Here is a 72,089-nt window from a genome sequence, read left to right as displayed (position 1 = left end):
AAATTGAGTTTTCAGCAGGGCTTGACCCACTTGGCTATCGGGGTCTAACCCAGAATATAGCTGTAAACTCTTTCTCAATCTTTCCAGCCATTCGGTGGGGGTTTCATCTTTCTTCTGTTGTTCATTAAAGGCCTTATTGATATTTTGCCCTCTAGGTACAGAATCCCTAATCCCCTGAATTATCATATCACGGAGATCAACCATGTTATTTCTATGTGCGGGGTCTTGATTGTCCCAATTGGGCCTCTGTAAGGGCCATTTTACATCCCCGGCGGGACCATGCTGATGCCTCTGATCCCAGTGTCTCATGCCTGCCATTCTGATCATTCCTCGTTCTTCGTTTGTGAACAAGATCTTTAAAATAGACTCCATCTTGTCCCAAGTATAAATGTTAGGCCCGAGGAATTGATCAAAACATTCTGCTACCCCTAATGGGTCCTCTAACAAGTGTCCCATTTCTTTCTTAAATTCCCTCACATCCCCGGAGCTGAGGGGTACAGATACAAATCCAACTCCGGGTTGTGGTCCCCCCATAGCAGTCTCCCTTAAGGGATACAATAAATTTTCCTCCCTTCTTTCTCTGATTTGACTTCTAGTTATTCTTCGATTAGAAGGAGGAGTCTCTTCCTCAGGTTCTGTAGGTGCTGTTGGAGGGAGATCTTGCTCAGGACCTTGTGGTGGCGGAGGAGGGGGGACATAGGGTGGGGGGGGACACTGGAGGTTCGTCTATGTCCCACCTTTTCTTTTTATCATTTTTCTTTTCCTTTAATGGAAACAAATTAGCGGCCTGAGCCGTGCTCAGGATCCATAAAAAGGCATATTCACTCTCCTCCTTACTAAACAGTCGTTTGTTGTTAACGTATATGTTTAATTGTTGGCATATCCAATCCTCTAAGGATCCATGAATTGGCCAATATAAATCTTTTCTTATCTGTTTTCCTCCCCATATTTCCATACAATAATAGACCAATTTCTCCTTGGATTTCCCTTTTAGGGAAGGGGAACTACCCCAATATCGAATCATTAGGCCTAATGGGCTGTCTTGGGGTATATCAGGGAGCCCACCCCCACCCCGTATCTTCTGTATGGAACCAGAAGCCTTACTTTTCTTCTGTCCCATCTTCCGGGAGTGCCTTCTCTCACTCAAGTTTCACTCGCTTCCCTCCGTTCGTGGCCCACGCCCTCGCGGACAATGGGAACCGCACTATTAGGAGGTCCACACTCACTTCGTCCGGTGGGCTACTAAGCCCAGTGGACGTCTCAGTCACTCGCACCCCAGGTACCCAATCCCCGACCGAACGGAACCGCAATATACTTACTCACTCCCGAGTCTTCGTCCGGCTCTTTGTGCACAAAAATTACGGGGAACTGCAGTTTCTCCTTTCTCTTTCTTTTTGCTTTCCTATCTCAGTTCGGAAAATCCAGGTGAGCTAAGTCGGAATCTCCTCCAGGACCATCCGAAGATGGGGGCGCCCTCCCAGAGTTGAATTCTGAGTTGGCTGTCTGGATCCGAGTCACGGCACCAAATTTGTTATAGTTGAATTTTAAGACAAATCGAGTCCGAAATAGATTTATTAAATATTTATTAAGGTAGGAAAGCAAAAGCAGCGCTGGGCGGCCGGGGAGTCGCAGCTCCACCAAAGACTCGCAAATTCAGGCAAGCTAAACGACTCCTTTTGTCTTCACAGAGGTCGATTGCAACATCTTCGGTACGCCCCTCAGCTTCTTCCGAGGGGCTTCTTGCTTGGGGCAATTTCGATAAGATATCGTCACAGAATCAGCTTATACAATCTATTCTTTTCAGGGTTGATTGGTACAATGGCACACGTTAGCAAGACATTAACGGTTTAACATTCGCTCAAGGTAACACATTCTGATGACATTGTGGTTAAGCCTTTCTTGTCAAACAGGGTGTTCCCATGTTTGGTGTTGCCAGATAACATTGTGGACGTGTATCTTCTGGTTAAATAGGAAGTTCTCAAGACTGCTACAATGGGTTCGTTCCTCTTGCTTAACCTGTTTGATCAGCAAATTACCCTTAGTTACTTATTACACCCTGATTACTAATCTTCTGTAATCAGACATATTATTCCTCCCCTCCGCATTATTCTGATCCCAGGCAGGCCTGGTCACAGGGAATTTCTGTTCCCCTAGGACTCCCCCAGGGATATCGGGAGGATTTTCTCGCTCCCAAATTCTAATACCGCAGCCCGGATCGTTTGTCTTTCTTTCGGTGTGAACAGGGCTCCTAAAATGAACTGCATTTCATCCCAAGTGTAAAGATTAGGGCCCAGAAACTGGTCGAGCTGCTCTGACAACCCTAAAGGGTCCTCTAATAACTTTTTCATCTCTTTCTTAAATTCCCGCACCTCGGTGCTAGTCAGAGGTACATTCACAAAGCCCACCCCCCCCGGGGCTCCCGGCATGGGTACCTCTCTCAAAGGGAACATACCCTCCTTATGTTCCCCTTTACAAGACGGCAAAGGAAAATTCCGAACATCCCTTACTATCTGATCTAATTCAGTGACCCGGGTTCTCCGAGTCTCCCCGAGCAGAGGGGCACCCGGTCTCACAGAGTCCCCCCCCTTCCCGTTCATTATCCTCCTCCTCCCCACCCCAATCTTCTTCTGTTTCGTCGAATTCAGGGTTGTATGGGGGTGGCAAATGATCCGGAGGTTCCCAACTTTCTTCTCTCTTCTTAATCTTCTTTCCCCCAAGGTCTTTTGTCATGAATAAGGAGTGAGACCTCCTCCAACATGAAGCATATTCAATTTCTTCTTGGTTTACTGGAGTCTTACTACATACGTAGAGATTCAAAGCCTGGCACAACCAATTCTCCATTGACCCGAACTGCGGCCAGCACAGTGGGTCAGATCTAATAGGTTCTTTCACCCACTCAAACATACAGTACTGTATCATTGTTTTTTTATCTTTTCCCCGGGTGCAACCCTGCCCCCACTTCCCGAGCATCACCCCTAAAGGACTGTCGGGTGGAATGCTCGCACCAGGACTTTCAAGTCCTTGATTCTTTATAGCCTTCTCTCTGCTAGGCCTATTTCCCATTTCACTTTCCCGTGGGACTTTTTCACCTGGAACCGTTTCGCTTCGCCCCTTCACTGGCCGGTCTCCTCGCGGAGAAACGGAACCGCAGTTAGAAGGGCTCCACACTCGCTCCGCAGACAATTCTGCGTCTCACACACACAGTCCCAATCCCGCTATCCCAGCCGCCCGAGTAGTACTTAACAGTCAATTTTCTTACCCGGGTCCCGTGCACAGAAATTATCGGCTGCCGCGCGTAACTCAATCCCGTTAACTCAATTCTTCCCTTCCCCTCCTTTGCTCCGGGAGTCCTCTGTCCGGATAGGACCCGCTGCCCCTCACGGGATGAGACAGTGGGTTGGAGACCACTGAAATCAGCGGGGCGCGCCGTCCCCTCTTCGCTGTCTCACCTCGCAGGAACAGGAGTGCTGGATCCCGGACGAGCCCCCAAATTGTGAGAAACACCGGCTCACACTTAAAATTTTAAAGAGGACGAAGTCACTGGAGCAAAGGTTTATTGTACGAAGCAGCGCTGAATCGGGTGCATCTCAAAGGAGAGGCACACACATCTTTAGTTTTTTAGAAATGTTATACCTTTCTTTCCCGGCCGCCTGAATACCTGTCTCTCTTCTCATTGGCTGAGAAGTTGGAGCTCACATTCTTCCCAACCGCCTAAAGACACAAACCTTTAATTAACAATACATTGTTTCACAGTCTCTGCTAATATCTACTGTCTAATGTTAGTAGTTACAAACATCCCGGTGGTCATCTTCTTGACCTAGTGTCCATATCCTTCTTTTCTTCAGTCACCCCCCAGGTGGCCTTTATCCACTTATCACCTTCCACCGTCCTTTGTTCGCTTATCAGTCTACCATCAATTCGGTTCTCTTTACCTAAATGGCTTCTTGTAAACCAGAGCCTCTGGGCCATTCCAGGGTACTTGTAAGGATTAGTTAGATGCTATAACCGAGCACACAAATAGAAATATACCAAGTAGCTGAAGCAAAATTCAGCTCATTTCTCACAATCCACCCCCTTTTTATTTATTACATTTTTGCTGAAGCTTATTATCTTCTTCCCATTTATTCAACAATAACTGTAATCTTTCATTTTGTTCTTCTTTTCGGTGATCTCTTTTTCTTAAGACCATTATCCTCTGCGATGTAGCACCTTGATTCACAGCATCCACATTCGATAGACTGGTCACTTGCATTCCTTCTACCACTCTAGAAATTAATCCCACTGCACGAGGAATAAAACAAGGTATGAACAGCAGTCCAGCAAGAGCACATAATAGAATGAAGCCTACCTTCTTCCACCAAGATATTCCAAAAAAATCATTCCACCAGTTGACATCCATCATAGATTTCCACCTTTGCACTGGGACGTGTGCTAGTTTTCTGATGTTTGCTGCTATATCTCTTACAGCTTGTCCGTTGTCATCAATATGAAGACAACACTCTGATGTGTTAAATTTGCCACGTACCCCCCCCTCTTCTGCTAATAGGTAGTCTAGTGCCAGTCTATTTTGGTATATGGCAGTTCGCATCTGTGTTTGTTGGACTGCTATTAAGTCTAAGGCTGAGGCTGTCTCATTGGTAATTATTTCAAGCACTGCTTGCAACCTAATTATTCTATTGAGCATATAAACAGGTGTTCGATATCCCCAGCTACCATCTTGTGCCCATGTTGCTGGTCCATATGTTTCTATTATGCGTTGTGGGGGCCATTCATCCTGCCCCCAATTCTGAGTTCCTCCCATTTCGATCGTTGTTCGTTTCTTTCTCCTCAATTCATCATATAGCCGGACCCCCAGCCCAGCTGCCTGTGTATTAGACAGCAAGAAAAAGAAAGGCATTACATATCCAACATAACAGACTCCTGACCAGTTTGGAGGTAATCTTCGGTAAGCATGTTTCCCACAAATCCAATAATGGCCCTCTAAGGCCCAAGCCCCGTTGGCAAAGGGACCGTCCCATGTTTCATCACCTTGTGGTGTTTCATAGTATAGCGGATCTTCTGTGCCCCATGGTCCTCCTGAGGCGTTTAAATCCCCATTGGAGTCACAATAGTCACATTCAAAGGCCTCTGCATCCGGATGCCATTTACAGTTACATCCTCCCTCTCTTATCGTTCGGTTTGTAGCTGACCAGAACTTTGTGAAATATGTTCTGGTCCCATTTGAATTTTGCCAAGCCCATTGATAGACTCTTATTACATGGGTTTTGCTGGTAGTATTGTCCCGCTGACAAGCCAGGAACAGAGAATCTTTAAAACCCCCCTTTTTGCCAATCTCTCTTGCCGCTGCCCTGCAACCAGCATGCCAAGGTTCATGGAAGGAACATCTTACCCAGGTGCCATCTCTAAGCTTAATGTGTGTTTGGTTCCATCTTCCTTGGTACCTCCGGCAATTATAAGGAGTACACAGTGAGTCATAACAATCCATTCCTGGTGATAATGTCCACTCACATTCACTTTTCCCTAAATATTTCCCTCCCGATTTGGCTCTGTTCAGGCAATAATTCCCTTTTCCTGGGTACAATATTTTCCATGCAGCTCCCTCTTCTGCCCAGACCTTTGTTCCATGGCGTACTGTACTTAAGCTACTCACCAGCCACTTAGGCTGCACAGGCCGGGCTACCCATGGCCATTCTTCAGATCCCCTCGGGCTTCCACATACCCAACAATTACTCAAATTAAAGCTTTTTGCTATTTCATTCCCTAATGTTACAAATTGGTTATCTTCCATTTGACTGTAACACAGAGGGATGGTCACAAGGTTCATTAGTATGGTAGCATAAAACCTGCCAAGGTCTGGCACAGCCTTCCCTCCCATCTCTCAACGCCTACTGGATTGCAGCCAGCAGCGGAGACCGCTCACAGAAGAGGAGTGAAGAGACTGAGCCAGTCTTGCCCTTGGCTCTAGTTTTTAGAACCTTTGCTGGTAACCTCCCCAGGTATTACACTTTTATTTCATTACTCTCGATTTTACCAATTCTGTCTTTTAAGAGTCAATTTCAGTGGATCACTTCCCTGGGTTACTGTCCACTCTCCAGGAGGTGGGGCTATTGGTCCTTTCACCCGTGTAGCATGTGTCCACCCCTTCTCCTTAGTTCGCACAGCTGCTTCTGTTGTCAGGAGTACCAGGAAAGGTCCTTCCCACGCTGGAGTCAGAGTATCCTCTTGCCAGGACTTCACTAGTACCCAGTCTCCAGGCTGTATCTGGTGTAGTTTGAAATCCAGTGGAGCCGTCTGAGGCAGCAATCCACGCTGTCTCAAATCTGTAAGAGATTGGGCTAACCCCCACAGGTAATTTTTAAGAAAGACATCATTAATTTCAGGAATTGGCACACCTTCTTCCCTTCCCAGATATGGAAGTCCGAATAGCATTTCATAGGGAGATACTCCTAAATCCTTCCTTGGAGCAGTCCTAATTCTCAACAGGGCTAGGGGCAGGCATTTGGTCCAGGGCAACTTAGTCTCTATTACCAGCTGGGTGATATGCGTTTTGTGGTTTGATACTCTATGATATCGAGACCATTATGCCCTGGTACCTCTTCCTCTGTCTTCCCATATAAATATTGGGAAGGGTTGATGCTTTTGTCAGTAGTTAAAACTAAGTCATCTTTTTCCATTAAGATAGTTTCGTATTTCAGAATCCTAGAATCAGTCAACCACCGTCCGGATTTTTGGCTTAATATTGTTCTCACTATGTGGGGGGTGGATACTATCAGTGTTCCCCCAAAGGTCAGTTTCCGGCTTTCCTCCACCAGTAAGGCTGTTGCTGCCACCGCTTGCACACAGGTTGGCCACCCTCGTGACACCGGATCCAATACTTTAGATCAATAGGCTACTGGTTGTTTCTGCCCTCCCCAGACCTGGGCTAACACTCCATAGGCCATTCCACTCTCAACATTTACATAAAGGTGGAATGGCTTTCCTAGGGAAGGAAGAGACAATACAGGTGCTTGTATTAGTTTTTGTTTAAGTTCTTCAAACTGCTGCCGCTCCTCTGCTGTCCGCTGGGGGTCTTCTGTCTCTTCTTGCAATTTTTCATACAAAAATTTCACATGTTGGCTAAAATTATCAATCCATAGTCGGCAGTATCCAAGGAGGCCCCAAAACTTTCTTATTTCTTTCTTACTCCTTGGAATTGGAGTTGTTACAATACCAGAAATTCGTTCTGGGTTTATTCTCCTTTTCCCTTCGCTGATCACGTGCCCGAGGTACCTCACCTCCTTTTCTACAAACTGCAACTTAGTTTCTGAGACTCGGAGCCCTTTTTCTCCCAAGTAGTTAAGTAATTTGATGGTTGCAGATCGAACCTCCATCTCCTCTTCCCCCGATATTAGTAAATCATCTACGTACTGAAGCAGCTTGATCCCTGGGGAAAACGAAATTTCCTCAAGTATTTGTTCCAACACTTGCCCAAAAAGGTTGGGTGATTCCGTAAACCCCTGTGGTAACGTGGTCCAGCGGAATTGCTGCCTCCTCCCTGTTACCGGGTCCTCCCATTCAAAGGCAAACATGTCCCGACTTTCCACCGCCAAGGGACAGGTCCAAAAAGCATCTTTAAGGTCTACTACACTGAACCACTTGTGTTCATGAGGTATTTTGCTTAGCAATGTATAAGGATTGGGTACTACCGGGTGACGTGTCTGAACAATTTTATTCAGCTCCCTTAAATCTTGCACTAATCTCCAACTCCCATCCGACTTTCTGACGGGTAAAATAGGTGTATTATAAGGAGACATGCAGGGCTCTAAGAGACCATCTTTCAACAATCCCTCAATTACAGGTTGGAGCCCCTTCCTCCCTTCTAGAGATATAGGATATTGTTTTACACGCACAGGCTGACTTTCTTTCTTTAATTCCACTTTGAGGGGGAGTATGTCCAGTCCTCCCCGGTTTCCCTCCGCCACCCAGACTATTGGATTAATCACTTTTTCATCCTCTGTGGTCAACTTATAAAGCTGCACCATCATCCTATCATCTTTTGGAACTATTCCGATCCCTAACAATATCTGTAAATCCCTCCCCAATAAGTTCGCTCCTACTTCAGGTATCACTACTAAGTCCATTTTTGCTTCTCGGTTATTCCCTCGTATAGTTACTTGCTCTACAATAGGGACTGAAAACCCTTCCCCTTTTCTCCCAACCACGTTCGTCGTAAGTTCCCCAATTTCATATCCCTGTGGGATTTTGGTTATACTTGTTCTTTCTGCTCCTGTGTCCACTAGGAATACATATTCCTCCTTCTGGGATCCTACTTTTAAATTTATCAAGGGCTCAATGTGATGGTTCGACCCCAGAAGGTAGAGCCCCTGACACCCCTATTCTAAAGAATAATCATCCCGCTCCATTACTCGAAACACTCCGTTTTCCTTCTGCCTCATCGGACAATCCCTCTTAAAGTGCCCCTCTCTCCCACAATGAAAACACCTTCTAGGACCTACTTGCCACCCATGAGGGTTCCCCCTCCCAGCCGGTTGAACCTTATATTCTCTGCGCTCACGCTGTGGCCCGCGGCTGGGACCTCTGCCACGTTCACACCACCTCTCTCCCTCTCTCAGGCTGCCGCCCCATTACTTGTTCCACTGCTGCCACCATCAACTTAGCTTTAGCTTTCTGCTTCTCATCATCTCTCCTGACATACACTTTCTGAGCCTCTCGCAACAATTCATTCAAGCTCCGATCATGCCAGTCTTCCAGTTTCTCTAACTCCTTCTTTATATCAGGCCACGCCTTAGTGACAAAATTAACCTTCAACAACTCTCGCCCCACATCATTCTCGGGATCTATTCCTGAGTATTGTTGTATATTTCTCCTTAACCTTTCCAGCCAATCTGTAGGAGATTCATCTTTTTGTTGCGTGCTTTCAAAGGCTTTATCAAAATTCTGTCCTTTTGGGACTGCCTCTTTTATTCCCCTGATTACTAATCTTCTGTAATCAGACATATTATTCCTCCCCTCCGCATTATTCTGATCCCAGGCAGGCCTGGTCAGAGGGAATTTCTGTTCCCCTAGGACTCCCCCAGGGATATCGGGAGGATTTTCTCGCTCCCAAATTCTAATACCCGCAGCCCGGATCATTTGTCTTTCTTCCGGTGTGAACAGGGCTCCTAAAATGAACTGCATTTCATCCCAAGTGTAAAGATTAGGGCCCAGAAACTGGTCGAGCTGCTCTGACAACCCTAAAGGGTCCTCTAATAACTTTTTCATCTCTTTCTTAAATTCCCGCACCTCGGTGCTAGTCAGAGGTACATTCACAAAGCCCACCCCCCCCGGGGCTCCCGGCATGGGTACCTCTCTCAAAGGGAACATACCCTCCTTATGTTCCCCTTTACAAGACGGCAAAGGAAAATTCCGAACATCCCTTACTATCTGATCTAATTCAGCGACCCGGGTTCTCCGAGTCTCCCCGAGCAGAGGGGCACCCGGTCTCACAGAGTCCCCCCCCTTCCCGTTCATTATCCTCCTCCTCCCCACCCCAATCTTCTTCTGTTTCGTCGAATTCAGGGTTGTATGGGGGTGGCAAATGATCCGGAGGTTCCCAACTTTCTTCTCTCTTCTTAATCTTCTTTCCCCCAAGGTCTTTTGTCATGAATAAGGAGTGAGACCTCCTCCAACATGAAGCATATTCAATTTCTTCTTGGTTTACTGGAGTCTTACTACATACGTAGAGATTCAAAGCCTGGCACAACCAATTCTCCATTGACCCGAACTGCGGCCAGTACAGTGGGTCAGATCTAATAGGTTCTTTCACCCACTCAAACATACAGTACTGTATCATTGTTTTTTTCTCTTTTCCCCGGGTGCAACCCTGCCCCCACTTCCCGAGCATCACCCCTAAAGGACTGTCGGGTGGAATGCTCGCACCAGGACTTTCAAGTCCTTGATTCTTTATAGCCTTCTCTCTGCTAGGCCTATTTCCCATTTTACTTTCCCGTGGGACTTTTTCACCTGGAACCGTTTCGCTTCGCCCCTTCACTGGCCGGTCTCCTCGCGGAGAAACGGAACCGCAGTTAGAAGGGCTCCACACTCGCTCCACAGACAATTCTGCGTCTCACACACACAGTCCCAATCCCGCTATCCCAGCCGCCCGAGTAGTACTTAACAGTCAATTTTCTTACCCGGGTCCCGTGCACAGAAATTATCGGCTGCCGCGCGTAACTCAATCCCGTTAACTCAATTCTTCCCTTCCCCTCCTTTGCTCCGGGAGTCCTCTGTCCGGATAGGACCCGCTGCCCCTCACGGGATGAGACAGTGGGTTGGAGACCACTGAAATCAGCGGGGCGCGCCGTCCCCTCTTCGCTGTCTCACCTCGCAGGAACAGGAGCGCTGGCTCCCGGACGAGCCCCCAAATTGTGAGAAACACCGGCTCACACTTACAATTTTAAAGAGGACGAAGTCACTGGAGCAAAGGTTTATTGTACGAAGCAGCGCTGAATCGGGTGCATCTCAAAGGAGAGGCACACACATCTTTAGTTTTTTAGAAATGTTATACCTTTCTTTCCCGGCCGCCTGAATACCTGTCTCTCTTCTCATTGGCTGAGAAGTTGGAGCTCACATTCTTCCCGACCGCCTAAAGACACAAACCTTTAATTAACAATACATTGTTTCACAGTCTCTGCTAATATCTACTGTCTAATGTTAGTAGTTACAAACATCCCGGTGGTCATCTTCTTGACCTAGTGTCCATATCCTTCTTTTCTTCAGTCACCCCCCAGGTGGCCTTTATCCACTTATCACCTTCCACCGTCCTTTGTTCGCTTATCAGTCTACCATCAATTCGGTTCTCTTTACCTAAATGGCTTCTTGTAAACCAGAGCCTCTGGGCCATTCCAGGGTACTTGTAAGGATTAGTTAGATGCTATAACCGAGCACACAAATAGAAATATACCAAGTAGCTGAAGCAAAATTCAGCTCATTTCTCACAATCCACCCCCTTTTTATTTATTACATTTTTGCTGAAGCTTATTATCTTCTTCCCATTTATTCAACAATAACTGTAATCTTTCATTTTGTTCTTCTTTTCGGTGATCTCTTTTTCTTAAGACCATTATCCTCTGCGATGTAGCACCTTGATTCACAGCATCCACATTCGATAGACTGGTCACTTGCATTCCTTCTACCACTCTAGAAATTAATCCCACTGCACGAGGAATAAAACAAGGTATGAACAGCAGTCCAGCAAGAGCACGTAATAGAATGAAGCCTACCTTCTTCCACCAAGATATTCCAAAAAAATCATTCCACCAGTTGACATCCATCATAGATTTCCACCTTTGCACTGGGACGTGTGCTAGTTTTCTGATGTTTGCTGCTATATCTCTTACAGCTTGTCCGTTGTCATCAATATGAAGACAACACTCTGATGTGTTAAATTTGCCACATACCCCCCCCTCTTCTGCTAATAGGTAGTCTAGTGCCAGTCTATTTTGGTATATGGCAGTTCGCATCTGTGTTTGTTGGACTGCTATTAAGTCTAAGGCTGAGGCTGTCTCATTGGTAATTATTTCAAGCACTGCTTGCAACCTAATTATTCTATTGAGCATATAAACAGGTGTTCGATATCCCCAGCTACCATCTTGTGCCCATGTTGCTGGTCCATATGTTTCTATTATGCGTTGTGGGGGCCATTCATCCTGCCCCCAATTCTGAGTTCCTCCCATTTCGATCGTTGTTCGTTTCTTTCTCCTCAATTCATCATATAGCCGGACCCCCAGCCCAGCTGCCTGTGTATTAGACAGCAAGAAAAAGAAAGGCATTACATATCCAACATAACAGACTCCTGACCAGTTTGGAGGTAATCTTCGGTAAGCATGTTTCCCACAAATCCAATAATGGCCCTCTAAGGCCCAAGCCCCGTTGGCAAAGGGACCGTCCCATGTTTCATCACCTTGTGGTGTTTCATAGTATAGCGGATCTTCTGTGCCCCATGGTCCTCCTGAGGCGTTTAAATCCCCATTGGAGTCACAATAGTCACATTCAAAGGCCTCTGCATCCGGATGCCATTTACAGTTACATCCTCCCTCTCTTATCGTTCGGTTTGTAGCTGACCAGAACTTTGTGAAATATGTTCTGGTCCCATTTGAATTTTGCCAAGCCCATTGATAGACTCTTATTACATGGGTTTTGCTGGTAGTATTGTCCCGCTGACAAGCCAGGAACAGAGAATCTTTAAAACCCCCCTTTTTGCCAATCTCTCTTGCCGCTGCCCTGCAACCAGCATGCCAAGGTTCATGGAAGGAACATCTTACCCAGGTGCCATCTCTAAGCTTAATGTGTGTTTGGTTCCATCTTCCTTCCTTCTTTCCATCCTTCCTTCCTTCCTTCCTTCCGGCAATTATAAGGAGTACACAGTGAGTCATAACAATCCATTGCTGGTGATAATGTCCACTCACATTCACTTTTCCCTAAATATTTCCCTCCCGATTTGGTTCTGTTCAGGCAATAATTCCCTTTTCCTGGGTACAATATTTTCCATGCAGCTCCCTCTTCTGCCCAGACCTTTGTTCCATGGCGTACTGTACTTAAGCTACTCACCAGCCACTTAGGCTGCACAGGCCGGGCTACCCATGGCCATTCTTCAGATCCCCTCGGGCTTCCACATACCCAACAATTACTCAAATTAAAGCTTTTTGCTATTTCATTCCCTAATGTTACAAATTGGTTATCTTCCATTTGACTGTAACACAGAGGGATGGTCACAAGGTTCATTAGCATAAAACCTGCCAAGGTCTGGCACAGCCTTCCCTCCCATCTCTCAACGCCTACTGGATTGCAGCCAGCAGCGGAGACCGCTCACAGAAGAGGAGTGAAGAGACTGAGCCAGTCTTGCCCTTGGCTCTAGTTTTTAGAACCTTTGCTGGTAACCTCCCCAGGTATTACACTTTTATTTCATTACTCTCGATTTTACCAATTCTGTCTTTTAAGAGTCAATTTCAGTGGATCACTTCCCTGGGTTACTGTCCACTCTCCAGGAGGTGGGGCTATTGGTCCTTTTACCCGTGTAGCACGTGTCCACCCCTTCTCCTTACTTCGCACAGCTGCTTCTGTTGTCAGGAGTACCAGGAAAGGTCCTTCCCACGCTGGAGTCAGAGTATCCTCTTGCCAGGACTTCACTAGTACCCAGTCTCCAGGCTGTATCTGGTGTAGTTTGAAATCCAGTGGAGCCGTCTGAGGCAGCAATCCACGCTGTCTCAAATCTGTAAGAGATTGGGCTAACCCCCACAGGTAATTTTTAAGAAAGACATCATTAATTTCAGGAATTGGCACACCTTCTTCCCTTCCCAGATATGGAAGTCCGAATAGCATTTCATAGGGAGATACTCCTAAATCCTTCCTTGGAGCAGTCCTGATTCTCAACAGGGCTAGGGGCAGGCATTTGGTCCAGGGCAACTTAGTCTCTATTACCAGCTGGGTGATATGCGTTTTGTGGTTTGATACTCTATGATATCGAGACCATTATGCCCTGGTACCTCTTCCTCTGTCTTCCCATATAAATATTGGGAAGGGTTGATGCTTTTGTCAGTAGTTAAAACTAAGTCATCTTTTTCCATTAAGATGGTTTCGTATTTCAGAATCCTAGAATCAGTCAACCACCGTCCGGATTTTTGGCTTAATATTGTTCTCACTATGTGGGGGGTGGATACTATCAGTGTTCCCCCAAAGGTCAGTTTCCGGCTTTCCTCCACCAGTAAGGCTGTTGCTGCCACCGCTTGCACACAGGTTGGCCACCCTCGTGACACCGGATCCAATACTTTAGATCAATAGGCTACTGGTTGTTTCTGCCCTCCCCAGACCTGGGCTAACACTCCATAGGCCATTCCACTCTCAACATTTACATAAAGGTGGAATGGCTTTCCTAGGGAAGGAAGAGACAATACAGGTGCTTGTATTAGTTTTTGTTTAAGTTCTTCAAACTGCTGCCGCTCCTCTGCTGTCCACTGGGGGTCTTCTGTCTCTTCTTGCAATTTTTCATACAAAAATTTCACATGTTGGCTAAAATTATCAATCCATAGTCGGCAGTATCCAAGGAGGCCCAAAAACTTTCTTATTTCTTTCTTACTCCTTGGAATTGGAGTTGTTACAATACCAGAAATTCGTTCTGGGTTTATTCTCCTTTTCCCTTCGCTGATCACGTGCCCGAGGTACCTCACCTCCTTTTCTACAAACTGCAACTTAGTTTCTGAGACTCGGAGCCCTTTTTCTCCCAAGTAGTTAAGTAATTTGATGGTTGCAGATCGAACCTCCATCTCCTCTTCCCCCGATATTAGTAAATCATCTACGTACTGAAACAGCTTGATCCCTGGGGAAAACGAAATTTCCTCAAGTATTTGTTCCAACACTTGCCCAAAAAGGTTGGGTGATTCCGTAAACCCCTGTGGTAACGTGGTCCAGCGGAATTGCTGCCTCCTCCCTGTTACCGGGTCCTCCCATTCAAAGGCAAACATGTCCCGACTTTCCACCGCCAAGGGACAGGTCCAAAAAGCATCTTTAAGGTCTACTACACTGAACCACTTGTGTTCATGAGGTATTTTGCTTAGCAATGTATAAGGATTGGGTACTACCGGGTGACGTGTCTGAACAATTCTATTCAGCTCCCTTAAATCTTGCACTAATCTCCAACTCCCATCCGACTTTCTGACGGGTAAAATAGGTGTATTATAAGGAGACATGCAGGGCTCTAAGAGACCATCTTTCAACAATCCCTCAATTACAGGTTGGAGCCCCTTCCTCCCTTCTAGAGATATAGGATATTGTTTTACACGCACAGGCTGACTTTCTTTCTTTAATTCCACTTTGAGGGGGAGTATGTCCAGTCCTCCCCGGTTTCCCTCCGCCACCCAGACTATTGGATTAATCACTTTTTCATCCTCTGTGGTCAACTTATAAAGCTGCACCATCATCCTATCATCTTTTGGAACTATTCCGATCCCTAACAATATCTGTAAATCCCTCCCCAATAAGTTCGCTCCTACTTCAGGTATCACTACTAAGTCCATTTTTACTTCTCGGTTATTCCCTCGTATAGTTACTTGCTCTACAATAGGGACTGAAAACCCTTCCCCTTTTCTCCCAACCACGTTCGTCGTAAGTTCCCCAATTTCATATCCCTGTAGGATTTTGGTTATACTTGTTCTTTCTGCTCCTGTGTCCACTAGGAATACATATTCCTCCTTCTGGGGTCCTAATTTTAAATTTATCAAGGGCTCAATGTGATGGTTCGACCCCAGAAGGTAGAGCCCCTGACACCCCTATTCTAAAGAATAATCATCCCGCTCCATTACTCGAAACACTCCGTTTTCCTTCTGCCTCATCGGACAATCCCTCTTAAAGTGCCCCTCTCTCCCACAATGAAAACACCTTCTAGGACCTACTTGCCACCCATGAGGGTTCCCCCTCCCAGCCGGTTGAACCTTATATTCTCTGCGCTCACGCTGTGGCCCGCGGCTGGGACCTCTGCCACGTTCACACCACCTCTCTCTCTCTCTCTCAGGCTGCCGCCCCGTTACTTGTTCCACTGCTGCCACCATCAACTTAGCTTTAGCTTTCTGCTTCTCATCATCTCTCCTGACATACACTTTCTGAGCCTCTCGCAACAATTCATTCAAGCTCCGATCATGCCAGTCTTCCAGTTTCTCTAACTCCTTCTTTATATCAGGCCACGCCTTAGTGACAAAATTAACCTTCAACAACTCTCGCCCCACATCATTCTCGGGATCTATTCCTGAGTATTGTTGCATATTTCTCCTTAACCTTTCCAGCCAATCTGTAGGAGATTCATCTTTTTGTTGCGTGCTTTCAAGGCTTTATCAAAATTCTGTCCTTTTGGGACTGCCTCTTTTATTCCCCTTGTTATAGTTGAATTTTAAGACAAATCGAGTCCGAAATAGATTTATTAAATATTTATTAAGGTAGGAAAGCAAAAGCAGCGCTGGGCGGCCGGGGAGTCGCAGCTCCACCAAAGACTCGCAAATTCAGGCAAGCTAAACGACTCCTTTTATCTTCACAGAGGTCGATTGCAACATCTTCGGTACGCCCCTCAGCTTCTTCCGAGGGGCTTCTTGCTTGGGGCAATTTCGATAAGATATCGTCACAGAATCAGCTTATACAATCTATTCTTTTCAGGGTTGATTGGTACAATGGCACACGTTAGCAAGACATTAACGGTTTAACATTCGCTCAAGGTAACACATTCTGATGACATTGTGGTTAAGCCTTTCTTGTCAAACAGGGTGTTCCCATGTTTGGTGTTGCCAGATAACATTGTGGACGTGTATCTTCTGGTTAAATAGGAAGTTCTCAAGACTGCTACAATGGGTTCGTTCCTCTTGCTTAACCTGTTTGATCAGCAAATTACCCTTAGTTACTTATTACAATCCCCCCTTTTTTTTATTTATAAGTGATTTGCTGATCAAACCTAGACAATACCTCACAAGCGGCATCTAATTCAGGATTTTCGTTTGGTATAATTTTCATTTCCAGTTCTGATTGCTTCATCAGCATTACCTGCACTTTTTCTAACCTGCCTTTAAAAAAGGTTACAAGTTTATTAATGACACAGGGTCCAAAAGTCAGAGCCAATAGTAACATTATGAGGGGTCCCGCCAAAGTAGAAATTAAGGTAGTCAGCCATGGTGACCAAGATTCATACCAGGAGGACTGAGCCTCTCGTTCCCGTTTTCTTTTCTCTAATCCTTCTCTCAGCTTAGCTAACGAATCTCTTACTACCCCTGTATGGTCAGCATAAAAGCAACATTCTTCACCTAGGGCAGCGCATAATCCTCCGTTTTGCATGAACAAAAGGTCCAATTGAAGGGTTGATGTTTATTTTCTAAAGTCGTGGTAATTAATACCATTAATAGGATACCAGCTTTCATTTCCCCCACTGTTCAGTACCTCTCTGCCTTCCTCGTCTACTCTTTTGCGGAGAGCAACGGGATATTAATATCTTCTCGGCAGCAGCAGGTAGTCTTCAGGGGGATTTTGCTGTTATCCTGTCAATAATTTCCAAGGTCTAAAGAGTTAGTTACCTCTCAAATATATTTCCACCTGTTTGGTTGTTGTGCCCGTTTCCAGGCAAATCTTATAACACACTGTCTTAAAACTCTATACCAGTCTGTTTCATATATTTCCCAAAGCTCGGGTATTGACAATTCCCACCCACAAAATAATTTACGAATCTCTGCTTGAGCCCGTTGTTCCCTGGTATGTGTCAAATTATTGCGACATTTCATACAATAAGGTTGTCTCTTAAATGAAACACAGGACCATTCTTTATCGCAATTTAAACATCGGCAAACAACCCAACATAAATGTCCGGAAGTGGGGTGTTTCACGCAGGGTATTCTACGGAGATCTCCTACACTGGGCGATTCAGGTATTTCTGTCTCTGTTTCACAGCAAAAAGGAAAAACCTGAGGAGTTCCTGTCAGTTTGTATAATCCAGCCCCCCCCGTTTGGTCAGGTATTCTCTCCTCACTCCAAGGTGCAAAATATACTTTTCGTAGGGTATTTCCAGGTGGTATTTGGAACCATTGATGTAAACTATTTCTTGCTTCCCTTCTGGAGTGGTTCATTTACCGGTCTCGTTTTTCCTTATCTTCATTCGGAGGTCTCCTGGTTCTGACGTTACGGTCCACCTTTCTGGGAAGATAGGTCCCTTAATTCTGCTGGCATGAGTCCATCCTTTTTCTGCTGTCCGTACAGCCGTATCTGTGGTAAGTAAAACAACAAAGGGTCCTTCCCAACGGGGTGTTAGGGAGGTTTCTTTCCAGGTTTTGATTAATACCTGGTCTCCAGGCTGGATTTGGTGTATGGAAATGTCCAAGGGAGGTCTTTGTACTACCAAACCCTTCTTTCTTAGTTCCTGTCTCCTTCTTGTAAGTTCTAAAATATATTCTGTTAAAATTTTATCCTCGACCTTTGGGTGCTCTACTAATAATCCAAAGTCATAAGGCATCCCATACAACATTTCAAAGGGGGATATACCAGTATCTGTCCTAGGTTGAGTTCTAATGTAAAGCAAGGCCAGCGGTAGACATTTAGTCCAACTCATTTTTGTCTCCACCATAAGTTTGGTTAGGTGTTTCTTTATTTCCCCATTCATTCTTTCTACTTTCCCGGAACTTTGTGGGTGCCAGGGAGTATGGTATTCCCATTTTGTACCGAACAATTCAGTTGTTTCTTTAATTATTTTGGATGTAAAATGTGGGCCTCGGTCTGAGTCAATTACCGCAATAGTTCCATACCTCGGAATAATTTCTTCCAAGAGGATTTTAATAACTGTCTTTGCAGTAGCCCTTATCACTGGGAAGGCTTCTACAAAGTGCGTAAGGTGATCAACCAAGACTAATAAATACTGATATCTCCCAACCTTCGGTAATTCAGTAAAATCCACTTGTATTTTCTCAAAGGGCCTTTTAGCCAGTTCACGACCCCCTTGAACCTTCTCCCTAAGTTGTCGTTTATTCACTTTGTGACAGGTTAAACATCCCTCTAAGATCCTTTTGGCTAATCCGTATATTCCGATGCAGGCATATTTTGTTTCAAACTGATCCACTAAAGCCTGAATTCCCCAATGGGTTTTATGGTGTAATTTATTTAGTATTCCTCTGGCTAATCCCTTTGGAAGAATTTCCCTACCATCTGGTAGCAGCCATTTATCGCCATCTCTTTTTGCTCCAATTTGTTTTAGCTTATCCAATTCTTGGAGAGTGAAAGTCTTCTCTATTTTTAGCCTCTCAGGTTCCTCTCCCAAGGTCTGAACCATTAACAGGGCAGCCCGTTTTGCCTCTGCGTCGGCTAGATTGTTTCCTCTTACTGTATGGGTTAGTCCCTTCTGATGTCCTTTTACATGGACTATGGCTATCTTTAGTGGACCTCTTAAGGCCTTTAAAACTTCTTGGATTAGTTTTTCATGGACTAATCCCTTTCCCTGGGTGTTAATTAAGCCCCTCTCTTCCCAAATTTTTCCAAAGGTATGCACCACCCCAAAGGCATACTTTGAATCCGTATAAATGGTTCCAATTTTATTTTCTAAAAGTTTTAATGCTCTCATCATAGCATATAACTCACATGCTTGTGCGGACCAAGCTTTATTTAATGGTCCTGACTCTTTTATCTGAAAGGTATACCCGTCCACAATAGCATATCCCGATTTCCGTTGTCCTTCAACCACTCGTGAGGAACCATCCACAAATAATTTCTCCCCTTCGCCTAATTCATCTTCCTCTAAATCCTCCCTTATCTTAGTTTGCAAATTTATTAGTTGGAGACAGTCATGTGTCAAATCTTCCCTAGGTTCCCCATATAAAAATTGGGCAGGATTCTGAACAGAGGTGGTTTCCATTTCTAACCATGGGGAGTTAATCAAAATTCCCTCATATTTTAGTAATCGACTGTCTGTAAGCCACTTATCAGCTCGTTGTTGCAATACTCCTCGAATGTTATGGGGGGTGTATACCTTTAGTTCACCTCCTAAGGTGACCTTTCCAACTTCTTCTACCAATAATGCAGTGGCCACTATTGCTTGTAAACAAGTGGGCCACCCGCGGCTTACAGGATCTCGTATTTTAGAATAATATCCTACAGGCTTTCTCTGCCCTGCCCACCCTTGGGTCAGAACCCCATAAGCTGTCTCGTTATCCACACTGATAAAAAGTTGAAAGGGTTTACGGATATCAGGTAAACTGAGGACAGGTGCTTCCACCAGGTTTCTTTTCACGTTCTCCCAGCGCTTCTCATCTTCAGGGGTCCATTTTACTAACCCATTTTTAGTTAGCTTTTCGTACAAGAATTTTACTTTACTGCTGTAATTTTCTATCCACTGTCGACAATACCCTAACAATCCCAACAGCTGTCTTATCTGTCTTTTATTAGTGGGCGCTGTTAGGGATAAAATTCCTTTCACTCTTTTGGGATCTAATTTCTTGTGTCCCTTTGTGAGCCAATGTCCCAAATATTTTACCTCTTCTTCAGTGAACTGCAATTTGGACTTAGAAACCTTTAACCCCTTGAGGCCCAAAAAGTTTAATAATTTGATGCTCTCATTTCTGACTTCTTCTTGAGTTTTTCCTGCAATCAATAAATCGTCTACGTATTGAATCAGGATTAATCCCTGACTTAATTCGTAGGATTCCAATAATTGTTCCAGAGTTTGTCCAAACAAATTTGGGGATTCTGTGAATCCCTGGGGCAAAACAGTCCACCGTAATTGTTGTTTTCTATGGGTTCTGGGGTCCTCCCACTCGAAAGCAAAATAGTCTCTACATTCTTCTTCTAAGGGACAGGCCCAAAAAGCATCTTTTAAATCTATAACACTATACCATTTATATTCTGGACTTAACCGATTAAGTATAGTGTGTGGGTTAGCCACCACAGGGAACCGGGTAATGGTTCGTTCGTTTATGGCTCTCAGATCTTGTACTAAGCGATAAGACCCATCCGGCTTCTTTACGGGCAATATGGGAGTGTTGTGAGGAGACATACAGGGTTCTAAAAGTCCTTGGACCAAAAGTCTCTCAATTACTGGCTGCAACCCTTCTCTCCCTTCTCTGGAGATGGGATACTGTTTTATCCTAATTGGCTGGTCTGGGTCTTTTATAGAGACTGTGATCGGTTTGATATTTAATTTTCCCACCGATCCAGGGCTATACCAAGTTTCTGGATTAATCTTGGCTTCATCTTCAGCGGTTAATAAGCATAACTTTACTTTTAACATCTCTTGGTCTACTTCCAAATTAATTCCTAATTCCACCATCAGGTCTCGTCCCAAAAGGTTATATTCAGCTTCTGGGACCAATAAAAATGTTCCCACCCCATCTTTATTTGGGGCTTCTATTGCTACATTCCTTATCAGGGGCACCTTGAAAGGTTCCCCTTTTGCACCAATTACTTGGAGTTTATCCTTTGATTCAACACATCCAGATGGTAACTTTTGGACGGTTGATCTTTCGGCACCCGAGTCCACGAGGAACTCGAACACTTCATGCTGAGGACCCAATTTCAATTTTATCAAGGGCTCGGTAACCTTAGGGGTCCCCAGCAGATAGAGCCCCTGACCCCCCTAATCTTCCTTAAAAATCTCCTCATCCTGCATTCTTTTCCGACAATTTCTCTGCAGATGTCCCTTCCTGCAACAATAAAAACATTCTATGTCCTGCGAACCAAATCTCCTTCTTCTCGGTTCTACTGGGCCCTTCCAGGGACTTTCTCTTCTCTTTCCCTGGCTTTGCCCTTCCCTTACAGCAGCCATCAGGATTCTGGCTTGTTTCTTCTGACTTTCTTCTTCCCTTCTCACATACACCTTCTGAGCTTCTCGTAGTAACTCATCTAACCCCCTCTCCTGCCAGTCTTCTACTTTCTCTAACTTTCTTCTTATATCTGTCCAAGATTTAGCTACAAATTGAGTTTTCAGCAGGGCTTGACCCACTTGGCTATCGGGGTCTAACCCAGAATATAGCTGTAAACTCTTTCTCAATCTTTCCAGCCATTCGGTGGGGGTTTCATCTTTCTTCTGTTGTTCATTAAAGGCCTTATTGATATTTTGCCCTCTAGGTACAGAATCCCTAATCCCCTGAATTATCATATCACGGAGATCAACCATGTTATTTCTATGTGCGGGGTCTTGATTGTCCCAATTGGGCCTCTGTAAGGGCCATTTTACATCCCCGGCGGGACCATGCTGATGCCTCTGATCCCAGTGTCTCATGCCTGCCATTCTGATCATTCCTCGTTCTTCGTTTGTGAACAAGATCTTTAAAATAGACTCCATCTTGTCCCAAGTATAAATGTTAGGCCCGAGGAATTGATCAAAACATTCTGCTACCCCTAATGGGTCCTCTAACAAGTGTCCCATTTCTTTCTTAAATTCCCTCACATCCCCGGAGCTGAGGGGTACAGATACAAATCCAACTCCGGGTTGTGGTCCCCCCATAGCAGTCTCCCTTAAGGGATACAATAAATTTTCCTCCCTTCTTTCTCTGATTTGACTTCTAGTTATTCTTCGATTAGAAGGAGGAGTCTCTTCCTCAGGTTCTGTAGGTGCTGTTGGAGGGAGATCTTGCTCAGGACCTTGTGGTGGCGGAGGAGGGGGGACATAGGGTGGGGGGGGACACTGGAGGTTCGTCTATGTCCCACCTTTTCTTTTTATCATTTTTCTTTTCCTTTAATGGAAACAAATTAGCGGCCTGAGCCGTGCTCAGGATCCATAAAAAGGCATATTCACTCTCCTCCTTACTAAACAGTCGTTTGTTGTTAACGTATATGTTTAATTGTTGGCATATCCAATCCTCTAAGGATCCATGAATTGGCCAATATAAATCTTTTCTTATCTGTTTTCCTCCCCATATTTCCATACAATAATAGACCAATTTCTCCTTGGATTTCCCTTTTAGGGAAGGGGAACTACCCCAATATCGAATCATTAGGCCTAATGGGCTGTCTTGGGGTATATCAGGGAGCCCACCCCCACCCCGTATCTTCTGTATGGAACCAGAAGCCTTACTTTTCTTCTGTCCCATCTTCCGGGAGTGCCTTCTCTCACTCAAGTTTCACTCGCTTCCCTCCGTTCGTGGCCCACGCCCTCGCGGACAATGGGAACCGCACTATTAGGAGGTCCACACTCACTTCGTCCGGTGGGCTACTAAGCCCAGTGGACGTCTCAGTCACTCGCACCCCAGGTACCCAATCCCCGACCGAACGGAACCGCAATATACTTACTCACTCCCGAGTCTTCGTCCGGCTCTTTGTGCACAAAAATTACGGGGAACTGCAGTTTCTCCTTTCTCTTTCTTTTTGCTTTCCTATCTCAGTTCGGAAAATCCAGGTGAGCTAAGTCGGAATCTCCTCCAGGACCATCCGAAGATGGGGGCGCCCTCCCAGAGTTGAATTTTGAGTTGGCTGTCTGGATCCGAGTCACGGCACCAAATTTGTTATAGTTGAATTTTAAGACAAATCGAGTCCGAAATAGATTTATTAAATATTTATTAAGGTAGGAAAGCAAAAGCAGCGCTGGGCGGCCGGGGAGTCGCAGCTCCACCAAAGACTCGCAAATTCAGGCAAGCTAAACGACTCCTTTTATCTTCACAGAGGTCGATTGCAACATCTTCGGTACGCCCCTCAGCTTCTTCCGAGGGGCTTCTTGCTTGGGGCAATTTCGGTAAGATATCGTCACAGAATCAGCTTATACAATCTATTCTTTTCAGGGTTGATTGGTACAATGGCACACGTTAGCAAGACATTAACGGTTTAACATTCGCTCAAGGTAACACATTCTGATGACATTGTGGTTAAGCCTTTCTTGTCAAACAGGGTGTTCCCATGTTTGGTGTTGCCAGATAACATTGTGGACGTGTATCTTCTGGTTAAATAGGAAGTTCTCAAGACTGCTACAATGGGTTCGTTCCTCTTGCTTAACCTGTTTGATCAGCAAATTACCCTTAGTTACTTATTACACCCTGATTACTAATCTTCTGTAATCAGACATATTATTCCTCCCCTCCGCATTATTCTGATCCCAGGCAGGCCTGGTCACAGGGAATTTCTGTTCCCCTAGGACTCCCCCAGGGATATCGGGAGGATTTTCTCGCTCCCAAATTCTAATACCGCAGCCCGGATCGTTTGTCTTTCTTCCGGTGTGAACAGGGCTCCTAAAATGAACTGCATTTCATCCCAAGTGTAAAGATTAGGGCCCAGAAACTGGTCGAGCTGCTCTGACAACCCTAAAGGGTCCTCTAATAACTTTTTCATCTCTTTCTTAAATTCCCGCACCTCGGTGCTAGTCAGAGGTACATTCACAAAGCCCACCCCCCCCGGGGCTCCCGGCATGGGTACCTCTCTCAAAGGGAACATACCCTCCTTATGTTCCCCTTTACAAGACGGCAAAGGAAAATTCCGAACATCCCTTACTATCTGATCTAATTCAGTGACCCGGGTTCTCCGAGTCTCCCCGAGCAGAGGGGCACCCGGTCTCACAGAGTCCCCCCCCTTCCCGTTCATTATCCTCCTCCTCCCCACCCCAATCTTCTTCTGTTTCGTCGAATTCAGGGTTGTATGGGGGTGGCAAATGATCCGGAGGTTCCCAACTTTCTTCTCTCTTCTTAATCTTCTTTCCCCCAAGGTCTTTTGTCATGAATAAGGAGTGAGACCTCCTCCAACATGAAGCATATTCAATTTCTTCTTGGTTTACTGGAGTCTTACTACATACGTAGAGATTCAAAGCCTGGCACAACCAATTCTCCATTGACCCGAACTGCGGCCAGCACAGTGGGTCAGATCTAATAGGTTCTTTCACCCACTCAAACATACAGTACTGTATCATTGTTTTTTTCTCTTTTCCCCGGGTGCAACCCTGCCCCCACTTCCCGAGCATCACCCCTAAAGGACTGTCGGGTGGAATGCTCGCACCAGGACTTTCAAGTCCTTGATTCTTTATAGCCTTCTCTCTGCTAGGCCTATTTCCCATTTCACTTTCCCGTGGGACTTTTTCACCTGGAACCGTTTCGCTTCGCCCCTTCACTGGCCGGTCTCCTCGCGGAGAAACGGAACCGCAGTTAGAAGGGCTCCACACTCGCTCCGCAGACAATTCTGCGTCTCACACACACAGTCCCAATCCCGCTATCCCAGCCGCCCGAGTAGTACTTAACAGTCAATTTTCTTACCCGGGTCCCGTGCACAGAAATTATCGGCTGCCGCGCGTAACTCAATCCCGTTAACTCAATTCTTCCCTTCCCCTCCTTTGCTCCGGGAGTCCTCTGTCCGGATAGGACCCGCTGCCCCTCACGGGATGAGACAGTGGGTTGGAGACCACTGAAATCAGCGGGGCGCGCCGTCCCCTCTTCGCTGTCTCACCTCGCAGGAACAGGAGTGCTGGATCCCGGACGAGCCCCCAAATTGTGAGAAACACCGGCTCACACTTAAAATTTTAAAGAGGACGAAGTCACTGGAGCAAAGGTTTATTGTACGAAGCAGCGCTGAATCGGGTGCATCTCAAAGGAGAGGCACACACATCTTTAGTTTTTTAGAAATTTTATACCTTTCTTTCCCGGCCGCCTGAATACCTGTCTCTCTTCTCATTGGCTGAGAAGTTGGAGCTCACATTCTTCCCAACCGCCTAAAGACACAAACCTTTAATTAACAATACATTGTTTCACAGTCTCTGCTAATATCTACTGTCTAATGTTAGTAGTTACAAACATCCCGGTGGTCATCTTCTTGACCTAGTGTCCATATCCTTCTTTTCTTCAGTCACCCCCCAGGTGGCCTTTATCCACTTATCACCTTCCACCGTCCTTTGTTCGCTTATCAGTCTACCATCAATTCGGTTCTCTTTACCTAAATGGCTTCTTGTAAACCAGAGCCTCTGGGCCATTCCAGGGTACTTGTAAGGATTAGTTAGATGCTATAACCGAGCACACAAATAGAAATATACCAAGTAGCTGAAGCAAAATTCAGCTCATTTCTCACAATCCACCCCCTTTTTATTTATTACATTTTTGCTGAAGCTTATTATCTTCTTCCCATTTATTCAACAATAACTGTAATCTTTCATTTTGTTCTTCTTTTCGGTGATCTCTTTTTCTTAAGACCATTATCCTCTGCGATGTAGCACCTTGATTCACAGCATCCACATTCGATAGACTGGTCACTTGCATTCCTTCTACCACTCTAGAAATTAATCCCACTGCACGAGGAATAAAACAAGGTATGAACAGCAGTCCAGCAAGAGCACATAATAGAATGAAGCCTACCTTCTTCCACCAAGATATTCCAAAAAAATCATTCCACCAGTTGACATCCATCATAGATTTCCACCTTTGCACTGGGACGTGTGCTAGTTTTCTGATGTTTGCTGCTATATCTCTTACAGCTTGTCCGTTGTCATCAATATGAAGACAACACTCTGATGTGTTAAATTTGCCACGTACCCCCCCCTCTTCTGCTAATAGGTAGTCTAGTGCCAGTCTATTTTGGTATATGGCAGTTCGCATCTGTGTTTGTTGGACTGCTATTAAGTCTAAGGCTGAGGCTGTCTCATTGGTAATTATTTCAAGCACTGCTTGCAACCTAATTATTCTATTGAGCATATAAACAGGTGTTCGATATCCCCAGCTACCATCTTGTGCCCATGTTGCTGGTCCATATGTTTCTATTATGCGTTGTGGGGGCCATTCATCCTGCCCCCAATTCTGAGTTCCTCCCATTTCGATCGTTGTTCGTTTCTTTCTCCTCAATTCATCATATAGCCGGACCCCCAGCCCAGCTGCCTGTGTATTAGACAGCAAGAAAAAGAAAGGCATTACATATCCAACATAACAGACTCCTGACCAGTTTGGAGGTAATCTTCGGTAAGCATGTTTCCCACAAATCCAATAATGGCCCTCTAAGGCCCAAGCCCCGTTGGCAAAGGGACCGTCCCATGTTTCATCACCTTGTGGTGTTTCATAGTATAGCGGATCTTCTGTGCCCCATGGTCCTCCTGAGGCGTTTAAATCCCCATTGGAGTCACAATAGTCACATTCAAAGGCCTCTGCATCCGGATGCCATTTACAGTTACATCCTCCCTCTCTTATCGTTCGGTTTGTAGCTGACCAGAACTTTGTGAAATATGTTCTGGTCCCATTTGAATTTTGCCAAGCCCATTGATAGACTCTTATTACATGGGTTTTGCTGGTAGTATTGTCCCGCTGACAAGCCAGGAACAGAGAATCTTTAAAACCCCCCTTTTTGCCAATCTCTCTTGCCGCTGCCCTGCAACCAGCATGCCAAGGTTCATGGAAGGAACATCTTACCCAGGTGCCATCTCTAAGCTTAATGTGTGTTTGGTTCCATCTTCCTTGGTACCTCCGGCAATTATAAGGAGTACACAGTGAGTCATAACAATCCATTCCTGGTGATAATGTCCACTCACATTCACTTTTCCCTAAATATTTCCCTCCCGATTTGGCTCTGTTCAGGCAATAATTCCCTTTTCCTGGGTACAATATTTTCCATGCAGCTCCCTCTTCTGCCCAGACCTTTGTTCCATGGCGTACTGTACTTAAGCTACTCACCAGCCACTTAGGCTGCACAGGCCGGGCTACCCATGGCCATTCTTCAGATCCCCTCGGGCTTCCACATACCCAACAATTACTCAAATTAAAGCTTTTTGCTATTTCATTCCCTAATGTTACAAATTGGTTATCTTCCATTTGACTGTAACACAGAGGGATGGTCACAAGGTTCATTAGTATGGTAGCATAAAACCTGCCAAGGTCTGGCACAGCCTTCCCTCCCATCTCTCAACGCCTACTGGATTGCAGCCAGCAGCGGAGACCGCTCACAGAAGAGGAGTGAAGAGACTGAGCCAGTCTTGCCCTTGGCTCTAGTTTTTAGAACCTTTGCTGGTAACCTCCCCAGGTATTACACTTTTATTTCATTACTCTCGATTTTACCAATTCTGTCTTTTAAGAGTCAATTTCAGTGGATCACTTCCCTGGGTTACTGTCCACTCTCCAGGAGGTGGGGCTATTGGTCCTTTCACCCGTGTAGCATGTGTCCACCCCTTCTCCTTAGTTCGCACAGCTGCTTCTGTTGTCAGGAGTACCAGGAAAGGTCCTTCCCATGCTGGAGTCAGAGTATCCTCTTGCCAGGACTTCACTAGTACCCAGTCTCCAGGCTGTATCTGGTGTAGTTTGAAATCCAGTGGAGCCGTCTGAGGCAGCAATCCACGCTGTCTCAAATCTGTAAGAGATTGGGCTAACCCCCACAGGTAATTTTTAAGAAAGACATCATTAATTTCAGGAATTGGCACACCTTCTTCCCTTCCCAGATATGGAAGTCCGAATAGCATTTCATAGGGAGATACTCCTAAATCCTTCCTTGGAGCAGTCCTAATTCTCAACAGGGCTAGGGGCAGGCATTTGGTCCAGGGCAACTTAGTCTCTATTACCAGCTGGGTGATATGCGTTTTGTGGTTTGATACTCTATGATATCGAGACCATTATGCCCTGGTACCTCTTCCTCTGTCTTCCCATATAAATATTGGGAAGGGTTGATGCTTTTGTCAGTAGTTAAAACTAAGTCATCTTTTTCCATTAAGATAGTTTCGTATTTCAGAATCCTAGAATCAGTCAACCACCGTCCGGATTTTTGGCTTAATATTGTTCTCACTATGTGGGGGGTGGATACTATCAGTGTTCCCCCAAAGGTCAGTTTCCGGCTTTCCTCCACCAGTAAGGCTGTTGCTGCCACCGCTTGCACACAGGTTGGCCACCCTCGTGACACCGGATCCAATACTTTAGATCAATAGGCTACTGGTTGTTTCTGCCCTCCCCAGACCTGGGCTAACACTCCATAGGCCATTCCACTCTCAACATTTACATAAAGGTGGAATGGCTTTCCTAGGGAAGGAAGAGACAATACAGGTGCTTGTATTAGTTTTTGTTTAAGTTCTTCAAACTGCTGCCGCTCCTCTGCTGTCCGCTGGGGGTCTTCTGTCTCTTCTTGCAATTTTTCATACAAAAATTTCACATGTTGGCTAAAATTATCAATCCATAGTCGGCAGTATCCAAGGAGGCCCCAAAACTTTCTTATTTCTTTCTTACTCCTTGGAATTGGAGTTGTTACAATACCAGAAATTCGTTCTGGGTTTATTCTCCTTTTCCCTTCGCTGATCACGTGCCCGAGGTACCTCACCTCCTTTTCTACAAACTGCAACTTAGTTTCTGAGACTCGGAGCCCTTTTTCTCCCAAGTAGTTAAGTAATTTGATGGTTGCAGATCGAACCTCCATCTCCTCTTCCCCCGATATTAGTAAATCATCTACGTACTGAAGCAGCTTGATCCCTGGGGAAAACGAAATTTCCTCAAGTATTTGTTCCAACACTTGCCCAAAAAGGTTGGGTGATTCCGTAAACCCCTGTGGTAACGTGGTCCAGCGGAATTGCTGCCTCCTCCCTGTTACCGGGTCCTCCCATTCAAAGGCAAACATGTCCCGACTTTCCACCGCCAAGGGACAGGTCCAAAAAGCATCTTTAAGGTCTACTACACTGAACCACTTGTGTTCATGAGGTATTTTGCTTAGCAATGTATAAGGATTGGGTACTACCGGGTGACGTGTCTGAACAATTTTATTCAGCTCCCTTAAATCTTGCACTAATCTCCAACTCCCATCCGACTTTCTGACGGGTAAAATAGGTGTATTATAAGGAGACATGCAGGGCTCTAAGAGACCATCTTTCAACAATCCCTCAATTACAGGTTGGAGCCCCTTCCTCCCTTCTAGAGATATAGGATATTGTTTTACACGCACAGGCTGACTTTCTTTCTTTAATTCCACTTTGAGGGGGAGTATGTCCAGTCCTCCCCGGTTTCCCTCCGCCACCCAGACTATTGGATTAATCACTTTTTCATCCTCTGTGGTCAACTTATAAAGCTGCACCATCATCCTATCATCTTTTGGAACTATTCCGATCCCTAACAATATCTGTAAATCCCTCCCCAATAAGTTCGCTCCTACTTCAGGTATCACTACTAAGTCCATTTTTGCTTCTCGGTTATTCCCTCGTATAGTTACTTGCTCTACAATAGGGACTGAAAACCCTTCCCCTTTTCTCCCAACCACGTTCGTCGTAAGTTCCCCAATTTCATATCCCTGTGGGATTTTGGTTATACTTGTTCTTTCTGCTCCTGTGTCCACTAGGAATACATATTCCTCCTTCTGGGATCCTACTTTTAAATTTATCAAGGGCTCAATGTGATGGTTCGACCCCAGAAGGTAGAGCCCCTGACACCCCTATTCTAAAGAATAATCATCCCGCTCCATTACTCGAAACACTCCGTTTTCCTTCTGCCTCATCGGACAATCCCTCTTAAAGTGCCCCTCTCTCCCACAATGAAAACACCTTCTAGGACCTACTTGCCACCCATGAGGGTTCCCCCTCCCAGCCGGTTGAACCTTATATTCTCTGCGCTCACGCTGTGGCCCGCGGCTGGGACCTCTGCCACGTTCACACCACCTCTCTCCCTCTCTCAGGCTGCCGCCCCATTACTTGTTCCACTGCTGCCACCATCAACTTAGCTTTAGCTTTCTGCTTCTCATCATCTCTCCTGACATACACTTTCTGAGCCTCTCGCAACAATTCATTCAAGCTCCGATCATGCCAGTCTTCCAGTTTCTCTAACTCCTTCTTTATATCAGGCCACGCCTTAGTGACAAAATTAACCTTCAACAACTCTCGCCCCACATCATTCTCGGGATCTATTCCTGAGTATTGTTGTATATTTCTCCTTAACCTTTCCAGCCAATCTGTAGGAGATTCATCTTTTTGTTGCGTGCTTTCAAAGGCTTTATCAAAATTCTGTCCTTTTGGGACTGCCTCTTTTATTCCCCTGATTACTAATCTTCTGTAATCAGACATATTATTCCTCCCCTCCGCATTATTCTGATCCCAGGCAGGCCTGGTCACAGGGAATTTCTGTTCCCCTAGGACTCCCCCAGGGATATCGGGAGGATTTTCTCGCTCCCAAATTCTAATACCCGCAGCCCGGATCATTTGTCTTTCTTCCGGTGTGAACAGGGCTCCTAAAATGAACTGCATTTCATCCCAAGTGTAAAGATTAGGGCCCAGAAACTGGTCGAGCTGCTCTGACAACCCTAAAGGGTCCTCTAATAACTTTTTCATCTCTTTCTTAAATTCCCGCACCTCGGTGCTAGTCAGAGGTACATTCACAAAGCCCACCCCCCCCGGGGCTCCCGGCATGGGTACCTCTCTCAAAGGGAACATACCCTCCTTATGTTCCCCTTTACAAGACGGCAAAGGAAAATTCCGAACATCCCTTACTATCTGATCTAATTCAGTGACCCGGGTTCTCCGAGTCTCCCCGAGCAGAGGGGCACCCGGTCTCACAGAGTCCCCCCCCTTCCCGTTCATTATCCTCCTCCTCCCCACCCCAATCTTCTTCTGTTTCGTCGAATTCAGGGTTGTATGGGGGTGGCAAATGATCCGGAGGTTCCCAACTTTCTTCTCTCTTCTTAATCTTCTTTCCCCCAAGGTCTTTTGTCATGAATAAGGAGTGAGACCTCCTCCAACATGAAGCATATTCAATTTCTTCTTGGTTTACTGGAGTCTTACTACATACGTAGAGATTCAAAGCCTGGCACAACCAATTCTCCATTGACCCGAACTGCGGCCAGTACAGTGGGTCAGATCTAATAGGTTCTTTCACCCACTCAAACATACAGTACTGTATCATTGTTTTTTTCTCTTTTCCCCGGGTGCAACCCTGCCCCCACTTCCCGAGCATCACCCCTAAAGGACTGTCGGGTGGAATGCTCGCACCAGGACTTTCAAGTCCTTGATTCTTTATAGCCTTCTCTCTGCTAGGCCTATTTCCCATTTTACTTTCCCGTGGGACTTTTTCACCTGGAACCGTTTCGCTTCGCCCCTTCACTGGCCGGTCTCCTCGCGGAGAAACGGAACCGCAGTTAGAAGGGCTCCACACTCGCTCCACAGACAATTCTGCGTCTCACACACACAGTCCCAATCCCGCTATCCCAGCCGCCCGAGTAGTACTTAACAGTCAATTTTCTTACCCGGGTCCCGTGCACAGAAATTATCGGCTGCCGCGCGTAACTCAATCCCGTTAACTCAATTCTTCCCTTCCCCTCCTTTGCTCCGGGAGTCCTCTGTCCGGATAGGACCCGCTGCCCCTCACGGGATGAGACAGTGGGTTGGAGACCACTGAAATCAGCGGGGCGCGCCGTCCCCTCTTCGCTGTCTCACCTCGCAGGAACAGGAGCGCTGGCTCCCGGACGAGCCCCCAAATTGTGAGAAACACCGGCTCACACTTACAATTTTAAAGAGGACGAAGTCACTGGAGCAAAGGTTTATTGTACGAAGCAGCGCTGAATCGGGTGCATCTCAAAGGAGAGGCACACACATCTTTAGTTTTTTAGAAATGTTATACCTTTCTTTCCCGGCCGCCTGAATACCTGTCTCTCTTCTCATTGGCTGAGAAGTTGGAGCTCACATTCTTCCCGACCGCCTAAAGACACAAACCTTTAATTAACAATACATTGTTTCACAGTCTCTGCTAATATCTACTGTCTAATGTTAGTAGTTACAAACATCCCGGTGGTCATCTTCTTGACCTAGTGTCCATATCCTTCTTTTCTTCAGTCACCCCCCAGGTGGCCTTTATCCACTTATCACCTTCCACCGTCCTTTGTTCGCTTATCAGTCTACCATCAATTCGGTTCTCTTTACCTAAATGGCTTCTTGTAAACCAGAGCCTCTGGGCCATTCCAGGGTACTTGTAAGGATTAGTTAGATGCTATAACCGAGCACACAAATAGAAATATACCAAGTAGCTGAAGCAAAATTCAGCTCATTTCTCACAATCCACCCCCTTTTTATTTATTACATTTTTGCTGAAGCTTATTATCTTCTTCCCATTTATTCAACAATAACTGTAATCTTTCATTTTGTTCTTCTTTTCGGTGATCTCTTTTTCTTAAGACCATTATCCTCTGCGATGTAGCACCTTGATTCACAGCATCCACATTCGATAGACTGGTCACTTGCATTCCTTCTACCACTCTAGAAATTAATCCCACTGCACGAGGAATAAAACAAGGTATGAACAGCAGTCCAGCAAGAGCACGTAATAGAATGAAGCCTACCTTCTTCCACCAAGATATTCCAAAAAAATCATTCCACCAGTTGACATCCATCATAGATTTCCACCTTTGCACTGGGACGTGTGCTAGTTTTCTGATGTTTGCTGCTATATCTCTTACAGCTTGTCCGTTGTCATCAATATGAAGACAACACTCTGATGTGTTAAATTTGCCACATACCCCCCCCTCTTCTGCTAATAGGTAGTCTAGTGCCAGTCTATTTTGGTATATGGCAGTTCGCATCTGTGTTTGTTGGACTGCTATTAAGTCTAAGGCTGAGGCTGTCTCATTGGTAATTATTTCAAGCACTGCTTGCAACCTAATTATTCTATTGAGCATATAAACAGGTGTTCGATATCCCCAGCTACCATCTTGTGCCCATGTTGCTGGTCCATATGTTTCTATTATGCGTTGTGGGGGCCATTCATCCTGCCCCCAATTCTGAGTTCCTCCCATTTCGATCGTTGTTCGTTTCTTTCTCCTCAATTCATCATATAGCCGGACCCCCAGCCCAGCTGCCTGTGTATTAGACAGCAAGAAAAAGAAAGGCATTACATATCCAACATAACAGACTCCTGACCAGTTTGGAGGTAATCTTCGGTAAGCATGTTTCCCACAAATCCAATAATGGCCCTCTAAGGCCCAAGCCCCGTTGGCAAAGGGACCGTCCCATGTTTCATCACCTTGTGGTGTTTCATAGTATAGCGGATCTTCTGTGCCCCATGGTCCTCCTGAGGCGTTTAAATCCCCATTGGAGTCACAATAGTCACATTCAAAGGCCTCTGCATCCGGATGCCATTTACAGTTACATCCTCCCTCTCTTATCGTTCGGTTTGTAGCTGACCAGAACTTTGTGAAATATGTTCTGGTCCCATTTGAATTTTGCCAAGCCCATTGATAGACTCTTATTACATGGGTTTTGCTGGTAGTATTGTCCCGCTGACAAGCCAGGAACAGAGAATCTTTAAAACCCCCCTTTTTGCCAATCTCTCTTGCCGCTGCCCTGCAACCAGCATGCCAAGGTTCATGGAAGGAACATCTTACCCAGGTGCCATCTCTAAGCTTAATGTGTGTTTGGTTCCATCTTCCTTCCTTCTTTCCATCCTTCCTTCCTTCCTTCCTTCCTTCCTTCCGGCAATTATAAGGAGTACACAGTGAGTCATAACAATCCATTGCTGGTGATAATGTCCACTCACATTCACTTTTCCCTAAATATTTCCCTCCCGATTTGGTTCTGTTCAGGCAATAATTCCCTTTTCCTGGGTACAATATTTTCCATGCAGCTCCCTCTTCTGCCCAGACCTTTGTTCCATGGCGTACTGTACTTAAGCTACTCACCAGCCACTTAGGCTGCACAGGCCGGGCTACCCATGGCCATTCTTCAGATCCCCTCGGGCTTCCACATACCCAACAATTACTCAAATTAAAGCTTTTTGCTATTTCATTCCCTAATGTTACAAATTGGTTATCTTCCATTTGACTGTAACACAGAGGGATGGTCACAAGGTTCATTAGCATAAAACCTGCCAAGGTCTGGCACAGCCTTCCCTCCCATCTCTCAACGCCTACTGGATTGCAGCCAGCAGCGGAGACCGCTCACAGAAGAGGAGTGAAGAGACTGAGCCAGTCTTGCCCTTGGCTCTAGTTTTTAGAACCTTTGCTGGTAACCTCCCCAGGTATTACCCTTTTATTTCATTACTCTCGATTTTACCAATTCTGTCTTTTAAGAGTCAATTTCAGTGGATCACTTCCCTGGGTTACTGTCCACTCTCCAGGAGGTGGGGCTATTGGTCCTTTTACCCGTGTAGCACGTGTCCACCCCTTCTCCTTAGTTCGCACAGCTGCTTCTGTTGTCAGGAGTACCAGGAAAGGTCCTTCCCACGCTGGAGTCAGAGTATCCTCTTGCCAGGACTTCACTAGTACCCAGTCTCCAGGCTGTATCTGGTGTAGTTTGAAATCCAGTGGAGCCGTCTGAGGCAGCAATCCACGCTGTCTCAAATCTGTAAGAGATTGGGCTAACCCCCACAGGTAATTTTTAAGAAAGACATCATTAATTTCAGGAATTGGCACACCTTCTTCCCTTCCCAGATATGGAAGTCCGAATAGCATTTCATAGGGAGATACTCCTAAATCCTTCCTTGGAGCAGTCCTGATTCTCAACAGGGCTAGGGGCAGGCATTTGGTCCAGGGCAACTTAGTCTCTATTACCAGCTGGGTGATATGCGTTTTGTGGTTTGATACTCTATGATATCGAGACCATTATGCCCTGGTACCTCTTCCTCTGTCTTCCCATATAAATATTGGGAAGGGTTGATGCTTTTGTCAGTAGTTAAAACTAAGTCATCTTTTTCCATTAAGATGGTTTCGTATTTCAGAATCCTAGAATCAGTCAACCACCGTCCGGATTTTTGGCTTAATATTGTTCTCACTATGTGGGGGGTGGATACTATCAGTGTTCCCCCAAAGGTCAGTTTCCGGCTTTCCTCCACCAGTAAGGCTGTTGCTGCCACCGCTTGCACACAGGTTGGCCACCCTCGTGACACCGGATCCAATACTTTAGATCAATAGGCTACTGGTTGTTTCTGCCCTCCCCAGACCTGGGCTAACACTCCATAGGCCATTCCACTCTCAACATTTACATAAAGGTGGAATGGCTTTCCTAGGGAAGGAAGAGACAATACAGGTGCTTGTATTAGTTTTTGTTTAAGTTCTTCAAACTGCTGCCGCTCCTCTGCTGTCCACTGGGGGTCTTCTGTCTCTTCTTGCAATTTTTCATACAAAAATTTCACATGTTGGCTAAAATTATCAATCCATAGTCGGCAGTATCCAAGGAGGCCCAAAAACTTTCTTATTTCTTTCTTACTCCTTGGAATTGGAGTTGTTACAATACCAGAAATTCGTTCTGGGTTTATTCTCCTTTTCCCTTCGCTGATCACGTGCCCGAGGTACCTCACCTCCTTTTCTACAAACTGCAACTTAGTTTCTGAGACTCGGAGCCCTTTTTCTCCCAAGTAGTTAAGTAATTTGATGGTTGCAGATCGAACCTCCATCTCCTCTTCCCCCGATATTAGTAAATCATCTACGTACTGAAACAGCTTGATCCCTGGGGAAAACGAAATTTCCTCAAGTATTTGTTCCAACACTTGCCCAAAAAGGTTGGGTGATTCCGTAAACCCCTGTGGTAACGTGGTCCAGCGGAATTGCTGCCTCCTCCCTGTTACCGGGTCCTCCCATTCAAAGGCAAACATGTCCCGACTTTCCACCGCCAAGGGACAGGTCCAAAAAGCATCTTTAAGGTCTACTACACTGAACCACTTGTGTTCATGAGGTATTTTGCTTAGCAATGTATAAGGATTGGGTACTACCGGGTGACGTGTCTGAACAATTCTATTCAGCTCCCTTAAATCTTGCACTAATCTCCAACTCCCATCCGACTTTCTGACGGGTAAAATAGGTGTATTATAAGGAGACATGCAGGGCTCTAAGAGACCATCTTTCAACAATCCCTCAATTACAGGTTGGAGCCCCTTCCTCCCTTCTAGAGATATAGGATATTGTTTTACACGCACAGGCTGACTTTCTTTCTTTAATTCCACTTTGAGGGGGAGTATGTCCAGTCCTCCCCGGTTTCCCTCCGCCACCCAGACTATTGGATTAATCACTTTTTCATCCTCTGTGGTCAACTTATAAAGCTGCACCATCATCCTATCATCTTTTGGAACTATTCCGATCCCTAACAATATCTGTAAATCCCTCCCCAATAAGTTCGCTCCTACTTCAGGTATCACTACTAAGTCCATTTTTACTTCTCGGTTATTCCCTCGTATAGTTACTTGCTCTACAATAGGGACTGAAAACCCTTCCCCTTTTCTCCCAACCACGTTCGTCGTAAGTTCCCCAATTTCATATCCCTGTAGGATTTTGGTTATACTTGTTCTTTCTGCTCCTGTGTCCACTAGGAATACATATTCCTCCTTCTGGGGTCCTAATTTTAAATTTATCAAGGGCTCAATGTGATGGTTCGACCCCAGAAGGTAGAGCCCCTGACACCCCTATTCTAAAGAATAATCATCCCGCTCCATTACTCGAAACACTCCGTTTTCCTTCTGCCTCATCGGACAATCCCTCTTAAAGTGCCCCTCTCTCCCACAATGAAAACACCTTCTAGGACCTACTTGCCACCCATGAGGGTTCCCCCTCCCAGCCGGTTGAACCTTATATTCTCTGCGCTCACGCTGTGGCCCGCGGCTGGGACCTCTGCCACGTTCACACCACCTCTCTCTCTCTCTCTCAGGCTGCCGCCCCGTTACTTGTTCCACTGCTGCCACCATCAACTTAGCTTTAGCTTTCTGCTTCTCATCATCTCTCCTGACATACACTTTCTGAGCCTCTCGCAACAATTCATTCAAGCTCCGATCATGCCAGTCTTCCAGTTTCTCTAACTCCTTCTTTATATCAGGCCACGCCTTAGTGACAAAATTAACCTTCAACAACTCTCGCCCCACATCATTCTCGGGATCTATTCCTGAGTATTGTTGCATATTTCTCCTTAACCTTTCCAGCCAATCTGTAGGAGATTCATCTTTTTGTTGCGTGCTTTCAAGGCTTTATCAAAATTCTGTCCTTTTGGGACTGCCTCTTTTATTCCCCTTGTTATAGTTGAATTTTAAGACAAATCGAGTCCGAAATAGATTTATTAAATATTTATTAAGGTAGGAAAGCAAAAGCAGCGCTGGGCGGCCGGGGAGTCGCAGCTCCACCAAAGACTCGCAAATTCAGGCAAGCTAAACGACTCCTTTTATCTTCACAGAGGTCGATTGCAACATCTTCGGTACGCCCCTCAGCTTCTTCCGAGGGGCTTCTTGCTTGGGGCAATTTCGATAAGATATCGTCACAGAATCAGCTTATACAATCTATTCTTTTCAGGGTTGATTGGTACAATGGCACACGTTAGCAAGACATTAACGGTTTAACATTCGCTCAAGGTAACACATTCTGATGACATTGTGGTTAAGCCTTTCTTGTCAAACAGGGTGTTCCCATGTTTGGTGTTGCCAGATAACATTGTGGACGTGTATCTTCTGGTTAAATAGGAAGTTCTCAAGACTGCTACAATGGGTTCGTTCCTCTTGCTTAACCTGTTTGATCAGCAAATTACCCTTAGTTACTTATTACAATCCCCCCTTTTTTTTATTTATAAGTGATTTGCTGATCAAACCTAGACAATACCTCACAAGCGGCATCTAATTCAGGATTTTCGTTTGGTATAATTTTCATTTCCAGTTCTGATTGCTTCATCAGCATTAGCTGCACTTTTTCTAACCTGCCTTTAAAAAAGGTTACAAGTTTATTAATGACACAGGGTCCAAAAGTCAGAGCCAATAGTAACATTATGAGGGGTCCCGCCAAAGTAGAAATTAAGGTAGTCAGCCATGGTGACCAAGATTCATACCAGGAGGACTGAGCCTCTCGTTCCCGTTTTCTTTTCTCTAATCCTTCTCTCAGCTTAGCTAACGAATCTCTTACTACCCCTGTATGGTCAGCATAAAAGCAACATTCTTCACCTAGGGCAGCGCATAATCCTCCGTTTTGCATGAACAAAAGGTCCAATTGAAGGGTTGATGTTTATTTTCTAAAGTCGTGGTAATTAATACCATTAATAGGATACCAGCTTTCATTTCCCCCACTGTTCAGTACCTCTCTGCCTTCCTCGTCTACTCTTTTGCGGAGAGCAACGGGATATTAATATCTTCTCGGCAGCAGCAGGTAGTCTTCAGGGGGATTTTGCTGTTATCCTGTCAATAATTTCCAAGGTCTAAAGAGTTAGTTACCTCTCAAATATATTTCCACCTGTTTGGTTGTTGTGCCCGTTTCCAGGCAAATCTTATAACACACTGTCTTAAAACTCTATACCAGTCTGTTTCATATATTTCCCAAAGCTCGGGTATTGACAATTCCCACCCACAAAATAATTTACGAATCTCTGCTTGAGCCCGTTGTTCCCTGGTATGTGTCAAATTATTGCGACATTTCATACAATAAGGTTGTCTCTTAAATGAAACACAGGACCATTCTTTATCGCAATTTAAACATCGGCAAACAACCCAACATAAATGTCCGGAAGTGGGGTGTTTCACGCAGGGTATTCTACGGAGATCTCCTACACTGGGCGATTCAGGTATTTCTGTCTCTGTTTCACAGCAAAAAGGAAAAACCTGAGGAGTTCCTGTCAGTTTGTATAATCCAGCCCCCCCCGTTTGGTCAGGTATTCTCTCCTCACTCCAAGGTGCAAAATATACTTTTCGTAGGGTATTTCCAGGTGGTATTTGGAACCATTGATGTAAACTATTTCTTGCTTCCCTTCTGGAGTGGTTCATTTACCGGTCTCGTTTTTCCTTATCTTCATTCGGAGGTCTCCTGGTTCTGACGTTACGGTCCACCTTTCTGGGAAGATAGGTCCCTTAATTCTGCTGGCATGAGTCCATCCTTTTTCTGCTGTCCGTACAGCCGTATCTGTGGTAAGTAAAACAACAAAGGGTCCTTCCCAACGGGGTGTTAGGGAGGTTTCTTTCCAGGTTTTGATTAATACCTGGTCTCCAGGCTGGATTTGGTGTATGGAAATGTCCAAGGGAGGTCTTTGTACTACCAAACCCTTCTTTCTTAGTTCCTGTCTCCTTCTTGTAAGTTCTAAAATATATTCTGTTAAAATTTTATCCTCGACCTTTGGGTGCTCTACTAATAATCCAAAGTCATAAGGCATCCCATACAACATTTCAAAGGGGGATATACCAGTATCTGTCCTAGGTTGAGTTCTAATGTAAAGCAAGGCCAGCGGTAGACATTTAGTCCAACTCATTTTTGTCTCCACCATAAGTTTGGTTAGGTGTTTCTTTATTTCCCCATTCATTCTTTCTACTTTCCCGGAACTTTGTGGGTGCCAGGGAGTATGGTATTCCCATTTTGTACCGAACAATTCAGTTGTTTCTTTCATTATTTTGGATGTAAAATGTGGGCCTCGGTCTGAGTCAATTACCGCAATAGTTCCATACCTCGGAATAATTTCTTCCAAGAGGATTTTAATAACTGTCTTTGCAGTAGCCCTTATCACTGGGAAGGCTTCTACAAAGTGCGTAAGGTGATCAACCAAGACTAATAAATACTGATATCTCCCAACCTTCGGTAATTCAGTAAAATCCACTTGTATTTTCTCAAAGGGCCTTTTAGCCAGTTCACGACCCCCTTGAACCTTCTCCCTAAGTTGTCGTTTATTCACTTTGTGACAGGTTAAACATCCCTCTAAGATCCTTTTGGCTAATCCGTATATTCCGATGCAGGCATATTTTGTTTCAAACTGATCCACTAAAGCCTGAATTCCCCAATGGGTTTTATGGTGTAATTTATTTAGTATTCCTCTGGCTAATCCCTTTGGAAGAATTTCCCTACCATCTGGTAGCAGCCATTTATCGCCATCTCTTTTTGCTCCAATTTGTTTTAGCTTATCCAATTCTTGGAGAGTGAAAGTCTTCTCTATTTTTAGCCTCTCAGGTTCCTCTCCCAAGGTCTGAACCATTAACAGGGCAGCCCGTTTTGCCTCTGCGTCGGCTAGATTGTTTCCTCTTACTGTATGGGTTAGTCCCTTCTGATGTCCTTTTACATGGACTATGGCTATCTTTAGTGGACCTCTTAAGGCCTTTAAAACTTCTTGGATTAGTTTTTCATGGACTAATCCCTTTCCCTGGGTGTTAATTAAGCCCCTCTCTTCCCAAATTTTTCCAAAGGTATGCACCACCCCAAAGGCATACTTTGAATCCGTATAAATGGTTCCAATTTTATTTTCTAAAAGTTTTAATGCTCTCATCATAGCATATAACTCACATGCTTGTGCGGACCAAGCTTTATTTAATGGTCCTGACTCTTTTATCTGAAAGGTATACCCGTCCACAATAGCATATCCCGATTTCCGTTGTCCTTCAACCACTCGTGAGGAACCATCCACAAATAATTTCTCCCCTTCGCCTAATTCATCTTCCTCTAAATCCTCCCTTATCTTAGTTTGCAAATTTATTAGTTGGAGACAGTCATGTGTCAAATCTTCCCTAGGTTCCCCATATAAAAATTGGGCAGGATTCTGAACAGAGGTGGTTTCCATTTCTAACCATGGGGAGTTAATCAAAATTCCCTCATATTTTAGTAATCGACTGTCTGTAAGCCACTTATCAGCTCGTTGTTGCAATACTCCTCGAATGTTATGGGGGGTGTATACCTTTAGTTCACCTCCTAAGGTGACCTTTCCAACTTCTTCTACCAATAATGCAGTGGCCACTATTGCTTGTAAACAAGTGGGCCACCCGCGGCTTACAGGATCTCGTATTTTAGAATAATATCCTACAGGCTTTCTCTGCCCTGCCCACCCTTGGGTCAGAACCCCATAAGCTGTCTCGTTATCCACATTGATAAAAAGTTGAAAGGGTTTACGGATATCAGGTAAACTGAGGACAGGTGCTTCCACCAGGTTTCTTTTCATGTTCTCCCAGCGCTTCTCATCTTCAGGGGTCCATTTTACTAACCCATTTTTAGTTAGCTTTTCGTACAAGAATTTTACTTTACTGCTGTAATTTTCTATCCACTGTCGACAATACCCTAACAATCCCAACAGCTGTCTTATCTGTCTTTTATTAGTGGGCGCTGTTAGGGATAAAATTCCTTTCACTCTTTTGGGATCTAATTTCTTGTGTCCCTTTGTGAGCCAATGTCCCAAATATTTTACCTCTTCTTCAGTGAACTGCAATTTGGACTTAGAAACCTTTAACCCCTTGAGGCCCAAAAAGTTTAATAATTTGATGCTCTCATTTCTGACTTCTTCTTGAGTTTTTCCTGCAATCAATAAATCGTCTACGTATTGAATCAGGATTAATCCCTGACTTAATTCGTAGGATTCCAATAATTGTTCCAGAGTTTGTCCAAACAAATTTGGGGATTCTGTGAATCCCTGGGGCAAAACAGTCCACCGTAATTGTTGTTTTCTATGGGTTCTGGGGTCCTCCCACTCGAAAGCAAAATAGTCTCTACATTCTTCTTCTAAGGGACAGGCCCAAAAAGCATCTTTTAAATCTATAACACTACACCATTTATATTCTGGACTTAACCGATTAAGTATAGTGTGTGGGTTAGCCACCACAGGGAACCGGGTAATGGTTCGTTCGTTTATGGCTCTCAGATCTTGTACTAAGCGATAAGACCCATCCGGCTTCTTTACGGGCAATATGGGAGTGTTGTGAGGAGACATACAGGGTTCTAAAAGTCCTTGGACCAAAAGTCTCTCAATTACTGGCTGCAACCCTTCTCTCCCTTCTCTGGAGATGGGATACTGTTTTATCCTAATTGGCTGGTCTGGGTCTTTTATAGAGACTGTGATCGGTTTGATATTTAATTTTCCCACCGATCCAGGGCTATACCAAGTTTCTGGATTAATCTTGGCTTCATCTTCAGCGGTTAATAAGCATAACTTTACTTTTAACATCTCTTGGTCTACTTCCAAATTAATTCCTAATTCCACCATCAGGTCTCGTCCCAAAAGGGTATATTCAGCTTCTGGGACCAATAAAAATGTTCCCACCCCATCTTTATTTGGGGCTTCTATTGCTACATTCCTTATCAGGGGCACCTTGAAAGGTTCCCCTTTTGCACCAATTACTTGGAGTTTATCCTTTGATTCAACACATCCAGATGGTAACTTTTGGACGGTTGATCTTTCGGCACCCGAGTCCACGAGGAACTCGAACACTTCATGCTGAGGACCCAATTTCAATTTTATCAAGGGCTCGGTAACCTTAGGGGTCCCCAGCAAATAGAGCCCCTGACCCCCCTAATCTTCCTTAAAAATCTCCTCATCCTGCATTCTTTTCCGACAATTTCTCTGCAGATGTCCCTTCCTGCGACAATAAAAACATTCTATGTCCTGCAAACCAAATCTCCTTCTTCTCGGTTCTACTGGGCCCTTCCAGGGACTTTCTCTTCTCTTTCCCTGACTTTGCCCTTCCCTTACAGCAGCCATCAGGATTCTGGCTTGTTTCTTCTGACTTTCTTCTTCCCTTCTCACATACACCTTCTGAGCTTCTCGTAGTAACTCATCTAACCCCCTCTCCTGCCAGTCTTCTACTTTCTCTAACTTTCTTCTTATATCTGTCCAAGATTTAGCTACAAATTGAGTTTTCAGCAGGGCTTGACCCACTTGGCTATTGGGGTCTAACCCAGAATATAGCTGTAAACTCTTTCTCAATCTTTCCAGCCATTCGGTGGGGGTTTCATCTTTCTTCTGTTGTTCATTAAAGGCCTTATTGATATTTTGCCCTCTAGGTACAGAATCCCTAATCCCCTGAATTATCATATCACGGAGATCAACCATGTTATTTCTATGTGCGGGGTCTTGATTGTCCCAATTGGGCCTCTGCAAAGGCCATTTTACATCCCCGGCGGGACCATGCTGATGCCTCTGATCCCAGTGTCTCATGCCTGCCATTCTGATCATTCCTCGTTCTTCGTTTGTGAACAAGATCTTTAAAATAGACTCCATCTTGTCCCAAGTATAAATGTTAGGCCCGAGGAATTGATCAAAACGTTCTGCTACCCCTAATGGGTCCTCTAACAAGTGTCCCATTTCTTTCTTAAATTCCCTCACATCCCCGGAGCTGAGGGGTACAGATACAAATCCAACTCCGGGTTGTGGTCCCCCCATAGCAGTCTCCCTTAAGGGATACAATAAATTTTCCTCCCTTCTTTCTCTGATTTGACTTCTAGTTATTCTTCGATTAGAAGGAGGAGTCTCTTCCTCAGGTTCTGTAGGTGCTGTTGGAGGGAGATCTTGCTCAGGACCTTGTGGTGGCGGAGGAGGGGGGACATAGGGTGGGGGGGGACACTGGAGGTTCGTCTATGTCCCACCTTTTCTTTTTATCATTTTTCTTTTCCTTTAATGGAAACAAATTAGCGGCCTGAGCCGTGCTCAGGATCCATAAAAAGGCATATTCACTCTCCTCCTTACTAAACAGTCGTTTGTTGTTAACGTATATGTTTAATTGTTGGCATATCCAATCCTCTAAGGATCCATGAATTGGCCAATATAAATCTTTTCTTATCTGTTTTCCTCCCCATATTTCCATACAATAATAGACCAATTTCTCCTTGGATTTCCCTTTTAGGGAAGGGGAACTACCCCAATATCGAATCATTAGGCCTAATGGGCTGTCTTGGGGTATATCAGGGAGCCCACCCCCACCCCGTATCTTCTGTATGGAACCAGAAGCCTTACTTTTCTTCTGTCCCATCTTCCGGGAGTGCCTTCTCTCACTCAAGTTTCACTCGCTTCCCTCCGTTCGTGGCCCACGCCCTCGCGGACAATGGGAACCGCACTATTAGGAGGTCCACACTCACTTCGTCCGGTGGGCTACTAAGCCCAGTGGACGTCTCAGTCACTCGCACCCCAGGTACCCAATCCCCGACCGAACGGAACCGCAATATACTTACTCACTCCCGAGTCTTCGTCCGGCTCTTTGTGCACAAAAATTACGGGGAACTGCAGTTTCTCCTTTCTCTTTCTTTTTGCTTTCCTATCTCAGTTCGGAAAATCCAGGTGAGCTAAGTCGGAATCTCCTCCAGGACCATCCGAAGATGGGGGCGCCCTCCCAGAGTTGAATTTTGAGTTGGCTGTCTGGATCCGAGTCACGGCACCAAATTTGTTATAGTTGAATTTTAAGACAAATCGAGTCCGAAATAGATTTATTAAATATTTATTAAGGTAGGAAAGCAAAAGCAGCGCTGGGCGGCCGGGGAGTCGCAGCTCCACCAAAGACTCGCAAATTCAGGCAAGCTAAACGACTCCTTTTATCTTCACAGAGGTCGATTGCAACATCTTCGGTACGCCCCTCAGCTTCTTCCGAGGGGCTTCTTGCTTGGGGCAATTTCGGTAAGATATCGTCACAGAATCAGCTTATACAATCTATTCTTTTCAGGGTTGATTGGTACAATGGCACACGTTAGCAAGACATTAACGGTTTAACATTCGCTCAAGGTGACACATTCTGATGACATTGTGGTTAAGCCTTTCTTGTCAAACAGGGTGTTCCCATGTTTGGTGTTGCCAGATAACATTGTGGACGTGTATCTTCTGGTTAAATAGGAAGTTCTCAAGACTGCTACAATGGGTTCGTTCCTCTTGCTTAACCTGTTTGATCAGCAAATTACCCTTAGTTACTTATTACACCCTGATTACTAATCTTCTGTAATCAGACATATTATTCCTCCCCTCCGCATTATTCTGATCCCAGGCAGGCCTGGTCACAGGGAATTTCTGTTCCCCTAGGACTCCCCCAGGGATATCGGGAGGATTTTCTCGCTCCCAAATTCTAATACCCGCAGCCCGGATCGTTTGTCTTTCTTCCGGTGTGAACAGGGCTCCTAAAATGAACTGCATTTCATCCCAAGTGTAAAGATTAGGGCCCAGAAACTGGTCGAGCTGCTCTGACAACCCTAAAGGGTCCTCTAATAACTTTTTCATCTCTTTCTTAAATTCCCGCACCTCGGTGCTAGTCAGAGGTACATTCACAAAGCCCACCCCCCCCGGGGCTCCCGGCATGGGTACCTCTCTCAAAGGGAACATACCCTCCTTATGTTCCCCTTTACAAGACGGCAAAGGAAAATTCCGAACATCCCTTACTATCTGATCTAATTCAGTGACCCGGGTTCTCCGAGTCTCCCCGAGCAGAGGGGCACCCGGTCTCACAGAGTCCCCCCCCTTCCCGTTCATTATCCTCCTCCTCCCCCCCCCAATCTTCTTCTGTTTCGTCGAATTCAGGGTTGTATGGGGGTGGCAAATGATCCGGAGGTTCCCAACTTTCTTCTCTCTTCTTAATCTTCTTTCCCCCAAGGTCTTTTGTCATGAATAAGGAGTGAGACCTCCTCCAACATGAAGCATATTCAATTTCTTCTTGGTTTACTGGAGTCTTACTACATACGTAGAGATTCAAAGCCTGGCACAACCAATTCTCCATTGACCCGAACTGCGGCCAGTACAGTGGGTCAGATCTAATAGGTTCTTTCACCCACTCAAACATACAGTACTGTATCATTGTTTTTTTCTCTTTTCCCCGGGTGCAACCCTGCCCCCACTTCCCGAGCATCACCCCTAAAGGACTGTCGGGTGGAATGCTCGCACCAGGACTTTCAAGTCCTTGATTCTTTATAGCCTTCTCTCTGCTAGGCCTATTTCCCATTTTACTTTCCCGTGGGACTTTTTCACCTGGAACCGTTTCGCTTCGCCCCTTCACTGGCCGGTCTCCTCGCGGAGAAACGGAACCGCAGTTAGAAGGGCTCCACACTCGCTCCGCAGACAATTCTGCGTCTCACACACACAGTCCCAATCCCGCTATCCCAGCCGCCCGAGTAGTACTTAACAGTCAATTTTCTTACCCGGGTCCCGTGCACAGAAATTATCGGCTGCCGCGCGTAACTCAATCCCGTTAACTCAATTCTTCCCTTCCCCTCCTTTGCTCCGGGAGTCCTCTGTCCGGATAGGACCCGCTGCCCCTCACGGGATGAGACGGTGGGTTGGAGACCACTGAAATCAGCGGGGCGCGCCGTCCCCTCTTCGCTGTCTCACCTCGCAGGAACAGGAGTGCTGGCTCCCGGACGAGCCCCCAAATTGTGAGAAACACCGGCTCACACTTAAAATTTTAAAGAGGATGAAGTCACTGGAGCAAAGGTTTATTGTACGAAGCAGCGCTGAATCGGGTGCATCTCAAAGGAGAGGCACACACATCTTTAGTTTTTTAGAAATGTTATACCTTTCTTTCCCGGCCGCCTGAATACCTGTCTCTCTTCTCATTGGCTGAGAAGTTGGAGCTCACATTCTTCCCGACCGCCTAAAGACACAAACCTTTAATTAACAATACATTGTTTCACAGTCTCTGCTAATATCTACTGTCTAATGTTAGTAGTTACAAACATCCCGGTGGTCATCTTCTTGACCTAGTGTCCATATCCTTCTTTTCTTCAGTCACCCCCCAGGTGGCCTTTATCCACTTATCACCTTCCACCGTCCTTTGTTCGCTTATCAGTCTACCATCAATTCGGTTCTCTTTACCTAAATGGCTTCTTGTGAACCAGAGTCTCTGGGCCATTCCAGGGTACTTGTAAGGATTAGTTAGATGCTATAACCGAGCACACAAATAGAAATATACCAAGTAGCTGAAGCAAAATTCAGCTCATTTCTCACAACCCACCCCCTTTTTATTTATTACATTTTTGCTGAAGCTTATTATCTTCTTCCCATTTATTCAACAATAACTGTAATCTTTCATTTTGTTCTTCTTTTCGGTGATCTCTTTTTCTTAAGACCATTATCCTCTGCGATGTAGCACCTTGATTCACAGCATCCACATTCGATAGACTGGTCACTTGCATTCCTTCTACCACTCTAGAAATTAATCCCACTGCACGAGGAATAAAACAAGGTATGAACAGCAGTCCAGCAAGAGCACATAATAGAATGAAGCCTACCTTCTTCCACCAAGATATTCCAAAAAAATCATTCCACCAGTTGACATCCATCATAGATTTCCACCTTTGCACTGGGACGTGTGCTAGTTTTCTGATGTTTGCTGCTATATCTCTTACAGCTTGTCCGTTGTCATCAATATGAAGACAACACTCTGATGTGTTAAATTTGCCACATACCCCCCCCTCTTCTGCTAATAGGTAGTCTAGTGCCAGTCTATTTTGGTATATGGCAGTTCGCATCTGTGTTTGTTGGACTGCTATTAAGTCTAAGGCTGAGGCTGTCTCATTGGTAATTATTTCAAGCACTGCTTGCAACCTAATTATTCTATTGAGCATATAAACAGGTGTTCGATATCCCCAGCTACCATCTTGTGCCCATGTTGCTGGTCCATATGTTTCTATTATGCGTTGTGGGGGCCATTCATCCTGCCCCCAATTCTGAGTTCCTCCCATTTCGATCGTTGTTCGTTTCTTTCTCCTCAATTCATCATATAGCCGGACCCCCAGCCCAGCTGCCTGTGTATTAGACAGCAAGAAAAAGAAAGGCATTACATATCCAACATAACAGACTCCTGACCAGTTTGGAGGTAATCTTCGGTAAGCATGTTTCCCACAAATCCAATAATGGCCCTCTAAGGCCCAAGCCCCGTTGGCAAAGGGACCGTCCCATGTTTCATCACCTTGTGGTGTTTCATAGTATAGCGGATCTTCTGTGCCCCATGGTCCTCCTGAGGCGTTTAAATCCCCATTGGAGTCACAATAGTCACATTCAAAGGCCTCTGCATCCGGATGCCATTTACAGTTACATCCTCCCTCTCTTATCGTTCGGTTTGTAGCTGACCAGAACTTTGTGAAATATGTTCTGGTCCCATTTGAATTTTGCCAAGCCCATTGATAGACTCTTATTACATGGTTTTTGCTGGTAGTATTGTCCCGCTGACAAGCCAGGAACAGAGAATCTTTAAAACCCCCCTTTTTGCCAATCTCTCTTGCCGCTGCCCTGCAACCAGCATGCCAAGGTTCATGGAAGGAACATCTTACCCAGGTGCCATCTCTAAGCTTAATGTGTGTTTGGTTCCATCTTCCTTGGTACCTCCGGCAATTATAAGGAGTACACAGTGAGTCATAACAATCCATTCCTGGTGATAATGTCCACTCACATTCACTTTTCCCTAAATATTTCCCTCCCGATTTGGTTCTGTTCAGGCAATAATTCCCTTTTCCTGGGTACAATATTTTCCATGCAGCTCCCTCTTCTGCCCAGACCTTTGTTCCATGGCGTACTGTACTTAAGCTACTCACCAGCCACTTAGGCTGCACAGGCCGGGCTACCCATGGCCATTCTTCAGATCCCCTCGGGCTTCCACATACCCAACAATTACTCAAATTAAAGCTTTTTGCTATTTCATTCCCTAATGTTACAAATTGGTTATCTTCCATTTGACTGTAACACAGAGGGATGGTCACAAGGTTCATTAGTATGGTAGCATAAAACCTGCCAAGGTCTGGCACAGCCTTCCCTCCCATCTCTCAACGCCTACTGGATTGCAGCCAGCAGCGGAGACCGCTCACAGAAGAGGAGTGAAGAGACTGAGCCAGTCTTGCCCTTGGCTCTAGTTTTTAGAACCTTTGCTGGTAACCTCCCCAGGTATTACCCTTTTATTTCATTACTCTCGATTTTACCAATTCTGTCTTTTAAGAGTCAATTTCAGTGGATCACTTCCCTGGGTTACTGTCCACTCTCCAGGAGGTGGGGCTATTGGTCCTTTTACCCGTGTAGCACGTGTCCACCCCTTCTCCTTAGTTCGCACAGCTGCTTCTGTTGTCAGGAGTACCAGGAAAGGTCCTTCCCACGCTGGAGTCAGAGTATCCTCTTGCCAGGACTTCACTAGTACCCAGTCTCCAGGCTGTATCTGGTGTAGTTTGAAATCCAGTGGAGCCGTCTGAGGCAGCAATCCACGCTGTCTCAAATCTGTAAGAGATTGGGCTAACCCCCACAGGTAATTTTTAAGAAAGACATCATTAATTTCAGGAATTGGCACACCTTCTTCCCTTCCCAGATATGGAAGTCCGAATAGCATTTCATAGGGAGATACTCCTAAATCCTTCCTTGGAGCAGTCCTAATTCTCAACAGGGCTAGGGGCAGGCATTTGGTCCAGGGCAACTTAGTCTCTATTACCAGCTGGGTGATATGTGTTTTGTGGTTTGATACTCTATGATATCGAGACCGTTATGCCCTGGTACCTCTTCCTCTGTCTTCCCATATAAATATTGGGAAGGGTTGATGCTTTTGTCAGTAGTTAAAACTAAGTCATCTTTTTCCATTAAGATGGTTTCGTATTTCAGAATCCTAGAATCAGTCAACCACCGTCCGGATTTTTGGCTTAATATTGTTCTCACTATGTGGGGGGTGGATACTATCAGTGTTCCCCCAAAGGTCAGTTTCCGGCTTTCCTCCACCAGTAAGGCTGTTGCTGCCACCGCTTGCACACAGGTTGGCCACCCTCGTGACACCGGATCCAATACTTTAGATCAATAGGCTACTGGTTGTTTCTGCCCTCCCCAGACCTGGGCTAACACTCCATAGGCCATTCCACTCTCAACATTTACATAAAGGTGGAATGGCTTTCCTAGGGAAGGAAGAGACAATACAGGTGCATGTATTAGTTTTTGTTTAAGTTCTTCAAACTGCTGCCGCTCCTCTGCTGTCCACTGGGGGTCTTCTGTCTCTTCTTGCAATTTTTCATACAAAAATTTCACATGTTGGCTAAAATTATCAATCCATAGTCGGCAGTATCCAAGGAGGCCCCAAAACTTTCTTATTTCTTTCTTACTCCTTGGAATTGGAGTTGTTACAATACCAGAAATTCGTTCTGGGTTTATTCTCCTTTTCCCTTCGCTGATCACGTGCCCGAGGTACCTCACCTCCTTTTCTACAAACTGCAACTTAGTTTCTGAGACTCGGAGCCCTTTTTCTCCCAAGTAGTGAAGTAATTTGATGGTTGCAGGTCGAACCTCCATCTCCTCTTCCCCCGATATTAGTAAATCATCTACATACTGAAGCAGCTTGATCCCTGGGGAAAACGAAATTTCCTCAAGTATTTGTTCCAACACTTGCCCCAAAAGGTTGGGTGATTCCGTAAACCCCTGTGGTAACGTGGTCCAGCGGAATTGCTGCCTCCTCCCTGTTACCGGGTCCTCCCATTCAAAGGCAAACATGTCCCGACTTTCCACCGCCAAGGGACAGGTCCAAAAAGCATCTTTAAGGTCTACTACACTGAACCACTTGTGTTCATGAGGTATTTTGCTTAGCAATGTATAAGGATTGGGTACTACCGGGTGACGTGTCTGAACAATTCTATTCAGCTCCCTTAAATCTTGCACTAATCTCCAACTCCCATCCGACTTTCTGACGGGTAAAATAGGTGTATTATAAGGAGACATGCAGGGCTCTAAGAGACCATCTTTCAACAATCCCTCAATTACAGGTTGGAGCCCCTTCCTCCCTTCTAGAGATATAGGATATTGTTTTACACGCACAGGCTGACTTTCTTTCTTTAATTCCACTTTGAGGGGGAGTATGTCCAGTCCTCCCCGGTTTCCCTCCGCCACCCAGACTATTGGATTAATCACTTTTTCATCCTCTGTGGTCAACTTATAAAGCTGCACCATCATCCTATCATCTTTTGGAACTATTCCGATCCCTAACAATATCTGTAAATCCCTCCCCAATAAGTTCGCTCCTACTTCAGGTATCACTACTAAGTCCATTTTTGCTTCTCGGTTATTCCCTCGTATAGTTACTTGCTCTACAATAGGGACTGAAAACCCTTCCCCTTTTCTCCCAACCACGTTCGTCGTAAGTTCCCCAATTTCATATCCCTGTGGGATTTTGGTTATACTTGTTCTTTCTGCTCCTGTGTCCACTAGGAATACATATTCCTCCTTCTGGGGTCCTACTTTTAAATTTATCAAGGGCTCAATGTGATGGTTCGACCCCAGAAGGTAGAGCCCCTGACACCCCTATTCTAAAGAATAATCATCCCGCTCCATTACTCGAAACACTCCGTTTTCCTTCTGCCTCATCGGACAATCCCTCTTAAAGTGCCCCTCTCTCCCACAATGAAAACACCTTCTAGGACCTACTTGCCACCCATGAGGGTTCCCCCTCCCAGCCGGTTGAACCTTATATTCTCTGCGCTCACGCTGTGGCCCGCGGCTGGGACCTCTGCCACGTTCACACCACCTCTCTCCCTCTCTCAGGCTGCCGCCCCGTTACTTGTTCCACTGCTGCCACCATCAACTTAGCTTTAGCTTTCTGCTTCTCATCATCTCTCCTGACATACACTTTCTGAGCCTCTCGCAACAATTCATTCAAGCTCCGATCATGCCAGTCTTCCAGTTTCTCTAACTCCTTCTTTATATCAGGCCACGCCTTAGTGACAAAATTAACCTTCAACAACTCTCGCCCCACATCATTCTCGGGATCTATTCCTGAGTATTGTTGTATATTTCTCCTTAACCTTTCCAGCCAATCTGTAGGAGATTCATCTTTTTGTTGCGTGCTTTCAAAGGCTTTATCAAAATTCTGTCCTTTTGGGACTGCCTCTTTTATTCCCCTGATTACTAATCTTCTGTAATCAGACATATTATTCCTCCCCTCCGCATTATTCTGATCCCAGGCAGGCCTGGTCACAGGGAATTTCTGTTCCCCTAGGACTCCCCCAGGGATATCGGGAGGATTTTCTCGCTCCCAAATTCTAATACCCGCAGCCCGGATCGTTTGTCTTTCTTCCGGTGTGAACAGGGCTCCTAAAATGAACTGCATTTCATCCCAAGTGTAAAGATTAGGGCCCAGAAACTGGTCGAGCTGCTCTGACAACCCTAAAGGGTCCTCTAATAACTTTTTCATCTCTTTCTTAAATTCCCTCACCTCGGTGCTAGTCAGAGGTACATTCACAAAGCCCACCCCCCCCGGGGCTCCCGGCATGGGTACCTCTCTCAAAGGGAACATACCCTCCTTATGTTCCCCTTTACAAGACGGCAAAGGAAAATTCCGAACATCCCTTACTATCTGATCTAATTCAGTGACCCGGGTTCTCCGAGTCTCCCCGAGCAGAGGGGCACCCGGTCTCACAGAGTCCCCCCCCTTCCCGTTCATTATCCTCCTCCTCCCCCCCCCCAATCTTCTTCTGTTTCGTCGAATTCAGGGTTGTATGGGGGTGGCAAATGATCCGGAGGTTCCCAACTTTCTTCTCTCTTCTTAATCTTCTTTCCCCCAAGGTCTTTTGTCATGAATAAGGAGTGAGACCTCCTCCAACATGAAGCATATTCAATTTCTTCTTGGTTTACTGGAGTCTTACTACATACGTAGAGATTCAAAGCCTGGCACAACCAATTCTCCATTGACCCGAACTGCGGCCAGCACAGTGGGTCAGATCTAATAGGTTCTTTCACCCACTCAAACATACAGTACTGTATCATTGTTTTTTTATCTTTTCCCCGGGTGCAACCCTGCCCCCACTTCCCGAGCATCACCCCTAAAGGACTGTCGGGTGGAATGCTCGCACCAGGACTTTCAAGTCCTTGATTCTTTATAGCCTTCTCTCTGCTAGGCCTATTTCCCATTTTACTTTCCCGTGGGACTTTTTCACCTGGAACCGTTTCGCTTCGCCCCTTCACTGGCCGGTCTCCTCGCGGAGAAACGGAACCGCAGTTAGAAGGGCTCCACACTCGCTCCGCAGACAATTCTGCGTCTCACACACACAGTCCCAATCCCGCTATCCCAGCCGCCCGAGTAGTACTTAACAGTCAATTTTCTTACCTGGGTCCCGTGCACAGAAATTATCGGCTGCCGCGCGTAACTCAATCCCGTTAACTCAATTCTTCCCTTCCCCTCCTTTGCTCCGGGAGTCCTCTGTCCGGATAGGACCCGCTGCCCCTCACGGGATGAGACAGTGGGTTGGAGACCACTGAAATCAGCGGGGCGCGCCGTCCCCTCTTCGCTGTCTCACCTTGCAGGAACAGGAGTGCTGGATCCCGGACGAGCCCCCAAATTGTGAGAAACACCGGCTCACACTTACAATTTTAAAGAGGACGAAGTCACTGGAGCAAAGGTTTATTGTACGAAGCAGCGCTGAATCGGGTGCATCTCAAAGTAGAGGCACACACATCTTTAGTTTTTTAGAAATGTTATACCTTTCTTTCCCGGCCGCCTGAATACCTGTCTCTCTTCTCATTGGCTGAGAAGTTGGAGCTCACATTCTTCCCGACCGCCTAAAGACACAAACCTTTAATTAACAATACATTGTTTCACAGTCTCTGCTAATATCTACTGTCTAATGTTAGTAGTTACAAACATCCCGGTGGTCATCTTCTTGACCTAGTGTCCATATCCTTCTTTTCTTCAGTCACCCCCCAGGTGGCCTTTATCCACTTATCACCTTCCACCGTCCTTTGTTCGCTTATCAGTCTACCATCAATTCGGTTCTCTTTACCTAAATGGCTTCTTGTAAACCAGAGTCTCTGGGCCATTCCAGGGTACTTGTAAGGATTAGTTAGATGCTATAACTGAGCACACAAATAGAAATATACCAAGTAGCTGAAGCAAAATTCAGCTCATTTCTCACAATCCACCCCCTTTTTATTTATTACATTTTTGCTGAAGCTTATTATCTTCTTCCCATTTATTCAACAATAACTGTAATCTTTCATTTTGTTCTTCTTTTCGGTGATCTCTTTTTCTTAAGACCATTATCCTCTGCGATGTAGCACCTTGATTCACAGCATCCACATTCGATAGACTGGTCACTTGCATTCCTTCTACCACTCTAGAAATTAATCCCACTGCACGAGGAATAAAACAAGGTATGAACAGCAGCCCAGCAAGAGCACATAATAGAATGAAGCCTACCTTCTTCCACCAAGATATTCCAAAAAAATCATTCCACCAGTTGACATCCATCATAGATTTCCACCTTTGCACTGGGACGTGTGCTAGTTTTCTGATGTTTGCTGCTATATCTCTTACAGCTTGTCCGTTGTCATCAATATGAAGACAACACTCTGATGTGTTAAATTTGCCACATACCCCCCCCTCTTCTGCTAATAGGTAGTCTAGTGCCAGTCTATTTTGGTATATGGCAGTTCGCATCTGTGTTTGTTGGACTGCTATTAAGTCTAAGGCTGAGGCTGTCTCATTGGTAATTATTTCAAGCACTGCTTGCAACCTAATTATTCTATTGAGCATATAAACAGGTGTTCGATATCCCCAGCTACCATCTTGTGCCCATGTTGCTGGTCCATATGTTTCTATTATGCGTTGTGGGGGCCATTCATCCTGCCCCCAATTCTGAGTTCCTCCCATTTCGATCGTTGTTCGTTTCTTTCTCCTCAATTCATCATATAGCCGGACCCCCAGCCCAGCTGCCTGTGTATTAGACAGCAAGAAAAAGAAAGGCATTACATATCCAACATAACAGACTCCTGACCAGTTTGGAGGTAATCTTCGGTAAGCATGTTTCCCACAAATCCAATAATGGCCCTCTAAGGCCCAAGCCCCGTTGGCAAAGGGACCGTCCCATGTTTCATCACCTTGTGGTGTTTCATAGTATAGCGGATCTTCTGTGCCCCATGGTCCTCCTGAGGCGTTTAAATCCCCATTGGAGTCACAATAGTCACATTCAAAGGCCTCTGCATCCGGATGCCATTTACAGTTACATCCTCCCTCTCTTATCGTTCGGTTTGTAGCTGACCAGAACTTTGTGAAATATGTTCTGGTCCCATTTGAATTTTGCCAAGCCCATTGATAGACTCTTATTACATGGGTTTTGCTGGTAGTATTGTCCCGCTGACAAGCCAGGAACAGAGAATCTTTAAAACCCCCCTTGTTGCCAATCTCTCTTGCCGCTGCCCTGCAACCAGCATGCCAAGGTTCATGGAAGGAACATCTTACCCAGGTGCCATCTCTAAGCTTAATGTGTGTTTGGTTCCATCTTCCTTGGTACCTCCGGCAATTATAAGGAGTACACAGTGAGTCATAACAATCCATTCCTGGTGATAATGTCCACTCACATTCACTTTTCCCTAAATATTTCCCTCCCGATTTGGTTCTGTTCAGGCAATAATTCCCTTTTCCTGGGTACAATATTTTCCATGCAGCTCCCTCTTCTGCCCAGACCTTTGTTCCATGGCGTACTGTACATAAGCTACTCACCAGCCACTTAGGCTGCACAGGCCGGGCTACCCATGGCCATTCTTCAGATCCCCTCGGGCTTCCACATACCCAGCAATTACTCAAATTAAAGCTTTTTGCTATTTCATTCCCTAATGTTACAAATTGGTTATCTTCCATTTGACTGTAACACAGAGGGATGGTCACAAGGTTCATTAGTATGGTAGCATAAAACCTGCCAAGGTCTGGCACAGCCTTCCCTCCCATCTCTCAACGCCTACTGGATTGCAGCCAGCAGCGGAGACCGCTCACAGAAGAGGAGTGAAGAGACTGAGCCAGTCTTGCCCTTGGCTCTAGTTTTTAGAACCTTTGCTGGTAACCTCCCCAGGTATTACACTTTTATTTCATTACTCTCGATTTTACCAATTCTGTCTTTTAAGAGTCAATTTCAGTGGATCGCTTCCCTGGGTTACTGTCCACTCTCCAGGAGGTGGGGCTATTGGTCCTTTTACCCGTGTAGCACGTGTCCACCCCTTCTCCTTAGTTCGCACAGCTGCTTCTGTTGTCAGGAGTACCAGGAAAGGTCCTTCCCACGCTGGAGTCAGAGTATCCTCTTGCCAGGACTTCACTAGTACCCAGTCTCCAGGCTGTATCTGGTGTAGTTTGAAATCCAGTGGAGCCGTCTGAGGCAGCAATCCACGCTGTCTCAAATCTGTAAGAGATTGGGCTAATCCCCACAGGTAATTTTTAAGAAAGACATCATTAATTTCAGGAATTGGCACACCTTCTTCCCTTCCCAGATATGGAAGTCCGAATAGCATTTCATAGGGAGATACTCCTAAATCCTTCCTTGGAGCAGTCCTAATTCTCAACAGGGCTAGGGGCAGGCATTTGGTCCAGGGCAACTTAGTCTCTATTACCAGCTGGGTGATATGTGTTTTGTGGTTTGATACTCTATGATATCGAGACCATTATGCCCTGGTACCTCTTCCTCTGTCTTCCCATATAAATATTGGGAAGGGTTGATGCTTTTGTCAGTAGTTAAAACTAAGTCATCTTTTTCCATTAAGATGGTTTCGTATTTCAGAATCCTAGAATCAGTCAACCACCGTCCGGATTTTTGGCTTAATATTGTTCTCACTATGTGGGGGGTGGATACTATCAGTGTTCCCCCAAAGGTCAGTTTCCGGCTTTCCTCCACCAGTAAGGCTGTTGCTGCCACCGCTTGCACACAGGTTGGCCACCCTCGTGACACCGGATCCAATACTTTAGATCAATAGGCTACTGGTTGTTTCTGCCCTCCCCAGACCTGGGCTAACGCTCCATAGGCCATTCCACTCTCAACATTTACATAAAGGTGGAATGGCTTTCCTAGGGAAGGAAGAGACAATACAGGTGCTTGTATTAGTTTTTGTTTAAGTTCTTCAAACTGCTGCCGCTCCTCTGCTGTCCACTGGGGGTCTTCTGTCTCTTCTTGCAATTTTTCATACAAAAATTTCACATGTTGGCTAAAATTATCAATCCATAGTCGGCAGTATCCAAGGAGGCCCAAAAACTTTCTTATTTCTTTCTTACTCCTTGGAATTGGAGTTGTTACAATACCAGAAATTCGTTCTGGGTTTATTCTCCTTTTCCCTTCGCTGATCACGTGCCCGAGGTACCTCACCTCCTTTTCTACAAACTGCAACTTAGTTTCTGAGACTCGGAGCCCTTTTTCTCCCAAGTAGTGAAGTAATTTGATGGTTGCAGGTCGAACCTCCATCTCCTCTTCCCCCGATATTAGTAAATCATCTACATACTGAAGCAGCTTGATCCCTGGGGAAAACGAAATTTCCTCAAGTATTTGTTCCAACACTTGCCCCAAAAGGTTGGGTGATTCCGTAAACCCCTGTGGTAACGTGGTCCAGCGGAATTGCTGCCTCCTCCCTGTTACCGGGTCCTCCCATTCAAAGGCAAACATGTCCCGACTTTCCACCGCCAAGGGACAGGTCCAAAAAGCATCTTTAAGGTCTACTACACTGAACCACTTGTGTTCATGAGGTATTTTGCTTAGCAATGTATAAGGATTGGGTACTACCGGGTGACGTGTCTGAACAATTTTATTCAGCTCCCTTAAATCTTGCACTAATCTCCAACTCCCATCCGACTTTCTGACGGGTAAAATAGGTGTATTATAAGGAGACATGCAGGGCTCTAAGAGACCATCTTTCAACAATCCCTCAATTACAGGTTGGAGCCCCTTCCTCCCTTCTAGAGATATAGGATATTGTTTTACACGCACAGGCTGACTTTCTTTCTTTAATTCCACTTTGAGGGGGAGTATGTCCAGTCCTCCCCGGTTTCCCTCCGCCACCCAGACTATTGGATTAATCACTTTTTCATCCTCTGTGGTCAACTTATAAAGCTGCACCATCATCCTATCATCTTTTGGAACTATTCCGATCCCTAACAATATCTGTAAATCCCTCCCCAATAAGTTCGCTCCTACTTCAGGTATCACTACTAAGTCCATTTTTACTTCTCGGTTATTCCCTCGTATAGTTACTTGCTCTACAATAGGGACTGAAAACCCTTCCCCTTTTCTCCCAACCACGTTCGTCGTAAGTTCCCCAATTTCATATCCCTGTGGGATTTTGGTTATACTTGTTCTTTCTGCTCCTGTGTCCACTAGGAATACATATTCCTCCTTCTGGGGTCCTACTTTTAAATTTATCAAGGGCTCAATGTGATGGTTCGACCCCAGAAGGTAGAGCCCCTGACACCCCTATTCTAAAGAATAATCATCCCGCTCCATTACTCGAAACACTCCGTTTTCCTTCTGCCTCATCGGACAATCCCTCTTAAAGTGCCCCTCTCTCCCACAATGAAAACACCTTCTAGGACCTACTTGCCACCCATGAGGGTTCCCCCTCCCAGCTGGTTGAACCTTATATTCTCTGCGCTCACGCTGTGGCCCGCGGCTGGGACCTCTGCCACGTTCACACCACCTCTCTCTCTCTCTCAGGCTGCCGCCCCGTTACTTGTTCCACTGCGGCCACCATCAACTTAGCTTTAGCTTTCTGCTTCTCATCATCTCTCCTGACATACACTTTCTGAGCCTCTCGCAACAATTCATTCAAGCTCCGATCATGCCAGTCTTCCAGTTTCTCTAACTCCTTCTTTATATCAGGCCACGCCTTAGTGACAAAATTAACCTTCAACAACTCTCGCCCCACATCATTCTCGGGATCTATTCCTGAGTATTGTTGCATATTTCTCCTTAACCTTTCCAGCCAATCTGTAGGAGATTCATCTTTTTGTTGCGTGCTTTCAAGGCTTTATCAAAATTCTGTCCTTTTGGGACTGCCTCTTTTATTCCCCTTGTTATAGTTGAATTTTAAGACAAATTGAGTCCGAAATAGATTTATTAAATATTTATTAAGGTAGGAAAGCAAAAGCAGCGCTGGGCGGCCGGGGAGTCGCAGCTCCACCAAAGACTCGCAAATTCAGGCAAGCTAAACGACTCCTTTTATCTTCACAGAGGTCGATTGCAACATCTTCGGTACGCCCCTCAGCTTCTTCCGAGGGGCTTCTTGCTTGGGGCAATTTCGATAAGATATCGTCACAGAATCAGCTTATACAATCTATTCTTTTCAGGGTTGATTGGTACAATGGCACACGTTAGCAAGACATTAACGGTTTAACATTCGCTCAAGGTAACACATTCTGATGACATTGTGGTTAAGCCTTTCTTGTCAAACAGGGTGTTCCCATGTTTGGTGTTGCCAGATAACATTGTGGACGTGTATCTTCTGGTTAAATAGGAAGTTCTCAAGACTGCTACAATGGGTTCGTTCCTCTTGCTTAACCTGTTTGATCAGCAAATTACCCTTAGTTACTTATTACAATCCCCCCTTTTTTTTATTTATAAGTGATTTGCTGATCAAACCTAGACAATACCTCACAAGCGGCATCTAATTCAGGATTTTCGTTTGGTATAATTTTCATTTCCAGTTCTGATTGCTTCATCAGCATTAGCTGCACTTTTTCTAACCTGCCTTTAAAAAAGGTTACAAGTTTATTAATGACACAGGGTCCAAAAGTCAGAGCCAATAGTAACATTATGAGGGGTCCCGCCAAAGTAGAAATTAAGGTAGTCAGCCATGGTGACCAAGATTCATACCAGGAGGACTGAGCCTCTCGTTCCCGTTTTCTTTTCTCTAATCCTTCTCTCAGCTTAGCTAACGAATCTCTTACTACCCCTGTATGGTCAGCATAAAAGCAACATTCTTCACCTAGGGCAGCGCATAATCCTCCGTTTTGCATGAACAAAAGGTCCAATTGAAGGGTTGATGTTTATTTTCTAAAGTCGTGGTAATTAATACCATTAATAGGATACCAGCTTTCATTTCCCCCACTGTTCAGTACCTCTCTGCCTTCCTCGTCTACTCTTTTGCGGAGAGCAACGGGATATTAATATCTTCTCGGCAGCAGCAGGTAGTCTTCAGGGGGATTTTGCTGTTATCCTGTCAATAATTTCCAAGGTCTAAAGAGTTAGTTACCTCTCAAATATATTTCCACCTGTTTGGTTGTTGTGCCCGTTTCCAGGCAAATCTTATAACACACTGTCTTAAAACTCTATACCAGTCTGTTTCATATATTTCCCAAAGCTCGGGTATTGACAATTCCCACCCACAAAATAATTTACGAATCTCTGCTTGAGCCCGTTGTTCCCTGGTATGTGTCAAATTATTGCGACATTTCATACAATAAGGTTGTCTCTTAAATGAAACACAGGACCATTCTTTATCGCAATTTAAACATCGGCAAACAACCCAACATAAATGTCCGGAAGTGGGGTGTTTCACGCAGGGTATTCTACGGAGATCTCCTATACTGGGCGATTCAGGTATTTCTGTCTCTGTTTCACAGCAAAAAGGAAAAACCTGAGGAGTTCCTGTCAGTTTGTATAATCCAGCCCCCCCCGTTTGGTCAGGTATTCTCTCCTCACTCCAAGGTGCAAAATATACTTTTCGTAGGGTATTTCCAGGTGGTATTTGGAACCATTGATGTAAACTATTTCTTGCTTCCCTTCTGGAGTGGTTCATTTACCGGTCTCGTTTTTCCTTATCTTCATTCGGAGGTCTCCTGGTTCTGACGTTACGGTCCACCTTTCTGGGAAGATAGGTCCCTTAATTCTGCTGGCATGAGTCCATCCTTTTTCTGCTGTCCGTACAGCCGTATCTGTGGTAAGTAAAACAACAAAGGGTCCTTCCCAACGGGGTGTTAGGGAGGTTTCTTTCCAGGTTTTGATTAATACCTGGTCTCCAGGCTGGATTTGGTGTATGGAAATGTCCAAGGGAGGTCTTTGTACTACCAAACCCTTCTTTCTTAGTTCCTGTCTCCTTCTTGTAAGTTCTAAAATATATTCTGTTAAAATTTTATCCTCGACCTTTGGGTGCTCTACTAATAATCCAAAGTCATAAGGCATCCCATACAACATTTCAAAGGGGGATATACCAGTATCTGTCCTAGGTTGAGTTCTAATGTAAAGCAAGGCCAGCGGTAGACATTTAGTCCAACTCATTTTTGTCTCCACCATAAGTTTGGTTAGGTGTTTCTTTATTTCCCCATTCATTCTTTCTACTTTCCCGGAACTTTGTGGGTGCCAGGGAGTATGGTATTCCCATTTTGTACCGAACAATTCAGTTGTTTCTTTAATTATTTTGGATGTAAAATGTGGGCCTCGGTCTGAGTCAATTACCGCAATAGTTCCATACCTCGGAATAATTTCTTCCAAGAGGATTTTAATAACTGTCTTTGCAGTAGCCCTTATCACTGGGAAGGCTTCTACAAAGTGCGTAAGGTGATCAACCAAGACTAATAAATACTGATATCTCCCAACCTTCGGTAATTCAGTAAAATCCACTTGTATTTTCTCAAAGGGCCTTTTAGCCAGTTCACGACCCCCTTGAACCTTCTCCCTAAGTTGTCGTTTATTCACTTTGTGACAGGTTAAACATCCCTCTAAGATCCTTTTGGCTAATCCGTATATTCCGATGCAGGCATATTTTGTTTCAAACTGATCCACTAAAGCCTGAATTCCCCAATGGGTTTTATGGTGTAATTTATTTAGTATTCCTCTGGCTAATCCCTTTGGAAGAATTTCCCTACCATCTGGTAGCAGCCATTTATCGCCATCTCTTTTTGCTCCAATTTGTTTTAGCTTATCCAATTCTTGGAGAGTGAAAGTCTTCTCTATTTTTAGCCTCTCAGGTTCCTCTCCCAAGGTCTGAACCATTAACAGGGCAGCCCGTTTTGCCTCTGCGTCGGCTAGATTGTTTCCTCTTACTGTATGGGTTAGTCCCTTCTGATGTCCTTTTACATGGACTATGGCTATCTTTAGTGGACCTCTTAAGGCCTTTAAAACTTCTTGGATTAGTTTTTCACGGACTAATCCCTTTCCCTGGGTGTTAATTAAGCCCCTCTCTTCCCAAATTTTTCCAAAGGTATGCACCACCCCAAAGGCATACTTTGAATCCGTATAAATGGTTCCAATTTTATTTTCTAAAAGTTTTAATGCTCTCATCATAGCATATAACTCACATGCTTGTGCGGACCAAGCTTTATTTAATGGTCCTGACTCTTTTATCTGAAAGGTATACCCGTCCACAATAGCATATCCCGATTTCCGTTGTCCTTCAACCACTCGTGAGGAACCATCCACAAATAATTTCTCCCCTTCGCCTAATTCATCTTCCTCTAAATCCTCCCTTATCTTAGTTTGCAAATTTATTAGTTGGAGACAGTCATGTGTCAAATCTTCCCTAGGTTCCCCATATAAAAATTGGGCAGGATTCTGAACAGAGGTGGTTTCCATTTCTAACCATGGGGAGTTAATCAAAATTCCCTCATATTTTAGTAATCGACTGTCTGTAAGCCACTTATCAGCTCGTTGTTGCAATACTCCTCGAATGTTATGGGGGGTGTATACCTTTAGTTCACCTCCTAAGGTGACCTTTCCAACTTCTTCTACCAATAATGCAGTGGCCACTATTGCTTGTAAACAAGTGGGCCACCCGCGGCTTACAGGATCTCGTATTTTAGAATAATATCCTACAGGCTTTCTCTGCCCTGCCCACCCTTGGGTCAGAACCCCATAAGCTGTCTCGTTATCCACATTGATAAAAAGTTGAAAGGGTTTACGGATATCAGGTAAACTGAGGACAGGTGCTTCCACCAGGTTTCTTTTCACGTTCTCCCAGCGCTTCTCATCTTCAGGGGTCCATTTTACTAACCCATTTTTAGTTAGCTTTTCGTACAAGAATTTTACTTTACTGCTGTAATTTTCTATCCACTGTCGACAATACCCTAACAATCCCAACAGCTGTCTTATCTGTCTTTTATTAGTGGGCGCTGTTAGGGATAAAATTCCTTTCACTCTTTTGGGATCTAATTTCTTGTGTCCCTTTGTGAGCCAATGTCCCAAATATTTTACCTCTTCTTCAGTGAACTGCAATTTGGACTTAGAAACCTTTAACCCCTTGAGGCCCAAAAAGTTTAATAATTTGATGCTCTCATTTCTGACTTCTTCTTGAGTTTTTCCTGCAATCAATAAATCGTCTACGTATTGAATCAGGATTAATCCCTGACTTAATTCGTAGGATTCCAATAATTGTTCCAGAGTTTGTCCAAACAAATTTGGGGATTCTGTGAATCCCTGGGGCAAAACAGTCCACCGTAATTGTTGTTTTCTATGGGTTCTGGGGTCCTCCCACTCGAAAGCAAAATAGTATCTACATTCTTCTTCTAAGGGACAGGCCCAAAAAGCATCTTTTAAATCTATAACACTATACCATTTATATTCTGGACTTAGCCGATTAAGTATAGTGTGTGGGTTAGCCACCACAGGGAACCGGGTAATGGTTCGTTCGTTTATGGCTCTCAGATCTTGTACTAAGCGATAAGACCCATCCGGCTTCTTTACGGGCAATATGGGAGTGTTGTGAGGAGACATACAGGGTTCTAAAAGTCCTTGGACCAAAAGTCTCTCAATTACTGGCTGCAACCCTTCTCTCCCTTCTCTGGAGATGGGATACTGTTTTATCCTAATTGGCTGGTCTGGGTCTTTTATAGAGACTGTGATCGGTTTGATATTTAATTTTCCCACCGATCCAGGGCTATACCAAGTTTCTGGATTAATCTTGGCTTCATCTTCAGCGGTTAATAAGCATAACTTTACTTTTAACATCTCTTGGTCTACTTCCAAATTAATTCCTAATTCCACCATCAGGTCTCGTCCCAAAAGGTTATATTCAGCTTCTGGGACCAATAAAAATGTTCCCACCCCATCTTTATTTGGGGCTTCTATTGCTACATTCCTTATCAGGGGCACCTTGAAAGGTTCCCCTTTTGCACCAATTACTTGGAGTTTATCCTTTGATTCAACACATCCAGATGGTAACTTTTGGACGGTTGATCTTTCGGCACCCGAGTCCACGAGGAACTCGAACACTTCATGCTGAGGACCCAATTTCAATTTTATCAAGGGCTCGGTAACCTTAGGGGTCCCCAGCAAATAGAGCCCCTGACCCCCCTAATCTTCCTTAAAAATCTCCTCATCCTGCATTCTTTTCCGACAATTTCTCTGCAGATGTCCCTTCCTGCGACAATAAAAACATTCTATGTCCTGCGAACCAAATCTCCTTCTTCTCGGTTCTACTGGGCCCTTCCAGGGACTTTCTCTTCTCTTTCCCTGGCTTTGCCCTTCCCTTACAGCAGCCATCAGGATTCTGGCTTGTTTCTTCTGACTTTCTTCTTCCCTTCTCACATACACCTTCTGAGCTTCTCGTAGTAACTCATCTAACCCCCTCTCCTGCCAGTCTTCTACTTTCTCTAACTTTCTTCTTATATCTGTCCAAGATTTAGCTACAAATTGAGTTTTCAGCAGGGCTTGACCCACTTGGCTATCGGGGTCTAACCCAGAATATAGCTGTAAACTCTTTCTCAATCTTTCCAGCCATTCGGTGGGGGTTTCATCTTTCTTCTGTTGTTCATTAAAGGCCTTATTGATATTTTGCCCTCTAGGTACAGAATCCCTAATCCCCTGAATTATCATATCACGGAGATCAACCATGTTATTTCTATGTGCGGGGTCTTGATTGTCCCAATTGGGCCTCTGTAAGGGCCATTTTACATCCCCGGCGGGACCATGCTGATGCCTCTGATCCCAGTGTCTCATGCCTGCCATTCTGATCATTCCTCGTTCTTCGTTTGTGAACAAGATCTTTAAAATAGACTCCATCTTGTCCCAAGTATAAATGTTAGGCCCGAGGAATTGATCAAAACGTTCTGCTACCCCTAATGGGTCCTCTAACAAGTGTCCCATTTCTTTCTTAAATTCCCTCACATCCCCGGAGCTGAGGGGTACAGATACAAATCCAACTCCGGGTTGTGGTCCCCCCATAGCAGTCTCCCTTAAGGGATACAATAAATTTTCCTCCCTTCTTTCTCTGATTTGACTTCTAGTTATTCTTCGATTAGAAGGAGGAGTCTCTTCCTCAGGTTCTGTAGGTGCTGTTGGAGGGAGATCTTGCTCAGGACCTTGTGGTGGCGGAGGAGGGGGGACATAGGGTGGGGGGGGACACTGGAGGTTCGTCTATGTCCCACCTTTTCTTTTTATCATTTTTCTTTTCCTTTAATGGAAACAAATTAGCGGCCTGAGCCGTGCTCAGGATCCATAAAAAGGCATATTCACTCTCCTCCTTACTAAACAGTCGTTTGTTGTTAACGTATATGTTTAATTGTTGGCATATCCAATCCTCTAAGGATCCATGAATTGGCCAATATAAATCTTTTCTTATCTGTTTTCCTCCCCATATTTCCATACAATAATAGACCAATTTCTCCTTGGATTTCCCTTTTAGGGAAGGGGAACTACCCCAATATCGAATCATTAGGCCTAATGGGCTATCTTGGGGTATATCAGGGAGCCCACCCCCACCCCGTATCTTCTGTATGGAACCAGAAGCCTTACTTTTCTTCTGTCCCATCTTCCGGGAGTGCCTTCTCTCACTCAAGTTTCACTCGCTTCCCTCCGTTCGTGGCCCACGCCCTCGCGGACAATGGGAACCGCACTATTAGGAGGTCCACACTCACTTCGTCCGGTGGGCTACTAAGCCCAGTGGACGTCTCAGTCACTCGCACCCCAGGTACCCAATCCCCGACCGAACGGAACCGCAATATACTTACTCACTCCCGAGTCTTCGTCCGGCTCTTTGTGCACAAAAATTACGGGGAACTGCAGTTTCTCCTTTCTCTTTCTTTTTGCTTTCCTATCTCAGTTCGGAAAATCCAGGTGAGCTAAGTCGGAATCTCCTCCAGGATCATCCGAAGATGGGGGCGCCCTCCCAGAGTTGAATTCTGAGTTGGCTGTCTGGATCCGAGTCACGGCACCAAATTTGTTATAGTTGAATTTTAAGACAAATCGAGTCCGAAATAGATTTATTAAATATTTATTAAGGTAGGAAAGCAAAAGCAGCGCTGGGCGGCCGGGGAGTCGCAGCTCCACCAAAGACTCGCAAATTCAGGCAAGCTAAACGACTCCTTTTATCTTCACAGAGGTCGATTGCAACATCTTCGGTACGCCCCTCAGCTTCTTCCGAGGGGCTTCTTGCTTGGGGCAATTTCGATAAGATATCGTCACAGAATCAGCTTATACAATCTATTCTTTTCAGGGTTGATTGGTACAATGGCACACGTTAGCAAGACATTAACGGTTTAACATTCGCTCAAGGTAACACATTCTGATGACATTGTGGTTAAGCCTTTCTTGTCAAACAGGGTGTTCCCATGTTTGGTGTTGCCAGATAACATTGTGGACGTGTATCTTCTGGTTAAATAGGAAGTTCTCAAGACTGCTACAATGGGTTCGTTCCTCTTGCTTAACCTGTTTGATCAGCAAATTACCCTTAGTTACTTATTACACCCTGATTACTAATCTTCTGTAATCAGACATATTATTCCTCCCCTCCGCATTATTCTGATCCCAGGCAGGCCTGGTCACAGGGAATTTCTGTTCCCCTAGGACTCCCCCAGGGATATCGGGAGGATTTTCTCGCTCCCAAATTCTAATACCCGCAGCCCGGATCGTTTGTCTTTCTTCCGGTGTGAACAGGGCTCCTAAAATGAACTGCATTTCATCCCAAGTGTAAAGATTAGGGCCCAGAAACTGGTCGAGCTGCTCTGACAACCCTAAAGGGTCCTCTAATAACTTTTTCATCTCTTTCTTAAATTCCCGCACCTCGGTGCTAGTCAGAGGTACATTCACAAAGCCCACCCCCCCCGGGGCTCCCGGCATGGGTACCTCTCTCAAAGGGAACATACCCTCCTTATGTTCCCCTTTACAAGACGGCAAAGGAAAATTCCGAACATCCCTTACTATCTGATCTAATTCAGTGACCCGGGTTCTCCGAGTCTCCCCGAGCAGAGGGGCACCCGGTCTCACAGAGTCCCCCCCCTTCCCGTTCATTATCCTCCTCCTCCCCCCCCCAATCTTCTTCTGTTTCGTCGAATTCAGGGTTGTATGGGGGTGGCAAATGATCCAGAGGTTCCCAACTTTCTTCTCTCTTCTTAATCTTCTTTCCCCCAAGGTCTTTTGTCATGAATAAGGAGTGAGACCTCCTCCAACATGAAGCATATTCAATTTCTTCTTGGTTTACTGGAGTCTTACTACATACGTAGAGATTCAAAGCCTGGCACAACCAATTCTCCATTGACCCGAACTGCGGCCAGTACAGTGGGTCAGATCTAATAGGTTCTTTCACCCACTCAAACATACAGTACTGTATCATTGTTTTTTTATCTTTTCCCCGGGTGCAACCCTGCCCCCACTTCCCGAGCATCACCCCTAAAGGACTGTCGGGTGGAATGCTCGCACCAGGACTTTCAAGTCCTTGATTCTTTATAGCCTTCTCTCTGCTAGGCCTATTTCCCATTTTACTTTCCCGTGGGACTTTTTCACCTGGAACCGTTTCGCTTCGCCCCTTCACTGGCCGGTCTCCTCGCGGAGAAACGGAACCGCAGTTAGAAGGGCTCCACACTCGCTCCGCAGACAATTCTGCGTCTCACACACACAGTCCCAATCCCGCTATCCCAGCCGCCCGAGTAGTACTTAACAGTCAATTTTCTTACCCGGGTCCCGTGCACAGAAATTATCGGCTGCCGCGCGTAACTCAATCCCGTTAACTCAATTCTTCCCTTCCCCTCCTTTGCTCCGGGAGTCCTCTGTCCGGATAGGACCCGCTGCCCCTCACGGGATGAGACAGTGGGTTGGAGACCACTGAAATCAGCGGGGCGCGCCGTCCCCTCTTCGCTGTCTCACCTCGCAGGAACAGGAGCGCTGGCTCCCGGACGAGCCCCCAAATTGTGAGAAACACCGGCTCACACTTACAATTTTAAAGAGGACGAAGTCACTGGAGCAAAGGTTTATTGTACGAAGCAGCGCTGAATCGGGTGCATCTCAAAGGAGAGGCACACACATCTTTAGTTTTTTAGAAATGTTATACCTTTCTTTCCCGGCCGCCTGAATACCTGTCTCTCTTCTCATTGGCTGAGAAGTTGGAGCTCACATTCTTCCCGACCGCCTAAAGACACAAACCTTTAATTAACAATACATTGTTTCACAGTCTCTGCTAATATCTACTGTCTAATGTTAGTAGTTACAAACATCCCGGTGGTCATCTTCTTGACCTAGTGTCCATATCCTTCTTTTCTTCAGTCACCCCCCAGGTGGCCTTTATCCACTTATCACCTTCCACCGTCCTTTGTTCGCTTATCAGTCTACCATCAATTCGGTTCTCTTTACCTAAATGGCTTCTTGTAAACCAGAGCCTCTGGGCCATTCCAGGGTACTTGCAAGGATTAGTTAGATGCTATAACCGAGCACACAAATAGAAATATACCAAGTAGCTGAAGCAAAATTCAGCTCATTTCTCACAATCCACCCCCTTTTTATTTATTACATTTTTGCTGAAGCTTATTATCTTCTTCCCATTTATTCAACAATAACTGTAATCTTTCATTTTGTTCTTCTTTTCGGTGATCTCTTTTTCTTAAGACCATTATCCTCTGCGATGTAGCACCTTGATTCACAGCATCCACATTCGATAGACTGGTCACTTGCATTCCTTCTACCACTCTAGAAATTAATCCCACTGCACGAGGAATAAAACAAGGTATGAACAGCAGTCCAGCAAGAGCACGTAATAGAATGAAGCCTACCTTCTTCCACCAAGATATTCCAAAAAAATCATTCCACCAGTTGACATCCATCATAGATTTCCACCTTTGCACTGGGACGTGTGCTAGTTTTCTGATGTTTGCTGCTATATCTCTTACAGCTTGTCCGTTGTCATCAATATGAAGACAACACTCTGATGTGTTAAATTTGCCACATACCCCCCCCTCTTCTGCTAATAGGTAGTCTAGTGCCAGTCTATTTTGGTATATGGCAGTTCGCATCTGTGTTTGTTGGACTGCTATTAAGTCTAAGGCTGAGGCTGTCTCATTGGTAATTATTTCAAGCACTGCTTGCAACCTAATTATTCTATTGAGCATATAAACAGGTGTTCGATATCCCCAGCTACCATCTTGTGCCCATGTTGCTGGTCCATATGTTTCTATTATGCGTTGTGGGGGCCATTCATCCTGCCCCCAATTCTGAGTTCCTCCCATTTCGATTGTTGTTCGTTTCTTTCTCCTCAATTCATCATATAGCCGGACCCCCAGCCCAGCTGCCTGTGTATTAGACAGCAAGAAAAAGAAAGGCATTACATATCCAACATAACAGACTCCTGACCAGTTTGGAGGTAATCTTCGGTAAGCATGTTTCCCACAAATCCAATAATGGCCCTCTAAGGCCCAAGCCCCGTTGGCAAAGGGACCGTCCCATGTTTCATCACCTTGTGGTGTTTCATAGTATAGCGGATCTTCTGTGCCCCATGGTCCTCCTGAGGCGTTTAAATCCCCATTGGAGTCACAATAGTCACATTCAAAGGCCTCTGCATCCGGATGCCATTTACAGTTACATCCTCCCTCTCTTATCGTTCGGTTTGTAGCTGACCAGAACTTTGTGAAATATGTTCTGGTCCCATTTGAATTTTGCCAAGCCCATTGATAGACTCTTATTACATGGTTTTTGCTGGTAGTATTGTCCCGCTGACAAGCCAGGAACAGAGAATCTTTAAAACCCCCCTTTTTGCCAATCTCTCTTGCCGCTGCCCTGCAACCAGCATGCCAAGGTTCATGGAAGGAACATCTTACCCAGGTGCCATCTCTAAGCTTAATGTGTGTTTGGTTCCATCTTCCTTGGTACATCCGGCAATTATAAGGAGTACACAGTGAGTCATAACAATCCATTCCTGGTGATAATGTCCACTCACATTCACTTTTCCCTAAATATTTCCCTCCCGATTTGGTTCTCTTCAGGCAATAATTCCCTTTTCCTGGGTACAATATTTTCCATGCAGCTCCCTCTTCTGCCCAGACCTTTGTTCCATGGCGTACTGTACTTAAGCTACTCACCAGCCACTTAGGCTGCACAGGCCGGGCTACCCATGGCCATTCTTCAGATCCCCTCGGGCTTCCACATACCCAACAATTACTCAAATTAAAGCTTTTTGCTATTTCATTCCCTAATGTTACAAATTGGTTATCTTCCATTTGACTGTAACACAGAGGGATGGTCACAAGGTTCATTAGTATGGTAGCATAAAACCTGCCAAGGTCTGGCACAGCCTTCCCTCCCATCTCTCAACGCCTACTGGATTGCAGCCAGCAGCGGAGACCGCTCACAGAAGAGGAGTGAAGAGACTGAGCCAGTCTTGCCCTTGGCTCTAGTTTTTAGAACCTTTGCTGGTAACCTCCCCAGGTATTACACTTTTATTTCATTACTCTCGATTTTACCAATTCTGTCTTTTAAGAGTCAATTTCAGTGGATCGCTTCCCTGGGTTACTGTCCACTCTCCAGGAGGTGGGGCTATTGGTCCTTTTACCCGTGTAGCACGTGTCCACCCCTTCTCCTTAGTTCGCACAGCTGCTTCTGTTGTCAGGAGTACCAGGAAAGGTCCTTCCCACGCTGGAGTCAGAGTATCCTCTTGCCAGGACTTCACTAGTACCCAGTCTCCAGGCTGTATCTGGTGTAGTTTGAAATCCAGTGGAGCCGTCTGAGGCAGCAATCCACGCTGTCTCAAATCTGTAAGAGATTGGGCTAATCCCCACAGGTAATTTTTAAGAAAGACATCATTAATTTCAGGAATTGGCACACCTTCTTCCCTTCCCAGATATGGAAGTCCGAATAGCATTTCATAGGGAGATACTCCTAAATCCTTCCTTGGAGCAGTCCTAATTCTCAACAGGGCTAGGGGCAGGCATTTGGTCCAGGGCAACTTAGTCTCTATTACCAGCTGGGTGATATGTGTTTTGTGGTTTGATACTCTATGATATCGAGACCATTATGCCCTGGTACCTCTTCCTCTGTCTTCCCATATAAATATTGGGAAGGGTTGATGCTTTTGTCAGTAGTTAAAACTAAGTCATCTTTTTCCATTAAGATGGTTTCGTATTTCAGAATCCTAGAATCAGTCAACCACCGTCCGGATTTTTGGCTTAATATTGTTCTCACTATGTGGGGGGTGGATACTATCAGTGTTCCCCCAAAGGTCAGTTTCCGGCTTTCCTCCACCAGTAAGGCTGTTGCTGCCACCGCTTGCACACAGGTTGGCCACCCTCGTGACACCGGATCCAATACTTTAGATCAATAGGCTACTGGTTGTTTCTGCCCTCCCCAGACCTGGGCTAACGCTCCATAGGCCATTCCACTCTCAACATTTACATAAAGGTGGAATGGCTTTCCTAGGGAAGGAAGAGACAATACAGGTGCTTGTATTAGTTTTTGTTTAAGTTCTTCAAACTGCTGCCGCTCCTCTGCTGTCCACTGGGGGTCTTCTGTCTCTTCTTGCAATTTTTCATACAAAAATTTCACATGTTGGCTAAAATTATCAATCCATAGTCGGCAGTATCCAAGGAGGCCCAAAAACTTTCTTATTTCTTTCTTACTCCTTGGAATTGGAGTTGTTACAATACCAGAAATTCGTTCTGGGTTTATTCTCCTTTTCCCTTCGCTGATCACGTGCCCGAGGTACCTCACCTCCTTTTCTACAAACTGCAACTTAGTTTCTGAGACTCGGAGCCCTTTTTCTCCCAAGTAGTGAAGTAATTTGATGGTTGCAGGTCGAACCTCCATCTCCTCTTCCCCCGATATTAGTAAATCATCTACATACTGAAGCAGCTTGATCCCTGGGGAAAACGAAATTTCCTCAAGTATTTGTTCCAACACTTGCCCCAAAAGGTTGGGTGATTCCGTAAACCCCTGTGGTAACGTGGTCCAGCGGAATTGCTGCCTCCTCCCTGTTACCGGGTCCTCCCATTCAAAGGCAAACATGTCCCGACTTTCCACCGCCAAGGGACAGGTCCAAAAAGCATCTTTAAGGTCTACTACACTGAACCACTTGTGTTCATGAGGTATTTTGCTTAGCAATGTATAAGGATTGGGTACTACCGGGTGACGTGTCTGAACAATTTTATTCAGCTCCCTTAAATCTTGCACTAATCTCCAAC

This window comes from Numenius arquata, chromosome 28 (genome assembly GCF_964106895.1).
Source record: "Numenius arquata chromosome 28, bNumArq3.hap1.1, whole genome shotgun sequence".
In the NCBI taxonomy this organism is placed as follows: Eukaryota; Metazoa; Chordata; class Aves; order Charadriiformes; family Scolopacidae; genus Numenius; species Numenius arquata.
The sequence above is the reverse complement of the archived record's forward strand: the minus strand, read 5'-3'. Positions refer to the sequence as shown.